The sequence below is a fragment of the Lycium barbarum genome, chromosome 5, assembly GCF_019175385.1.
Source record: "Lycium barbarum isolate Lr01 chromosome 5, ASM1917538v2, whole genome shotgun sequence".
Lineage (NCBI taxonomy): Eukaryota > Viridiplantae > Streptophyta > Magnoliopsida > Solanales > Solanaceae > Lycium > Lycium barbarum.
The window spans coordinates 104,444,348-104,516,436 of record NC_083341.1 but is presented as its reverse complement, the minus strand read 5'-3'; the positions used below and the strand labels follow the sequence as shown (position 1 = coordinate 104,516,436).

Sequence of the window (72,089 nt, the reverse complement as noted above, 5' to 3'; positions counted from 1 at the left end):
AGCAGTTCAGTCCTAGGAAGTGTCTACGAGCCGTGTCTAGTAGAGTCTTGTTTATGGTGTGTAGCGCGCCACATCAATAAACAAGAGGCTACAGGGCATTTAGGAAAAATGACCATCTTTCTTCTATGAGATCGTGCGATAGAGCCGTGTGTAAGATTTCATCCTCCTTAATAGTGTGTTATGATTTCAAAATGCCGCCAGAGGGAAAAGCTACAGCCGCCCAGAAGGGCAAGACTACGACAAAGAGGCGGGTAGAAAGAGAGCCCCCAATGAATATTGAAGAGGGTGAATCACACAACGAGGCCTTGTCTAATACTTCTTCTACCCCGCCTAATGTGGAAGAGCAAGGAGGAGCCCCAACTCTAATTCCTCAGCCGGCTGCTTCGGGTCAATAAATGACCGAGGCCATCCAGTTGTTGACACAATTGGTTGCCGCACAGGCACAACGACAGAATGTGGGTTCAAGTGACCGGGCAGCAAGTACCAATGCCCATGATTTTATGAGCCTAAATCCTCCGGAGTTCTTCGGGTGAAAGCCGGAGGAAGACCCACAAAGTTTCATTGATGAAATGTTGAGGACATTGAAGATTGTCCATGCTTTCGAGACCGAATTCGTGGAGTTGGCATCTTATAGACTCCGGGATGTGGCGGTGTTATGGTACAACAATTGGGTATTATCAAGAGGAGAGAATGCGCCTCCTCCTGTTTGGCAAGAGTTTGTAGATGCTTTTATTCATCACTATTTGCCACCCGAGGTCCGTCGAGCTAGAGCGGATAGATTTCTGAATTTGAGGAAAGGAAACATGAGTGCCCGGGAGTATAACATGCAATTCAACTCTTTGGCTAGATATGCTCCGACTATGGTGGCCGACATGGGAGACTGGGTACATAGGTTAGTGAGTGTCCTAGGGCTACATCTATTCAGAGATTGTCTGACCGCTTCCTTGCAAGACGGGATGGATATTTCCCGAATACAGGCCCATGCTTAGAATTTGGAGGGGCGACAACAACAACAACGGGGTGATCACGACAATGATAGAAGACAGGGAAAAAGGGCTAGATCTATGGGCACAGGCAGTGATTATAGAGGGGGATCGAGGCAGACTTATTCCCGACATTCAGGCCAGTCACCGACTAGCGCACCTCCCAGATTTCCAGATAGAATATTAGACCACTCCTTTTGCTCGGGACAGGGTCAGAGTTCGTAGGCTTCAGGTTTCCAGTTTGAGGGTGATTATAGTCATGGGAGGCCTCCAGTTCCACGATGTAGTCGGTGCCGCAAATTACACTCAGGGCCATGTCGTCAGGACACTGATGCTTGCTATGTTTGTGGGCAGACCAGACATTTGATGTGAGATTATCCCTCGCGATATGGCAGAGGTGGGGTTCAGCCCACAGGCTCAGCAGCGGGTTCCTCATCAGCACGCTCAGTGGGGCAGACTCCCCAGATGACAGCAGGCCGAGGTAGAGGCCGAGGGGCAGCATCTACTTCAGGTGCCACTCAGCCCCGTGTATATGCTTTAGCAGGACGGCAGGATCTCGAGTCCTCCACAAATGTGGTTACAGGTATATTTTCTATACTCTCCCGTGATGTGTATGCGTTGATAGATCCGGGTTCTACATTCTCTCATATTACTCCATATGTTGCTGGTTGTATTGGGGTGAAACCCGAGTCAATTAAACCCTTTGAGGTGCTTACTCCGGTTGGTGATCCCGTGATAGCAAGACGAATGTACAAGAATTGTGCCATTGTGATATGTGATCGACAGACCAAGGCTGATTTGATTGAGCTGGAAGTCGTAGATTTCGATGTAATCATGGGTATGGATTGGTTGGCTTCGTGTTATGCAAATGTTGATTGCCGCACAAAAGTGGTTTGATTTTAATTTCCGAGAGAGCCCGTGCTTGAATGGAAGGGTAATACAGCATCTCCAAAGGGCAGGTTTATTTTCTACCTCAAGGCAAGGAAGATGATAGCCAAGGGTTATATCTATCACCTAGTTCGGGTTCACGACACCGAGGCAGAGCCGCCGACTTTCTAGTCAGTTCCGGTAGTGAATCAATTCCCAGATGTGTTTCCAGACGAACTACTAGGACTTCCTCCAGAAAGAGAGATTGACTTTGCCATTGATGTGTTGCCGGATACCAAGCCTATTTCTATTCTTTCTTATCGAATGGCCCCGGCGGAATTAAAAGAGCTAAAGGCGCAGTTGAGAGACTTGCTCGATAAGGGATTCATTAGACCCAATTCATCACCGTGGGGAGCACCGGTCTTGTTTGTCAGAAAGAAAGACGGTTCACTGTGAATGTGCATCGACTATAGGCAATTGAACAAGGTGACGATAAAGAACAAATATCCTCTCCCAAGAATTGATGACTTCTTCGACCAGTTGCAAAGTGCCAAGTGGTTTTCCAAAATAGATTTGAGGTCGGGTTACCATCAAGTGAGAGTTAGAGAAGCAGATATTCCTAAAACATCCTTCAGAACGAGATATGGCCACTATGAATTTCAAGTGATGTCGTTCGGGTTGACTAATGCTCCGGCTGTGTTTATGAATTTGATGAACAACGTATTTCGACCTCTCTTGGATCTATTTGTGATAGTATTTATTGATGATATTCTAGTGTATTCTCACACGGAATCGGAACATGCAGATCATCTGAGAATTGTTCTTGGTATTCTTCGAGCTCGAGAATTGTATGCAAAATTTTCAAAGTGTGAGTTCTGGCTGAATTCTGTGACGTTCCTGGGCCATGTCATTTCAAATGATGGTATTCGAGTTGACACCCAGAAAATTGAAGCTGTGAAGACTTGGCCAAGGCCTACGACGCCCACAGAAGTTCGTAGTTTTCTGGGTTTGGCAGGTTATTATCGAAGGTTCGTAGTGGGATTTTTGTCTATTTCAGCCCCATTGACGAAGCTAACCCAAAAGTCAGCAAAGTTTCAATGGGATGATTCCTGTGAGCGCAGTTTCCAAGAGTTGAAAAACAAGTTGACCTCAGCCCCGGTTCTAACTCTTCCAGAAGGGCCAGATGGCTATGTTGTGTATTGTGATGCTTCCGGTGTCGGATTGGGATGCGTATTGATGCATCATGGTAAGGTTATTACATATGCTTCGAGACAATTGTGGAAACATGAGAAGAATTATCCAACTCATGATCTCGAACTAGCTGCGGTCATTCATGCCTTAAAATTTTGGAGACATTATTTGTACGGTGTGCACGTTGATATCTATACAGATCACAAAAGTCTTTAGTACATCTTCAAGCAAAAAGAGTTGAACCTGCGACAGAGGTGGTGGTTAGAATTATTAAAAGATTATGATGTTAACATTTTATACCACCCCGGGAAGGCGAATGTAGTAGCCGACGCACTTAGCCACCTATCAATGGGCAGTTTATGTGAAGTCCCTCCAGAAAGGAAAGAGATCGTTCAAGAACTTCATCGATTGGCTAATCTTGGAGTGCGTGTAATTGATTCGAGCGATGCCAGGATTAGTATAAATGATTCCACAATTTCGTCCTTGGATATGGAAGTGAAAGAACGGCAGTGCGAAGATCCGCAGTTATGTTGTTATAGAGACACATCTCATGGGAAAGAAAATTCTCCGTTTGAAGTTTCCATGGATGGAATTCTTAGGTACCGAGGCAGGTTAGGTGTGTCGAATATGGCGGAAATGCGCCGACAAATTTTAGAAGAAGTACATTGCTCTCGATATTCTATTCACCCAGGTGCAACCAAAATGAATCATGATCTCAAGATGATGTACTGGAGGGATGGCATGAAGAAAGACATAGCAGAATTCGTAGCACAATGTCCAAATTACCAACAGGTAAAAGCTGAACACCAGAAGCCGGGAAGCTTATTGCAAGAAATGGAAATCCCTACTTGGAAATGGGAAGTGATCAACATGGATTTCATCGTGGGATTACCCCGTTCCCGTGAAGGTATGACTCTATATGGGTGATCGTGGATAGGCTGACGAAAGCAGCTAATTTTCTTCCAGTCAGGACCACTTACTCAGCAGAAGACTATGGAAGGTTGTATCTCAAAGAAATTGTGCGACTCCATCGAATCCCATTATCCATTATTACAGATAGAGGAGCACAGTTTACAGCTAAGTTCTGGAAGTCTTTTCAAGAAGGTTTGGGCACGCAAGTGAAGTTTAGCACGGCATTTCATCCGCAAACCGATGGGCAAGCCGCGCGTACTATTCAGACCTTAGAAGAAATGCTACGAACGTGTGTGCTGGATTTCAGTGGTAGTTGGGATGATCATTTGCCACTAATTGAGTTTGCATATAACAACATCTATCATTCTAGTAAACAAATGGCCCCATATGAAGCTTTATATGGAAGGAAATGCAGATCTCCAATTGGATGGTTCGAAATAGGAGAAGCACAATTAGTGGGCCCCGAATTGATCCCAAGTGATCCAAGATCGGTTGTTGACAGCCCAAAGTCGCCAAAAATCCTACGCGGACAACCGCTGACGAGACTTGGAATTTCAAATTAATGATTGGGTATTTTTGAAAGTATCACCCATGAAAGGGGTGATGAGATTTGGTAAGAAAGGGAAGCTAATTCCCAGATACATTGGACCCTACAAAATCATCCGCAAGGTGGGCCAGGTAGCCTATGAATTGGATTTGCCTTCGGAGCTAGAATCAGTCCATCCAGTCTTTCATGTTTCGATGCTCCGCAAGTGTGTTGGAGATTCCACAAAGATTGTCCCGATAGATGATGTGCAAGTAACGGAAAGGCTAACCTATGAAGAGGTGCATATTACCATCCTAGATAGGCAAGTGCGAAAGCTTCGAAATAAAGAAGTAGTGTCAGTCAAAGTATTGTGGCGAAATAACAATCGGGAAGAAATGACTTGGGAAGCGGAAGAGAATATGGAGTCCAAGTACCCACACTTATTCCAACCCCCAGGAGAGATCCAAGATGAAACACCAACAATATAAGGTATGTATCCTTTATCTTTATGCTTTTGCTCGTGTGTGGCCATAGATATGTCGATGTTGTGTTGTAGCCCTGTGAGGCAGTGACGCAATATTATGGGTTGTTATGGCAGAATGGTAGTACCATATTATAAAGGAAACTTTGGCGAAATTTTTCTAGAATCCCCGATGATCTAACATTCGAGGACGAATGTTTTCAAAAGGGGGGAAGAATGTGACACCTCGGAAAATTTTCCGTGAGCATACAATGAATAGACCAATGAAGAGTATGAATGTACGATGTTTTACTAAGAAACGAATGACTACCAATGAGTTTTGAAAACGCGAAGGTTGCAGATTTGCATTGCGACCCAGTGGTCATAAAACACAATACGGCCCGTAAAGTGATTTACGGACCGTAAAGTGCCATCGTCCTCCAACTATCAAAACTTCAACTTCATGTCAAATGTTGAAATGGTTAAATACAACTCAGAATACGGACCGTAAATCGAAATACGACCCGTAAACTGTGACCGTAAACCACCATGGCCTACAACAAACCTTTCTGTTTCTGATATGCTTAAATACGGTCGTGGAGGACGGACCGTAAACCAGAATACGGCCCCGTAAACTGGGTTTACGACCACTGTGCATCTCGACTACTGTTCACAAAAATCAGATTTTTAAGTTAAGTATAAGGGACCCCAAGCTTATTTCATCTCATTTCTCATCTTCACAATTCAAGAATTCTCTAGAATACTCCAAAACACTTCATCCACTAGAATTCAAGGGAATCAAGGGAAAATCAAGATCAGCAACGCCAAATTCATGAAAACAAGAGTGTGATACCTAGCTCAAGTTCATCTTCCTCAAAGAAAACCAAAAGAGGTGAAGTAAGGTTTTGGTGCTAGAGTAGAGACTCCACTCAAGGCTTGTTCCACCATCATCCAAGGTAAGTTTCAGGACCATTTCATGTTGTTTAAGGTATTGGAAGGTTAAGATACCCGAATTGTAGAAAAGCATAGCAAATGGGTCATAAATGAGTGAATAGTGCCATGAGTGAATGGTAGTTGAATTGAATCATGAATGTTAGTGTGTTGTGAGTATGAATGCGTTATAAACGACATGTAGACCATGAGATAAGTGTGATACATGAGAAAATACGATAGCGAACCCAAAACCATAAAGGTGGTAAAAAAATGAAGAGAAATGGTGGATCATGGTCATTGTATATGAATGATGATTGTTGATTGCTATATTGTAGTTGTTGTTGTGGGTGTTGGGCGTTGATATGGAATATGGGGAAAGTAGTATAAACAATGGAAGTGGTGCCCAATTGTCTCTAGAAATAGTAGTGCATTCTTATAGTTGATTAACTAACGTTAGTACGAATCCTCTTTTGAAGGTAGAGACGTGACATTGAAGGAGAATAAGCGAACGCTAGATTGCTTAAATGAGAAAGGTATGTGAGGCTTAACTCTTCTTTCAAAAGGCATGAATCCTTCATGTTTTCCATAAACCTTCTATAAGATGAAGCTTATGAGTCCTTCCATATATCGAATCACCTATAAGCATGATAACAATGACAATGAGCTAGAGTATAGAGATTCAAGAAATTGTGGCACAATGTTCCTACAATGCTAATGATGTTATTATTATTACCACTCGCCTCATGCCTTATTTTCTTCAAGGCGAGGCATGATACCCATGAAATGTCCATAACACAATTGGGGGTTCACGACCTTATGTCACCCCGACATAGTGTGGTTGCCTTAAACACTAATGTATGCTCCTAACGCTAATGTATGCTATGATAATAAGATGATAAATAATGCTAACTTGTAATACGACTATGGGATGCATGGAATACCAAGAAATGATAACATGATGCTATGGTATGAGATGTGTAAGAGTGATGTGTTATGATTGATTTTGTGATGATATAATTCCACCGCGCCACGATAGCCGGGCATGTCACTGCTAAGGCGGGCTGCATATGATTCCACCAGGCCTAGATGGCCGGGCATGTCATCGCTAAGGTGGTATGTGATGTTACACTGAGCTTAGAGGGCCGGGCATGATCACCACTAGTGGGCGACATATGATGGTTACCCGAACGCGGGTTAACGACGAGGACTATGATGAGATGATTCATATGATGTGATGACATGTATACTATGATTATATAATATGTGATATATGTAAGTAATACGATTGCTTATGACACTTGTGCAGGTTATACCTTTGCCTCTCGACTCATGATCTTCCTATTATGTTTGTTTATTTCATTCCTGCCTTACATACTCAGTACAATATTAGTACTGACGTCCATTTTCTTTGGGTGCTGTGTTCATGCCCACAGGTAGACAGGGAGGAGATCTTGCTCCAGATTCTTAGAGGCTATTAGCTGACTAAAAGCACCCCATTGTCCTGGAGGTGCCTATGATTCTTTTGTGTACAATTGTAAATGTCATCTCATAGAGGCTCGTAGATACTCAATGTGGGTCATGTGGTCTCATGGCGTGGCCATTGTGTAAATATATACATATGTATTATTTTGCTAGCCTAAGGGCTCATGTGTATAAAAACATTATGTTCCTAAAGGAAAACTGGTTTTCTTATAAATCGAGCATGAATCCGATAAATGATTGTTAAATAAGCCTAAGGAGTACTAGTATGAGCGGTGCTCGGCGGTTAGCCCCGGGTACCCGTCGCTACCCCAAGCCGGGTCGTGACACTCGAAATCATTCAAAACTGCCCGGAATACCCTTCGTTAGTCCTTGTTGTACCTATTCATATAAACATACCAACATAAGCTCATATACAACAATTCACATTCAAAACTGCGATGAAAGTGCTAAGAAGTAAAGTGTAAATGACACTAAATCTAGATATTTGTGCCAAATATCAAGAATGGATAAGAAGAAAAACACATGATCTTGAAGATTGATAATATGCAGTTGAGGATTTTAGAATGATATCATTACTCACCTTGACAAGACTATGGGAGCTCATACAAATCATTTGAGCAAACACTGAGAACCTAGTCCCCGTCCCTTCCTAGCTAAAACCAAAGCTTAATCCTTCTACATACCAGTATGATTTCCATATATTATCCTTGCTAGTAGTAGATTGTTATGTAACTATCTATGTGGTTTGGGTCTTATGACTTAATGTGATGCATACAAAAGTATCCTAAGTTATTGATCAATTTGTTTGAGCACTTGTGTTATGGTCATGACAGTGTAGCCACGATGGTCATGAATTTGATATTGACAAAGCACACTTAATCTGGTTAATACACTTGCTTTTTTATGATACCAAAAAGGGGAAAATAGAACAGTTCATGTGCCACTACAAGAAGATGAAAAATGAAAAGAAGAAGATTATTTGAAGACACTATCATGCACAAACAGTGAAAGAAAAAAGATGATCAGTATAAAGAAAGAGAGTTGAAGAATAATCCTGAAGAAATAGAAAGCTGTAAAACTTCGAAAAAGAAAGCTGCACAAATTTGATGAAAGAAAAAGTGTCCTTTAGAAGATAGAACCTGGTCCTTACACAAATAATGCAGAGATGTTTTTGATGAAGACATATGGACATGATCAAGTTCTTACACCTAGCCATCTAAAGGGTTGCACTGAATGGAAGGTAAGGCTCTGCACAGACTTAAGTGAGATTATCAATACCATACTAAGTCAGCTAGATAAACATGGTGCTGGTTCTTAGGGGAAATATTGTCACTATAGAAGTTTTTCCTAAGGCGAAAAATGCACATAAAGAGCATATCAAGAGCTATGATATTGGAAGAGTGCACATAAAGAAGTATGAAGCTACTATGGGTTTGTCATTATCAAAAGGGGGAAATATGTTGAGTTACTTTGATCTGAATCTTAATTAAGATCTTGTGAAGTTTTGATGATTGACAAACAATGTACAAATGACAATCAGAGTACAAGGAAGAATGAAAAAAGATGTACAAGGACTAGGTCCTTAATAGATCTCCAAAAGGAACTAGTGAAGCAGGTGTTCGCGATAAATTTTTTTAGTAGAAAATAAATAGCTGCAATCACAAAATAAATATAAGAGAAAAATATTTTATTGATATTTTGTTAGTACAACTCTGGATGTATCTCTTAATTCTAATCTATGTGTATTCGCCTTGATTCGAGGTCTAATGTAGCGTCTTTCTCGAATGAGGGATGAACTTATGTTGATGTGTTAAATCTATGAGGAACTTTGAGCAGCACTTTTGATGGTTCTTGAGAAAATATGTCTCTCAAACTCCCCTTCTTGTAGAAGATCTTTGGAGAAGACTTATGTAGATGTCGTTGCTCTCCTCTGCCTCTAGTCAAGATGTTATGCAACTTTCAAGATGTCATGCAACTTTCAATATGTCTTGTGCCACCCCTTTATATAGGTGTAAACTAAAGCTTGGGGGTATTTTGGTCTCCAAGTAATTCTACCAGACCTTAGGCTTGAAGAATATGGGTCAGGCTAGTCTTGTATAGGACCAATTTAATGGACTAACCCAAAATGTAATTTTTGGTTTATTTAAGCCGTGTATTTTTGAAATAACTAATTAATCTGACTTTATTAACAAAATTTTGACTTGGGTATCATTTCAGTACCTTAGAATTTAATCCAAATTTTGGTATGTTAATCCAACTAAAATTTGGATGTCTACAGATGCCGCCTACTTCAAGACTTGTCGAAGTGCAGGCTTGCCAGTATTTAAAGACATGGCTTGAAGTACCCGTGAAAATATTTATATCTTTGTGACTTCAAAAGTACTTGTTCTTGAGGGTGCACTCTAGCTAGACCACTACCTGAGAGTTGTGTGATGTTAAAATTTCATTACATTTTCACAAAGTGAAAGTACTTTGTTATACTGACAAATGACTTCTTGTAGCATTCTTGATTTCTTTTTTACAATTAAGATACAACTTGGTAGCTTTTATTGGCTAAGCATGAACATAAAAATGACCAACTTCATATTACTTTAAGTCCATTTCACGTAGGACAACATTGAAACACCTCTAAAAATCAGGATTTGATTTGATGTTTTGAACCAAGAAATTTAAATTTTCTTTGCTATCCGAGAATAAAAATGTTCACCAAAGAAATCTCCCTCAATATTGTAGTTTTCCAATTCAAGAGCCAATTGTTTGGTAATTTTTATATTGCTAGAGATTTTCCTCAATAACCATGGAAGCAAATTCACTCAAGGATTCACCTCAATTCATAACCAAATTTAGAGATCTTCTTTCCTTAAGTTGCTAGTTCACTCTTTCCAATTGGTGCAAAAATTTATTTTCATTTTATATACTTTACCACAAGTTTCCTTGTATTTGGATTGGGAATCCATGAAGAAACCACCTCAACTTGTTCATACAAGCATTTACAACATAAAAAGAGCTCACCACAAAATTGTTCTGAAGCTGTATAAAGTTTATGCATTTAGCTTTTCCAGAGAAGCAATCCCTTCAAGTGCAGTAGCTGGACACCCTGGTGCTTTGGATGTCGTGCTCGTTACAAGAAACTAGTTTTTCGAGGCCTTGACGATGCAGTTGATGTTGTTTGATTGTTGTTGCCTTGTAAAAGTTTTTTCAAGTGATTGTCTTGTTGTTCTTTTTCTTCTCTTCTTTTACAGGATTGTATATAGGAGACGTGTTGCTTCCCCGAGCTAATTACATTGTAAAAATTGCAAACTTTCAGCAACAGAGAGTCCTATTTGGCAGCAGATTTAGACAGAAATAAAAGCTTCGTGCAATTGGTACTGGTATTCATCTTTCCTGGTTCAACCATCATGCAAATAGCACTGACACCTGTCCTAGTCGGTTGAATCATGTGTCGTCGATAATGATACCCATCTATGCCAAGTTAAAGAGTCATGGTACTGACAACGATAGCCCATCCCTGCCAAGTTGCAACGAACCAACATCAATATTGCGATCCTGGAGGGATCGACTGGAATTAATTTTCGAAGTAGATCTACACATCTGGTCCGTTATGTCACAGCTTTACACGCCTGTAAAAATGAGTCCCTACCTTGCTGTAGGAGACTCCAAGTGACAAACGACTTGATTCTAAACCACAAGGACTATAACATATCAAAAAATAACATGGAACTCCTTTTGGATTGACGAGAATTATTTTTTAAAATTGGTTTCTAGATCTGATGCGTTCTTTTCACAGGTTTGTGCAGTCTCATGGAGAACTCCATATCTTCAGAGAGGAGAGTCCAAATCATGAGCTTCTTGAATCTGTATAAACTTGACTTCGAAGACTACAACATATCCAATAATCAAGGCCAAAATTCTTCTAGGGTGATGGGAATCGACTTTTGAAGTTAGCTACAACTCCGGCATGTTCTTCTGACACTTTCGTGCAGTCTCATCAAAAGGTCTGTTTCTTGGTGTAGGACTATACTAATGATGAGCATCTTGATTTGAAAAAACTAAACTCGTAGTACTACGGCATATCCAAAAATCAACATGGAACTCTTTCTGGATTAACAGGAATTAGTTTTTGAAATTGATCTCTAGATCTGGTGTTCCTCTCATAGATTTGTGCAATCTCACCAAAACGTTTGTATATAAGTATAGGAGCATGCAAATGATGAGAGACTTGATTATAAAGAAACTACCACTCGTAGGACTACTTCATATCTAAAATCAATGTTAAACTCCTTTTAGATTGATGGGAATTAATTTTGAAGTTGGTCTCCAGATCTGGCGGTTCTTCTCACAAAGTAGTGTAGGAGCACCCAACTGATGACCGACTTGATTCTAAAGAAACTGCACTTGTAGGACTACATCATATCAAAAAAATAAACATTGAACTCCTTTTGGATTAACGGGAATTAACTTCTAAAGTTGGTCTGCAGATCTGTCGCTTTTCTTACAGATTTGTGCAGTCTCACCAATACGTCTGTATCTTAGTGCAGGGAAGCCCAAAAGATGAGAGACATCACTCTGTAGATACTAGACTTCAAGGCTTCGATATATCTATAAATGAAAGTTAAAGACCTTCTGGAATGATGGGAATTAATTTTTGAAGTCGGCGACACAGTCTATCTTGCTCTGACTTTAGACAGCATTCATGAGCGTCTTTTTTTTATCTTATGTTTTTGGTAGGCATGCACGAAGGGGAAAATGGTCTCTATTTTAGACTGAGAATATGCACACAATGTCATAACTGTTTCTTGAAAAGAGAAGGAATAATTCCCGAGCGAAGAAAGGGCCTCCAAAGTCTATCATTGTTGATTGGTGAGGGACTATTTGCTGTGTCGTTCATCTGAATGTGATGAAACATGTTATGTCACTCTTCCAAGCTTCGGCAAGAAGCTACTTAGTGTATCCTTCCTTGGTGGTTATTCTACTTTTGGTGAAGAACAACTTGGAGCCTCCACTTTCCTTGCGGTGTTAACAAAGCAATTACATGGTGTATTTCATCCTTGCGGTTTAGAGAGATTGACACTTGGATAGCCCTTTTCAACTTCTTAACAAGAGAGAATGGATGCATTATATCTTTCCTATCTGTGACTTGGCGAGAGAGACACTTGGAGCAGCCATTCTTTCATTTTCAGCCAATGTGTGGAAGGAATGAGTTGTTTTTTACTCATGAGATTGCACATAGAATGAAGCTCTAAGTTTCCTACGTACTTAAATAAAGAGGATAACGTCATCACGTAGTTCAAAAGGAGTGTTTTTTTTGGGTTTTTTTTGGGTATGGAGTTTATACTCGTGCGTCATGGAGCGTTGAAACGTGCAGTTTAAACTCATGTGTAAAGGAGCATAGAAACTTGCAGTTTAGGCTCGTGCTTCAAGGAGCATAACTACTTGCAGTGTAATCTTGTGCGCTGAGAAGCAGTTTGGGAAAGAACTCCAATAGTGTGACTGGATTTCGAACCCTTTGTGATAAAGAATTGTTGCACCAACTTTTGTGGACTTTGTGCTTCTCCATGTTTGCAGATTATTTGTGCTTTCTTTTGCTTTTGAGATTTGACGCTTCAAAGCTCTTTAATGCCTATGTCTTTTGTGAGCAACCAATGTCCAAGTTTCACTGTCCTTATTGTTGGAGTCTCATCAAACTTCGATGTGTTTGGAGTTTTCTTCAAGGCTGGAACTTCAACTGATTCCGAGCTCCTATATTGTAGCATGAATTTTCCTTGTCCAATGTTTGGATCAAAATACCTACATCTTAGAGTTTCTGGCATTGATATCTTCTTGTTGTGAAAACAAGCACAAGAATAGCTTTTCTCGATTGTGTCTTCATCATCAATGATTATATTTCCATTTCTAATCAACGTCATGGTCTTCTCTTTCAAGATGAAATATTTTCAGTTGGATGATTTAAGATCCGATGGCATTTGCCGTACTTAGGATTATTGACTTTATTTGCTTCATCGGGTCGCGTCGTTGCAAAAATTTCAATGACCTTCATAGTCAACAAGTCGTTAAGAATCGTAGGGACGTCAAAGTCAAGAAATGGGTTCACTTTTTCTTCTAACTCCTTTAAGGTTGGATGGCGCTTTTCTTCTGATGGATGTTGACCTATAACTTTTTCATTCATTTTTTGTTTAGCAAAGACTTCTACAGATGTTGCTCCTACCGCCATGGTTTCTTCAGTTTGGTGCTTCGATGGTTAGTTCAATTATTTTTTTTCATACTTGGATTGAAAACTAGTGAAGCCTTTCCATGGGTCGCAATGCTCAACTCGATGTCATGTGCTTGGGTAGGAAATTTTCCAAAGTTTCGCAGCTTAAGTCCTTGGAGAATGTATGCAAGGCCCCAGTGTATTCCTTGGAGGCATATCTTAACAACATACATTTCTGAGAGACGATATTTGCAGTCCAAACCTAATGCTCGCCAGCTGTTCATGTAGTCAATCCCTGGTTCATCCTGTCATTTATGTAGTGGTCGTAAACTCTATCATGCTTACCGTTCGACCTGTGCAGTAAACATAATTAAGGAACTTCTTTTCCAGTTTCTCCCAACTATCAATTGATTCTCACTGGAGATTTATAGACCAATTAAAGGCATTTATCTTCAGTGACCGAACAAACAACTTGACAAGAAGATCTTCATGTTTAACAGTGTGGTTACAAGTCTCCACAAAATGCATGATGTGTTGTCTTGGATTTCCTTAGGTATCAAATTATTGTAGCTTTGGGGGTTGATATCCAATCGGCATGGGCAGACAATGGATTCTCTTGGTATAAGGTTTAGCATAGTACAATGAGCATTGTGATGGTCCACCATATTGTGCCGTAATGGCTTTTGTTATCATGTCTACAATTGTTGGATAGATAACATCACAACTAAAGCAACTTGAATTTCACTTTGAGCATGGGGATATTTTTTGGTAGATTCAACATCTTTTTCTCGTGGTGATGGGTTATGACTTGAATCTACCAAGTTGCTAAGTTCCAACTTGTTTGAATACCTTTTCCCTCCATGAATTTCTTCAACAACTCAATTGTTTTCATTATAGTGTGGAGTTGTTCCTCTGTGTTGGCCGCATTGGTCATTATGGCACTCACCATGTTAGAAGTTGAAGAATCCACCAAATCCTCAGACTTGTAGAAGTTAGAGCATGCTTAAGAAATTTCTCGAGGCAAAGAAAATTAGGTGTTGCTCTGAGATATTGCAGTCATCATTGGAGGTTTGTCCTTGTCTAGCATCTCTAAGGAGATGAAACACTTTGATCCCTCCAAAAAACCAACCTTTAACATGAAGCGAGTTATTGGGCCAGTAACAACAATAACATATAAGGATGAAACACCAAAGCTATCATTTGAGGCCATCACAACAGTAGATATCAGGATTAACAAATCTAATTTGGGAGAGAAGAAGGGAAGAGTTTGTCTCACTACATGCCAAAAACTTGTTCACGACAAATTTTGATAGCAGAAAATAAATAACTGTAATCACAAAACAAATAGGAGAGAAAAATATTTTATTGATATTTGCTGAGTACAACTCTGGTTGTATCCCTTGATTCTTATCTCCATATGGTTTGCCTTGATTCGAGGGCCAATATAGCGTCTTTCTCGAATGAGGGATAGACGTCTGTTGATGTCTTGAATCTGCGAAAAACTTTGACCAGTACTATGGATTGTTCTTGTGGAAAGATGTCTCTCGAAATATCCTTCTTGCTGAAGACCTTTTGAGAAGACTTATGAAGAGGTTGTTGCTCTCCTCTGCCTCTAGTCAAGATCTTATGCAGCTTTAAATATGTCTTCGAAAGGGAAGTGTGACCCTTTTATATAGGTGTGAACTAGAGTTTGGGGGAATTTTGGGCTCCAAGTAGTTCTAGCAGACGTTGGGCTTGAAGAATATGGGTCTGGCTCGACTTGTAATTTGCACTTTCTTTAAGCCGTGTAACTTTGACTTAAATAATTAATCCAACTTTATTAACCAAAGTTTGACTTTGTCATTATGTTTATGTGAATACCTTAGACTTTAATCCAAATTTCATATGGATTTATCCAATTAAACTTTGGATGTCTAAAGCTGGAAACACTTATGCAAAATTGTTGAGAGAAGCAGGTCCTTCAGACAAAAACTGGAGACTGTTTGGTCTACGCAGAATAAGTTGTTCCACATGTATAAAAGGAAACTTTGGAGAATTGGGTTTGAGGCTTAATCCAGTTCCCTAAGGAACAAGAGTTCAAGATGTAGAAACCTCACAATAATTGAACACATGGAATCATCTTGGGATTAGGAGATAAGTTGGTCGTACACGTGAGTTCAAAACCAAGTCAAATAAGGATTGGCTTCCTACGTTATTCAACCAAGTCTTGGTTGGATTTGGAGAACTATAAGTGGATATTCTACTTCTATATGAAGCACAACATTGATGCTTTGGAGATTGACTACTGTCAAAGACATATACTATAGAATTAGAGTAAAGTTTACTCGGGAGTCTTGAAGAGGAATCAACTAAAACAACGAGAAGAACCCGTTCCTATCAATTGTTATTCATATTATTCTTGAGTTGTTCGTTAGATTCTTGTAGTCCATAATTGTACACTTATTAACATTCTAAGTGAGTTGTATTAGTGTTTGTTTTATATTGTAAAGGGCTTCCTAGACTAGGTAGATTCTTTGAAGGAGTTGGAGAAGGTAATAACAATTAGATAGAACTGTTAAGGATTGAGGTAGGGCTATTAGAGTCAATTCCTTAGGTATAAAAAATGTTGTAACCTTAAAAGTTTCTCCGTTATGATGGAGAGTTTGTGGAAATCCTATTAAAGATAGGTCATGGTTTTTACCTTACTTGAGTAAGAAGTTTTCCAGCTAGAATTCTTTTGCTGATTTATTATTCCGCAATTTGCTTCATGTATACTAGTGCTGGGGTGCAATTACTAGTGCTACTTTTGCTATGGTGATTGCTTTGGTATGGAGGGAAATAAATTTGATCAGATTCTAGAGTAGCAGGTAGAGTGAAGATAGATTGTGCAAGGAGATTGCTATCATACATCAGGGGAAACACAAGGAGGAAATGGCAATCAATGTTGTCCCAGTTAAATACAATGCCTCAACCGGCCAACTGCAGATGGGATACTGATGGTTGGTTCATGAATATCATGGTTAGCTAGTTACTGGTTTTTCGTGTCTTTTGCTTTACCTGGTTACCAGAAGTTGAATTACATTGTTTTTCATAGTCTTTTTTAGATAGGCTCCTTTGTAAGTTGAGTCTGGTTTTTGGTTTTCTGTTTTGAGAAACAGGTGGTCTGCCCAGTTTGGTTTTGTAACTATCACTTTTGGTATTAATAAAGTCATTTATTTATCAAAATAAATAAATTCCTTTTTGTATAGTTGCTGAAAGAACCTAGTTCTTTTAGAATATAGGTGACAACAAAATAACAAAATGGCATGTTTTGCGGACCATCCTAGTAATTATATATATCTTGTTGTGCCAAATCTGTAGAAAATAACTGATCATTCCAAAAGCTTCCCATATCCATTCATGCATCCTCAACACAACACCGAGTATCTGTGTAACTCATTAGTACTGTCTGTATAGTTGCATGAATAAAATATTATCAATTCCACTTGTAAACCTCAAAAATCTAGAAAAAATATCATATCTCTACCATGAACTGTTAATCTAATGAATCAGGTGGAAAATGGGCTACACTTGGAAAAAATGTAATTAGACTCATTTTTTACGAAGACCTCAAATAAGTACGAATTTTAGAAGAGAAGAAAGTACACTTGTTTGTTTACAAAGAGTTAACATCTTTTGTTGTCGTACTGTATTGTCTGTATAGTCACCTATTTGGGATGAACAGGAGGGGTCGGTACAAGAAGTGGGATCTTTGAAATCTGAAATTAATTAATTTATACAATCGATAGTAAAGCAAGGTAAGGAAAATCTTCAATCACCTACCAACAACATGCCTGGTCTTTAATTCCCACCATAATGTGATATTGAGACATTATCAATCACACAGATTTATTATTTGAATCATAACATATATATTGGAAATTACTATTCCAATGTGCTTTAAAATTGATATAAGTGCTACTTTTGTTACACCCCGTACTTTTGTATGTTAAGCATCTTCGTGAGTTGGTGGTTACGGATTTGGAGAGTGGAATTGTCTTCGAGGTTTTATAAGAACATATTGCAATATTCTATGACAACAAGTGAAAAAAATGCTCTCTTCTCTCTCATCTCCCATGCAAACCCTAACCCTAACGTAGTCACATAGCGGCACCACCTATTGGCCAGCCGTCAACGGCGGTTGGCCAGCCCCTGGATATCTCTTTATCATCCCAATTCCCATCTCTACCATCCGTGAAACAACCCATTAACCTTCCTACTCCTCCGATTCCTCTTGTTATTCCTACCACTTCATATGTGAATATGTTGAATGATCCAGATGTTGTGTTCTTGCATGAGTATGATTCCATCCCGTTGAAGAAAATGACATACATTAATGGGTTTCCTTATGTAAAATGGACATCCGGTGAAGTTGCTAGAATGGAAGTGATTGAGAATTTACAATATGCTATTGTTGGTAAATTCTCCTATGGTTGGCTTGAATTGGAAGAGTTTAAGACTATCATTCCTATTCAATGTGCTGCTAAAAGAAAGTGTCATGTAGGGTTTTTTCAGGAACAACAGGTTTTAATATGATGTACTAGGTTGGAAGATTTCATTACAATTTCTTCCAAGAGTGCTTTTTGGCTTAAGTCGAGGGATGAATTTTCTTACCAAATGAGACCATTAATTTATGATTCAAATTTTAAGATTGATGAGGAAACCACGACTGCTATGGCATGGATCTCGTTCCCAAATCTTCTTCCAACTTTCTTTGTGAAGCAGTCATTGTTCTCTCTAGAATCTGCTATTGGAAAGTCGTTACAATTGGATCTTGCAACTGTTAACCAAACTAGACCAAACTGTGCTAGGGTTAAAGTGCAAGTAGATTTATTGGCAAATTTTCCTAAGTTTGTGATGATGGATATAGAAGATCAAGATACTAAGGAAATTCGCAGTTTTAAAGTGAAGATTCAATATGATCATCTTCCTAAGTATTGTAATGAATGTTTGTTACAAGGTCACTCTAATGATGAATGCCGAGTTCTATATCCTGATATTGACAAAACTGCTAATCAAGGTGTTGATGATAAAGCTGCTGATCAAGTTGATGATAAGGAGAAGATGGAGGAACCTAGGCAAGAGCAAAATAATCAAGAAAATAGACGTAGATATAGAGGATGGCATAAACCTGTTCATAAGTTTGTTCCTAAGGTTTTATCAAGTGGAAATGTTGTGACTTATCCTGGGTCAAAGAGTTATGTAGAATCAAATGGACGGGATGACAAAGCTGAGAATAGTAGTCAAATTGGTGATGAAGGTAACTAGGAAAAGATTCAAGATTTAGTGATCAGCACAAACACGTTTGATGTTCTAACAACTATTAATGAGGAAAAGGAATCCAACAAAGTGAATAATGAAGCAGAAGTGGTTAATTGCAATGCAAAAAATGGTGCTCAAGAAAGTGTTGATTATCAGGTAGTGCAAAATCCTAACTTGAGTACAAAGGATTGGGTGGAAAAGAAATTCAATTATGCTGTAGACATCTCTGAAGGTTCTCCAGCTGGCAGTGAAGGATAGGAGAAAGGGGGGAAGGGGGGGGGGGGGGTTGTGTGCTATTGAAAGCTCTCCATCTTTTCCAATTGAAGTGGTAGAGGATGTGGCAGTACAAACTATTTCAGGGCCAAGTGAGGTGGAGAATGGGAAGGATTTTCAAGAAGTCGAAGATATTACTCAACTGGGATGTAAGGATAATACTAATGAGTGTGAGGTTGATACCATAAAAAAAACAGATGAGAAAGAGGAGAAGATCATTATTAATCAGCTTCCAATAGGACAAGAAGAATTTGATGTGATTCACCCAGAATGCCATGAGGATCAGGAGCCATCACATGATGTTATGGATTCTTTAAGGCTAGATATAGTTGTTACACCCCGTAGTTTTGTACGTTAAAATTTGTAGGTGTTGGCTGTTTTAAGTATGGACATCAGAGTTACCTCTAAAGATACATGAGATTAGATGCGCTTCTCCTATGTTTATGAGAGTTTAAGTTCATATAATAACCGACGGAAGGATTGGAGGACAAGTGAATTAAGGAAATTAAGTTTGTTAGATTTTGGAGAAAATATGAGGGGTAATTTTCGCCCTACTTGAGGAAGGAATATCTTATAGTATATGAGGAGTTTTGGGGCGAAACAAATTGAAGTTTCGGGAAGTCTAGTTTCAAACGCAACAAAGCGCGTGTCGATCCGACATCGGAATAGAGAATTATGAGCATTTTAAGATAGACTGCCAGTGCAAGGCTTAACCCTGCGTGAACGCTCCAAAGGGTGGCGCGAGCTGTTACACCTCGGACAATTCCTATGTTGAGCTGTGAGTAGACTAACACAAGCTTAAGGGGATCATGGAGTCCATATGGCCTTAAGGAGAGTACTTGATAGCTTTAAAGTGTATACGACAAGATTTTAAAGCTAGACGAATCGGTGAAACTAAGTTTGCCGAAGGAAGTAAAGTATAAGTCGTGGTTGGTGAGGTTTTTACAAGTATCGAGTCGGTGCCAACCAACTCTAATCCACTATATAAGGGATAAAAATTGCATTTTCTCCATATTAAATCCCCCAAATATTCCAAAAAGCTCAGCAAACATATGAGAGCTTATATACACTATAAAAGTGAGGATTTTGAGTAATGTCAAGAGATGGAGTATTAATCAAGGTCTGGATAGCGTGTAGCCGCGATTATAGTTATATTTTGCGTTGGAGTTGGCCGGGATTCAAAGTAAATATTGAAGATCTTCCTATTGTAGTAAAGGTAAGGTGTGAATCTCTATTTATTAATATTGATTTAGGAATATTTACGAGAATAAGAGTTATAGATTGTGGTATTGGTATTATTGTCTTGAGGATTGAAGTTGAAGAAAGTTTTGGATGAACTTATACGTAATTATCTTGTAGAATCTTGATGATATTGTTGTTGATGTTGTTGGTATTGTTTGGGAGTTACTTTGGTATTTGGAGGAAGTAGATAATACAGGGGAGATGCTGCCCAAATTTTCGTAACACAAATTAGCCTTCGATAACTAGTACTTGTATGTTGATGGGAAATATGATGAAAGTATGATTAAAGATGTATTTCTTGATATATAGGTTCGGGTGAAGGGCAAGTATCAGAGTAAGGGATTCTTTAAGTGGTGGCTTGATGGATAAGGTATGTCAGGTGTTTGTTTCTCTCTTTCTTTGGCACGAATCCAACTAGAATAGAACATGAGCGTTCCATAACAAATTTACTCCACTCCTATGCTTTGTATTTCCAATCTTAATGCTTTAATTATTTGATTGGTTCTGAAATATTATCATGTTTATCATCATTAAGTTATTTCCTTGGATTAGATACTAATTCCATAAATTGTTTCGGAGGTTACCAACCTTATGTCATTCCGAAAGGCCGTTGTTACTTCATTGGCTCATTATGCATTGTGTGTGTATATATATATATGTATGCACTATTTTACTAGACCGAGCCACGCTATAGTCTGCTGAGTACGACACCTATTGTGCAACCACTGATCTGTTGGTATTACACACCGAGTCCCGAAAGGGCCAGGTACGTTACACACATAGTCCCGAAAGGGCAGGGTACATTACACACCGAGTCCTGAAAAGCCCGGGTACGTTATAATGATGATACTACTTATTTATATAAGTATATACTTGCATATGATTTTTTAAACTCATGCATTATATGTTGTACGTTCTCAGATGGCAGGTTACTTCTATTCTTTTTATGTCTCCATCCTACTTATGTTATTGACTCCAGCCTTACATACTCAGTACTTTTACCCGTACTGACGTCCCATTACATGGGATGCTGCATTTCGTGCTGCAGGCTCTGACAGAGTTATTGGAGTGCAACCGCAGTAGGACTTCCAGCTTCAGCGGTGTCAGCAAGTGCCACTACTTCGGACTTGCTATCTTTGGTACTTTTCTGCTACTGTAATTTATGTTCATATGTACACTCTTAGAGGCTCATATACATAGTGGGGTATGTAAGTAGTGTATATAGTCATGTTGACATTCTGTTGGTCTGTGATACTTCCCTGCTAGCCTTGCCGGCTTTATGATACTCGTGATGTTGTAGCGACCTTGTCGGTTCGCATATGTACATATATGTTGGATTATCGAATATTTCTATATTGGGCCTTTTTTGCATTCATGTGTATGCTAAGTTATAGTATAAGGTATTCAAGGTAATGTTAAGTCAAGTGGTTCGCGGGCTACGGGCCGGAGCCCGTCATACTCCTTGTCGGGGTGTGACAAATTGGTATCACAGCAGTTCAGTCCTAGGGATGTCTATGAGCCGTGTCCAGTAGAGTCCTGGTTATCGGTATGTCGTGCACCATATCGATAGCCAGGAGGAAACAGGGCATTTAGGAAGACACTTTTCTTCATGATTTAGATTATGCGATAGAGCCAAGTAAGGATGACATTATCTAATCTTTTCCTCGTTAAATTTCAGTGATGCCTCAGAGAAAGAAGAAGGCCAGCAAAATACGGGACGTTGCGGGGGAAGGCCCGAGTCGAGTACCTCCAGCCGAGTTGGGGCATGGCGAGGCTCAGACCCCTACCCCCTCACATGCTACCTCTACTCTATTAGCTGCAGAAGAGCATGATAGAGCCCCAGTTCCTCCGGCTTTGCAGCCTCCAGTTCCTTCCCCTACCGTTCCAGACCAGGACTTGCGAGATGCAGTCCAGTTATTGATTAGATTGGTGGCTACTCAGACTCAGTGGCAGGCTAGTCTTCCGGACAGGGCTGTTAGTTCCCATGTGCGTGACTTTCTTACTTTGTACCCTCCAATTTTCACGGGGACAAACCCGAAGGATGATCCTCAGAACTTTGTAGATCGAATGGGTTGCGCTTTGAGGGTAATGCATGCTTCTGATACATAATTAGTGGAGCTAGCTTCTTATAGACTGTGGGATGTGGTCGCGGTATGGTATAAGTCCTGGCAACATTCGAGAGGGAAGAATGCACCTCTAGCAGTATGGTCCGAATTCACTAGGGCCTTTCTGGATCATTATCTACCCGCTCAGGTTCGACAGGCTAGGGCTGATGAGTTTCTATTGCTTCGCCAGAACAATATGAGCGTTCGAGAATATAGTTTGAAGTTTAACTCCTTGGCTAGATGTGCTCCGATGATGTTGGCGGAAATGGAAGATAGGGTACACCGTTTCGTGACTGGACTTGGGCCTCATTTGATTAAGGATTGTATGACGGCTTCATTATAGGGTGGCATAGATATTGCTTGCATCCATGCGTATGCTCAAAATTTGTAGGACCTTGAACGTCAATAGCGGACCAAGCAAGACCCAAATTGGGGACGTTATAAGCGGGCCAGATCCGCAGGTTATTCAGGTGCTTATCAGGAAGGTTATGGGCCCTATTCTTATAGATCAGCCCCTTCAGTAGTTAGTGCGCCTTCCCGGTTCCAGAGGCAGCTTTATGATAGACCCACTTATTCTGGACTGGGCTAGAGCTCGAGAGCATTTGTTCCTTCTTATTGGGGAGAATCGAGTCAGGCAAAGGCCCCACTGCCCAGTTGTGATCAGGGTGGTAAGGGCCACTTTGGCTAGTGCCGCCAGGGTATGGGGGTGTGTTATTCTTGTGGGCAGCCTGGTCATGTTATGGGAAACTGTCCATCTCACGGTAGAGGATGTCCAGCTCAGCCGACAAGTTGGATCGCAGGTTCTTCATCTTCTGTTCGCCCTCCTGGGCAAGGTTCTTCTTCAGTGCCAATAGGTAGAGGTCGGGTAAGAGGTCAGGTGTCTTGTTCCGGTAGCAGCCACAATCGTATTTATGCCCTTACTGGGCGGCAGGATCTTGAATCGTCCACAGATGTTTTGCCAGGTATATTATCCATCTGTTCCTATGATGTTTATGCGTTGATTGACCCGGGTTCCACACTATCTTATATCACTCCTTATATTGCTGATAAGTTTTGTATTAAGCCCGAATATTTACTCAAGCCTTTCTTAGTGTCTACCTCGGTCGGGGAACCTATTGTTGCAAGACGAATTTATCGTAAGTGTGTGGTTACGATATGTGGCCGTGAAACTTTTGCTGATTTGGTGGAGTTAGAAATGGTAGACTTTGACACTATTATGGGTATGGATTGGCTAGCCTTTTGCTATGCCAGTGTTTTTTTTTTGTCCAAAACTGTGAAATTTCAGTTTCCGAGAGAGCCGATTCTCAAATGGAAGGGAAATACTCCGACTCCAAAGGGTAGGTTTATTTCCTACCTTAAGGAAGAGAAAATGATTTCCAAAGGCTATATTTATCATTTGGTTCGAGTTAGGAGCACTGAAGTCGAACCGCCAACTTTGCAATCTGTTCCTGTAGTTAATGAATTTCAGGATGTGTTCCTCGAGGAATTACCATGTCTCCCTCTCGGAAGGGAAATTGAATTTGCTATTGACGTGTATTCGGACACTCAACCCATCTCTATTCCACCCTATCGCATGTCCCCTGCTGAATTGCAGGAATTAAAAGTGTAATTGCATGACTTACTGGATAAGGGATTTATTAGGCCCAACACGTCTCTGTGGGGAGCACTGATATTATTTGTACGCAAGAAGGATGGCTCACTAAGAATGTGTATTGATTACCGGCAATTGAATAAGGTAACTCTCAAGAACAAATATCCATTGCCTAGAATTGATGATTTGTTTGACTAGGTACAGGGCACCAAATGCTTCTCGAAGATTGACTTAAGGTCAGGGTATCATCAATTACGTGTAAAAGGGGAAGACATTTCAAAGACAGCTTTCCGAACGAGATATGGGAATTTTGAGTTCTTAGTTATGTCTTTCGGTGTTACACCCCGTAGTTTCGTACGTGGAAATTTCTAAGTGTTTGACATTCTAAGTATGGATACTGAGGTTCCCTTCAAGGATATATGATATCATACGAAGTAATCCTATGGTCATGACGGTTTACGTTCATATAATAAGCTATGAGAAACTCCGGGACCAAGCAAATCAAAGAAAATAAATTTGGCAAAAATTTGGAAAAAGTTGACAAAATTTTGGACAGAATTTTAGGTCAACATTGGAGGGGTATATCTCCAAGTATATTAAGAGTTTTAAGGTGTTCCAAAAACCTAAAATGAAGTTCGTCGAGTCTAGTTTCCAACGCAACAAACCGTCGATACGATATCGGAGCACAGAATTATGGACGTTACAAGTTCAACTGACAGAACAGAAATGCGTGCTACAGTAACTGCTACAGTGACCCTCGACCCGAATTTGAACCAATATAAAAGGGGCTTGCCCCCTCTTTTTTTCAGCCAAAATTTCTTCCAAACAATTCCAAAATGCTCTAGAATGTTCCCCAACTCTCAAACCCAATTTCAAGCCTAAATCAATGATAATTCTTGAATTCCGGTTCAGGCAACGTATAGTTGCGAGTATAGAATCGTATAGCGACGCGTTCGATTCAAGTTTAAGGTGAAAAAAAGTGAAGATATGGCGATATTATCAGGAGCAAGGTATGAATCTCCTATTATTAATGTTAATTTTGATTTATTTACGGAGATAAAACTGCCAAATAGTCGTCTAATAGTTTTGTTGATAGAAATATGGGATGTTTATGGAGTATTTTTGGTGTTGAGAATTTATGATTAATATTGGTATTGATTTTGTTGTTGTTGGTTGCTGAATTACTATTTTGGGCTAGGCATATAAACAGGGGAGATGCTGTCGAAATTTCGGCAGATTCTAGAAAGATTTATTTGAAGGACTAAGACAAGCGTATAAAGGTTAGTCTAACAATAGTATAAATTTTCTTGAATATAGATTTACGAGCCTGGGAGGACAAACTTTGAGTAGTTAAAGTTAAGGCGACCAAAAAGGTATGTTAAGGCTAAACCCTTTCTTTCTAAAGGCACGATTTTTTTGTTATAAACCTTTGTGCCATATCCATAATATCCTTGCTTCCACAAATGCTAGAAGCCTATGAATCTCATGATCCTTATGATATTATTGAGCTTATTCATGATCTTGAGACTATTCTTTGTGATTGATCTCACCTCATAATACTTGTTCTTTCGAGGTGAGATATAGCGATGACGGTTCTATTTTCAATGCTATCTAAGTTCATGATTCTCGAGACTCCTATGACATCGTCGACTTCACCTTAAGATAGTTGATCTTCTAATGAAGGATATAATGATAATGGTAATGCTAACGATGATGTTGATTTCATTTATACATTTTTATGTGTATGTATGTATGTTTACATGTATGTATGTATGTATGCATTGCATCCCACTGATCAGCTGGGGATAACACCGCGCCTATATGGCCGGGCAAGATAACACCGCGCCTATATGTCCGGGCAAGATAACACCGCGCCTATATGGCCGGGCAAGATAACACCGCGCCTATAAGGCCGGGCAAGATAACACCACGCCTATATGGCCGGGCAAGATGCTATATATACTACCGTGCCTTAGTGGCCGGGCAAGATACTATATATATTACCGCGCCTTAACGGCCAAACAATATATTATATATGGATATATATGGAAAAGGTTTTCTTTAAAAGCTAAGCATGCATGACATTCGCCTTAAAAGGGCATTCAGAGGCACAGGTTGATCTTTTTTATATTACTTTATCTTCATACGTTCATCATATTATTTTCCATGTTCGGTATCTCTTACCATGTTACCATTCATGCCTTACATACTCAGTACACTATTCGTACTGACGTCCCTTCTTATGGACGCTGTGTTCATGCCCGCAGGTGTAGATAGATGAGACGAGGATCTTTCATCGTTGGCTGCTTTCAGGTATTGGTCTCGGGTGGTGGCTCCACTTCTTCCTGGAGCATTGCCGAATGTGAGTCTATATATATATATGAATTGTGTTAAGGGTACGTCGGGGGCCTTTTCCCGACTTGTATACTTCAGTCATGTTCATAAAGGCTTTGCAGACAGTTCCTATGTACAGCCTAGTCATAGTGTGACAGTAGTAATGTCGGCATCATGGGTCTATTGTACATTTACTTATGCATGATATTATGTTCATATTTATCCTCTTAATCTTATTATTTCCAATTGAGACACGAAGGATGTAAGTTATAAGTTGGTTCGCTCGGTTCCTGTAAGGTGCCGGGTGCCAACCACGCCTTACCAAGGGTGGGGTGTGACATTCGGATTGACAAATGCTCCTACGGCATTTATGGCATTAATGATCACAGTATTATGGCCCTTCTTAGATGTCTTTGTTATAGTATTCATCGATGATATCTTGGTATATTCTCGTTCGGAAACGAAACATGCTGATCACCTCCGACAGGTGTTGCAAACATTGCGGGATCAAAGGTTGTATGCCAAATTTTCCAAATGTGAATTTTGGCTAATTTCAGTGGCTTTTCTAGGCCACATTATGTCCGATGAAGGTATTAAAGTTGATGATCGAAAGATCGAAGCCGGTAAGAACTGGCCCCGAACAACAACCGCTTTGGAAGTTCAAAGTTTCTAGGGTCTTGCTGGGTATTATCGGATTTTTAGAAAATTTTCTTCCATAGCAGCTCCCCTTACAAAATTAACTTAGAAGGCGGCCAAGTTTCAATGGTCAGAAGCGTGTGAGCGGAGTTTCCAGAAATTAAAAGATAAGTTGACATCCGCTCTAGTTCTTGCCCTTATAGAAAGCACTGATGGTTACATTGTATACTGTGATACGTCACGCATAGGCCTGGGGTGTGTACTGATGCAAAATTGTAAGGTGATTTCTTATGCCTCACGACAGTTACGGAAACAAGAGCAAAATTATCCAATTCACGATCTGGAATTGGCCACGGTAATTCATGCTCTGAAGATATGGCGGCATTACTTATATGGAGTCTATGTTGATATCTATATAGACCATAAAAGCCTTCAATATATATTCAAGCAAAAAGAACTGAACTTGAGACAACGATGGTGGCTCGAATTGCTAAAGGGTTACGATGCTGAGATTTTGTATCACCCTGGCAAAGCTAATGTTGTTGCTGATGCTCTAAGCAAGTCAATGGGTAGCCTATTGTATGTGCCAGCGGAAAAGTTGGAAATGACTAGAGAGCTTTATCGCTTGGCAAATTTGGGAGTTCACCTGCTGGTTTCTGAAGAAACTGGGATTACCTTACAGAATATATCCCAATCGACTCTTGCCTCGGATGTAAAGACTCAGCAGAATGAAGATCCAGTTTTAGCTAGCATTAAGGAAGGGGTGCAACAAAATCGGATCTCAACCTTTGAACTGGATTCAAATGGGATTCTCAAATATCAAGGCCGTTTGTGCGTTCCAAATGTAACTGAGCTTCGAGACAGGATCATGTCAGAATTTCATTACTCCTGCTATTCAATTCATCCCAGATGCACCAAGATGTATCATGACCTCAAGGGCTTTTATTGGTAGAATGGTATGAAGAAGGATATTGCTAACTTTGTAGCTCAATGACCTACCTGCCAGTAGGTAAAGATCAAACATCAAAAACCCAGTGCCTTCTTACTAGAAATGGAGATCCCAGCATGGAAGTGGGAAGTGATTAATATGGATTTTATCACGGGATTGCCCCATTCTCGTCGCAAATTCGATTCTATTTGGGTGATCGTTGATAGGTTAACTAAATCAGCCCATTTCTTGCCAGTAAGAACCACCTATGGTGCTGAAGACTATGATAAATTGTATCTTAAGGAGATTGTGCGTCTTCACGGCATTCCTGTGTCCATTATTTCTGACAGGGGTGCTCAGTTTATGGCAAAGATCTGGAAATCTTTTCAGGAAAGGCTTTCCATCCGCTGTCGGGCGGGCAAGATGAACGGACCATTCAGACTCTGGAAGATATGTTACGAACCTGTGTATTGGATTTCCAAGGAAGTTGGGAAGACCAGTTGCCTCTGATAGAGTTTGCTTATAATAATAGCTATCATGCTAGTATTAAAATGGCTCCGTATGAGGCTTTATATGGCAGGAAGTGTAGGTCTCCTGCCTGATGGTTTGAAGTTAGAGAAGCAAATGTATTCGGGCTAGACCTTGTTCATCAGGCCATTGAAAAGGTAAAGTTTATCCGGGGACGGTTACACACAGCTCAGAGCCGGCCGAAATCTTATGCGGATGTACGGCGAGAATTGGAGTTCTAGGTAGGTGATTGGGTATTTCTGAAAATATCACCTATGAAGGGCGTGATGTGATTTGGTAAGAAAGGGAAGCTCAGTCTCCGATATATTGGACCTTACAAGATCGTCCGAAAGGTAGGCCGGATAGCTTATGAATTGGAATTACCATCAGAACTACAAGCAGTTCATCCAGTTTTTCATGTGTCCGTGCTGAGAAAATGTATCGGAGATCTTTCCAGAGTCGTACCTATTGACGATATATAAGTTACAAAAAATCTGACATACGAGGAAGAACCAATTGCTATTCTCGACCGACATGTCTGCAGACTCATAAACAAAGATGTGGCTTCAATAAAGGTTCTGTGGAGAAGTAAAGATATGGAAGAGATGACATAGGAAGCTGAAGCAGAAATGAAGTCCAAGTATCCCCATTTATTCCCTGCCACAGATGATACTATTCCGGAGGAATCCTTGCAAGATGCTGCTTTATTCGCAAATCACTTACAAGGTAAAAGTCATATTTAATCCCTTGAGAATCAATGTGATGGGAAATATTATTCTAATTACTGCATGTTATGTGTCGTTGAGTACGGTATCCTACAGGACATATAAACTGGAATTGTGGTAGGCAAGAAATTAGCAGTGCTCAAATTGCAAAAGATACTTTACTAATGTTCCGTAAAAATTTGAAATGTATGATTATACTATAAGTATTCTAACATTCGAGGATGAATGTTTTTAAAAGGGGGGGGGGGGGGGGGGGGGAAATGTTACACCCCGTAGTTTTGTACGTTGAAATTCGTAGGTGTTGGCTGTTTTAAGTATGAACATCGGAGTTACCTTCAAGGATACATGAGATTAGATGCGCTTATCCTATGTTTATGAGGGTTTAATTTCATATAATAAGCAGCGGAAGGATTGGCGGGCAAGTGAATTAAGGAAATTAAGTTTGTTGGATTTTGGAGAAAATATGAGGGGCAGTTTTGGCCCTACTTGAGGAAGGAATATCTTATAGTATATGAGGAGATTTGGGGCGAAACAAATTGAAGTTTGGGAAGTCTAGTTTCCAAAGAAACAAACCGTGTGTCGATCCGACATCAGAAGAGAGAATTATGAGCATTTTAAGACGGACTTCTAGTGCAGGGCTTAACCCTGCGTGAACGCGCCAAAGGGTGGCGCGAACTGTTACACCTCGGACATTTCCTATGTTGAGCTATGAATAGACTAACGCAAGCTTAAGGGTAACATGGAGTCCATATGGCCTTAAGAAGAGTACTTGATAACTTTAAAGTGTATACGACAAGTTTTTAAAGCTAGACGAATCGGTGAAACTAAGTTTGTCGAAGGAAGTAAAGTATAAGTCGTGGTTGGTGAGGTTTTTGCAAGTATCAAGTTAACGATTATTTATTAATGTCTTGGGGAGGAGCTATAAGGATCCCTAGATGGTTAATGAAGTACTATACAAGTGCCAAGAAGGTTCCATAAGGATTGGAAGTCAAACGAAGCAACGAGAGCAATTTCGAAAACATGTGAGTTATACGACCACTTATACGGCCCGTATAGCTTATATGGCCTGTATAACTTGTACTGTCACGACCCAACCCCGTGGGCCATGACTAGTGCCTGAGCTGGACACACATATACGTACTGTTAAATATAGACAAGTTGATTCTTAAGAATAATATGGAAACTTTGCAAAAGAACCTCAAAGTTTCCTAATGTCATCATATATAGGTATCCAGATAACCTGTCTCCTGAGGAGTCACAATTAATCAAAATATAATATGATACGCAAGCTGGCAAGGCTGCCACTACATGTCAATATGATACGCAAGCCGACAAGGCTGCCACAACATATCAATACCACACGCAAGCCGACAAGGCTGCCACAACATATCAATACCACACGCAAGCCGACAAGGCTGCCACAACATATCAATACCATACGTAAGCCGACAAGGTTGTCACAATATGTGAATACCATTCGTAAGCCATATAGACACACCTGAACAATACTTATACACAACCCACACATATGTCTACAGACCTCTAAGAGTATCGATAGTGAAAATATGATGAGACAGGGCCCCGCCGTACCCCTGGGTAAACATATATATACATCAAAAAGGATCTGTACCAAAGGTCTAGGCTCCAAAACAATAGAGCTCTCCAAGACAGCTAAGTAGAAGTCCTAAGCTGGAGGATTGCCAAATCGAGTATTTGTACCTGCGGGCATGAAACGCAGCCCCCCGAAGAAAGGGGGTCAATATGAGATATGTACTGAGTATATAAAACATGAAATACAACAAAGAGAATCACGACTGAAATAGAGATCATAGGAGACAAGTATGACATTTAAAGTACCAATACACTGGCCTATGAAACGTAAAACATGCATGTCATTATCATATATCGTACCCGGCCCATTACGGGACTCGGTGAATAAAGTCATCACATACCATCCTTGGCGCCATAATCACATCATCATATCATCATATCATCACATCATCATATCATCATATCATCATATATATACATATACTGTACCCGACCCTCTAGTGAGGGACTCGGTGAACAATGCAGTGAACTGTGACGAGAACATACCCGGCCCGGGACTCGGTGAAAGATATAATAACAGCATGCACGAGCAGAGTAGTGAGTAACCATATGCAAATCAAATCATCATCTGAGACTCGATAGAATAGATAAAATGAACTAACACTTGAATATCAACGGAGACAGTCATGTCAAGTATCTCTCGAACATCATTATGAATTTTGTCAAATGGAACTTCAGGAGTCATAGTCACGTACCGAGACAATATGAAATAACTTATGGAGATCAAGAATATTAACCACACTAGTGTCTCTAAGAATAGGAACTTATACATTCGTCGTTTGTTCATTTCATGTAAATCATGCCAAAAAGAAAGAAGGGTTAGCTTTACATACCTTTTATAGGTTAACCGTAACCAAGTTCGCTGTGTCGCCCCTTTAGCCTATTTAATATGAAAGTAACGCTATCGTTAGTAAACTATACTTTCTAGCTTATAGCTCTACAACCAATCACTTATAGGAATCATTCTTTAGTTCATACTTTCTTGATTAGGATTTTGGTTAGCTAAGAACATAACAGAAATCGGGCAGCATTTCCTCTATATAACTCGCCTAACCCGAACTTCCAATTAATGTCCTGTTATCACAGCAATACCAACAACAACAATAATAGAAATATTCATATCAAATCCTTAAAATCCAACCCACAAACAACTCAAACAACCCAATAACCTTTCTTAATCCTTTTCCAATCCAAATCATTAGCATTTAAGATTATACACCAACAAGACCAACATACGCTTTGTATATGATACGTTATACACTTCTTTCCTCCAAATTTAGGAGCCACATCACCAACAACACGACAACAACAAGAACAACAACACATGAACATAAAGCCACACTTTTAATCCTTCAACTCAACAATTCCATATAACAACTACATCTTTAATTATCATAATTCCTTCATTTTTGACACACAATCAACGACACCATTAATCCAATTATACCATAAAATGAGAAGATCTTACCTTAATTTAATTGGAGCAAATTCTACACTCACTTGCACCAATTGCACTATTTCCTCTTCCTCAATTCAATCCCTTATGTTGCTATCACTTCCTTGGACGTGCAAACTATCTTGGAATTTAATCTAATCAAGAAAAATATATATTTTTTTTTAAAAACCACAGCGGGTCGAGAGCTTGGCAGCCATGGCTATGCTCCTCCCTCCTTTTCACTTAATCTACAATTTGCAAATCAAAAAGAATAGCTAAAATTAGTCATTAACTTGACTATGTATATGATGTCCATCCATAGGACAAGTGCCCCCCCCCCCCCTAATGACTCATCAATTTCTATTGTTTTATTTTATTATTTCTTTTTTAAAATTCGGTGGGGCCCACTTAATTATCTAATTAGCTAACTTAATTAATCTTAATTAATCAATAATCTCCACTAAATAATCTAATCATAGTTAATTAATCCCTAATCTCCATTAATAGTTCTATACTAATTGAAATTTATAAACAAATCGTGCACTAATTAAAATCGAGGATTAAAAGTCCTTATTTCATATCCCAAAAATAATCTCGTCCTTAACTTATGTCAATTAGCTTACGAATAATTCGACATACAAAAATACGGGATATAACATGTACGCTCCATATAAGGGTCCGTATAACCTGTCCAGAGAAGGGTCACTCCCTGGTAGTATTATACGGTTACTTATATGGACTGTATAAGTGTTCGTATAACCATGTCAGACAACTTTTAAATTTTTATAAAAAGAGGACCCAAGTTCTTATTTTTCATTTCCCTCATTATCTACACCTCAAGAGAGCTCTAGAACATTCTCCATACCATACCAACATGAACTCAAGAGAAATCACAGATTAATTAGCAAGAATCGAGAGGATTAAGTGTAAAAGGCTCACTAGGGTTCTTGGAGTCAAGAATTCCTTTTGTGTTGAAGTTGGATTTTTCTCAAGTGAAGTATCTTCACCCAAAGATCATTACTACATAATCAAGGGTGAGTTTTACATCTAGTTCATGTTATTAGAGTATTGAGTGGTTGAAAGACTTGGATTAGAGAAGGAAGTAGAATATGAGCTCAAATATGGAAATAATGGTATTTTGAGTAGTAAGTTAATTTGAGTCATGATTCTTAATATGAGATGAGAATAATCTTGTTATGAATGATAATAATAACGTTGAGGAAGTATTATATGAGAATGAACATGGTGTTGCGTTGTAGCTATGGTTGTGGATGATTTGAAAGAGAATTGTGAGGATTGAATAATGTTTAACTTGAAGAAGTTTATTAATGATGATATCATGGATTTTGTTATTGATGTTTGGTAGTTGTTTATTAGATGGAGGAAGTTGTGGAAACAAAGGAATTGCTACCCAATTTTTGTTAGCTCTTAGTTGCTTTAGATTAGACTTAAACATGTTTCTAATGATCTATTGTAATACGAATTCTCTTGAATGTAGAGTGGTGAGCTTGGAAGGAGAGCGCTTAGTCATTGAGAAGACGTAAAGGTATGTAAGGCTAGTCCCTTTCTTTCGTAAAGGAATGACTCCTATGTTGCCATATTCTCCACATTCCATGACCTTCTTACGTCCCAGAAGCTGAAAGTTTATGATTCTTAAGAGCTTCTTATGAGATAGAGATTAGATACGTTCCATGACAAGGATGATGATAATGATGCTATTTTAGAGATTCCAAAGCCTATGAGATGATGCTATTATGAGCTTCATAATCCCATTTTTATGATTTCATTGATGTTATTTCTTGTTGTTGCCTCACCTCATGATACTAGTTCCTTCAAGGTGAGACCTAGCGATGATGTTTGATCCATAATATAATCGGAGGTTCCTGACCTTACGTCACTTCGATAGAGCTATGGCTTTCATTTGGGCTCTCATGCATGCTTTATGTTATTTTCACGTATAATCACACCGTGCCTAGTTGGCCGGGCAGACACCACTACGCTGGGCGTAAGTGGGCAGCTATGATGATGATTACACCGTGCTTAATCGTCGGGCAGACACCACTAGTGCGTGGCATGAGATGTTTACGCTGGACGCGGGAGGCCAGGACGCGGGCTAATGATAATCACACCGTACCTATATGGTCGGGCAGTTTATGTATTTATATATGATATGATGTTTTTTATTATAAAAATTGGCATGCATGATTCTGCCTTGAGAGGCAATCAGTTACAGGTTATTCCTTTACTTTATGTTCTCTCATTTCTTTATTACGGTTGATATACATGCCTTACATACCCAGTACATTGTTCGTACTAACATCCTTTTCCTCTATGGATGTTGTGTTCGTGCCCATACGTAGACAGGGAGACAGTCCGAATTTTTATGAGCTTATCCAGCAGACATACAAGAGCACTCCACTACTCCAGAGGTGCAGCTTAAAGGTATATTCTTTTGTGTACATATTGGGGCATGGCGGGGTCCTGTCCCATCCTTACGATTTCAGCACTCCAGTTAGAGGCTCGTAGATACATATGTGTGGGTAGTAGATGTCTCGTGATCTTCTTAGTGTATATCATGTGTATCAGTTTGTAGCCTCGTGGGCTTAAGTATTCATATGTTTTGAGAGATATTTGAGGATCATTTCATGATAAGCTTGTGTTGGAAATGGGGTATGTTCAGCTTGAGCGTGATGATAAGTCTGATGGGTGGTGCTCGATAGTTAGCTCCGGATACCCGTCATGGCCCTCTAGTTGGGTCGTGACACGAACACACAGAGTAGCACTGGCCAACTCTGCGCGAACGCGCAGAAGGAATTTTGAGGGTCGGTTCCAACAGACTCTAATCCACTATATAAGGGATAACAACCACATTTTCTTCATAATAAATCCGCCAAATATTCCATAAAGCTCAAAAAACATATGAGAGCTTATATACACCATAAAAGTGAGGATTTTGAGTAATTTCAAGAGATGGAGTATTAATCAAGGTCCGAATAGCGTGTAGCCGCAATTGTAGTTTCGTTTTGCGTTGGAGTTAGCCTGGATTCAAAGTAAATATTGAAGATCTTCCTATTCTAGTAAAGTTAAGGTGTGAATTTCTCTTTATTAATATTGATTTAGGAATATTTACGAGAATAAGAGTTATAGATAGTGGTATTGGTATTGTTGGCTTGAGCATTGAAGTTGAAGAAAGTTTTGGATGAACTTATACATAATTATCTTGTAGAATCTTGATGATATTGTTGTTGATGTTATTGGTATTGTTTGGGAGTTTCTTTGGTATTTGGAGGAAGTAGATAATATAGGGGAGATGCTGCCCAAACTTTCGTAACCCAAATTAGCCTTTGATAACTAGTACTTATAACTTGATGGGAAATATGATGAAAGTATGATTAAAGATGTATTTCTCGATATCTAGGTTTGGGTGAAAGGCAAGCATCGGAGTAAGGGATTCTTTAAGTGGTGGCTTGACGGATAAGGTATGTAAGGTGTTTGCTTCTCTCTTTCTTTGGCACGAATCCAACTAGAATATGAACATGAGCGTTCCATAACAAATTTACTCCACTCCTATGCTTTGTATTTCCAATCTTAATGCTTTAATTATTTGATTGGTTCTAAAATAATATCATGTGTATCATCATTTAGTTATTTCCTTGGATTCGATATGTATTCCATAAATTGTTCGGAGGTTACCGACCTTATGTCACTCTGAAAGGCCGTTGTTACTTCATTGGCTCATTATGCATTGTATATATATATATATATATATATATATATATATATATATATATATATATATATATATATATATATATGTATGCATTATTTTACTATACCGAGCCGCGTTATATTCGGCCGGGTACGGCACATTTTGTGAAACCACTGATCAATTGGTATTACACACCGAGTCCCGAAAGGGCCGGGTTCCAAAAGGGCTAGGTACGTTACACACCGAGTCCTGAAAAGGCCGAGTACATTATAATGTTGATACTATTTATATATATAAGTATATACTTGCATATGATTTTGTAAACTCATGCATTGTATGTTGTACTTTCTCATATGGCAGGTCACTTCTATTCTTTTTATGTCTCCGTCCTACTTATGTAATTGACTCTAGCCTTACAGACTCAGTACTTTTACCCGTACTAACATCCCGTTACATGGTACACTGCATTTCCTGCTGCAGGCTCTGACAGAGTTATTGGAGAGCAACCGCAGTAGGACTTCCAGCTTCAGCGGTGTCAGCAAGTGCCACTACTCCGGACTTGCTATCTTTGGTACTTTTCTGCTAATATAATATATGTTCATATGTACACTCTTAGAGGCACATTGAAATAGTGGGGTATGTAAGTAGTGTATATGGTCATGTTGGCATTGTGTTGGTCTGTGAGACTTCCCTGTTAGCCTTGTCGTCTTTATGATACTCCTGATGTTGTAGCCACCATGTCCGTTCGCATATGTACATATATGTTGGATTATTGGATATTTCTATATTGGGTCTTTTCTGCGTGCAGGTGTATGATAAGTTATAGTATAAGGTATTCAAGGTAACTGTTAAGTCAAATGGTTCCCGGCCTATGGGTCGGAGCCTGTCATACTCCTTGTCGGGGTGTGACACTAGTCCTCCATCAAGAGGAAGAGATTGAAGAGATGAGAAAGGATCCAGTAGTGATGATTGGATGTATTACAATAGTTCATATTGACAATGAAGGCAGGGAGGTCACAGGAATGGAAAATATCACTAATAATGATGATCATATTGTTAACAATGCCAGATTAAATGATGAAGTTTTGGATGAGATATCAGTAGATGCAGGGGTGGAGTGCAAACTTGAATCATGTATCATATGCAGATGATACAATCATATTTGCATCTGCAAATAAAGCTTCTTTGGAGATGATTATGTCAATTTTGCTTGAATATGAGAGAGTACCTGGACAAAAGATCAATGAAGAGAGGAGCTTTTTTTATATGCATAAGAAGGTGGCTATTGTACTGAATCAGGAGGTACAACAAATAACAAGCTTCAGCAAAGGTGAATTCCCACTTACTTATTTGGGATGTCCTATCTTTCATGCTAGAAGGAAGAAGTTGTTCTATAAAGACATGATGAAGAAAGTAAGGGACAGGTTGCAGGCTTGGAGAAGCAAATTATTATCCTTTGGAGGGAAAGTTGTGTTGATATCAAGTGTTGTACAAAGCATCCCAATTTATTTAATGTCTGCTAAGGTGCCTCCAAAGTGTGTCATTAAGGATCTACACAAGCTATTCAATAGATGTTTTTGGCAAACTAAGGAAGAAGGAAGAAACAAGCACTGGTCTTCATGGGAAAATGTATGCTATCCAAAGAATGAAGGATGGTTAGGCTTCAAATCACTATATGATATATCCAAAGCATTGTTTGCTAAACATTAGTGGAGATTCATGACAAGCAGTACACTGTGGTACAATTTCATGTGGAACAAATATTGTAAGAGGTTTAGGCCAACTGTGGTTCAGTGGAAAGGGGAATCTCAGACTTGGAAAATGATGCTGCAAGCTAGAGATGAAACGGAACATGGTATTTGGTGGGAACCTAAGAATGGATCTTATTCAATCTGGTTTGCTAATTGGTCTAAACTAGGTGCCTTGTATGATCTGATACCTATTCAATCTCAGAATGATGTTATAGGAGAATAGCTTGAAGAGTTGATGAGTGAAAGTTAGAACTATGCAAAGTTATAAGATGTGTTACCAGCTGTTATTGTTGATCATGTTAGAAAAGAGCTGGGACATTTTGTGAGAACAACTGAGATAGATAGGCCATGGTGGATGCTTACAAGTTCTGGTAATTTCATAGTTAAGAGTGCATGGGAGAAGCTGAGGCAAAGGAATCTGGTATCACTTGTTTGTGACAAATTCTGGATCAAAGGTTTGCCATACAAAATCTTGTTTTTCTTATGGAGAGTTTGGTTTTGTAAGCTACCTATAGATGAAGTGCTGATGAAAACGAGAATCAACACAGTCTCACGATGTTGGTGTTGCCAGACTCAGCAGGAAACCATGGATCATATTTTCATTACAGGTCCTTTTGCAACTACAGTATGGCATTATTTTTCAACTGCAGTAGGTGTATTAGGCCCTTTTCTATAGATTCAGCAGACATTCTTGTGCTGGTGGAATTTTTAAACTGTTGCAAGGTTGAAACCTTTATATCAAGCAATTCCTACTTTGGTTTTGTGGAAAATTTGGACGGGCAGGAATACCATGAGGCATGGAAGAGCAGTTTCTCATAATAAGATCATTCATGAGATCAACAGGAACACATATATGCTATCACAGAAAAGATATCCTTGACTGCAGAATATGCTAAAAAGCTAGCCTGTGATAGTTGAATTGTTAGAGAACTATAGGATGCCATTAACTTATAAACAGGTGAAGTGGAATTTTCTAGATAGAGTATGCTTTAAATGCAACACTAATGGTGCTTCTAAAGGAAATCCAAGGCCAAGTTCAGCAGCCTTTTGTATTAGAGACAGTTCAGGAGAGTTTATATATGCAATGGCAAGATTGTCAACTAATACTACTAATCTTGTTGCTGAAGCTGTGGCTATTGAGGAGTGGAATAAGTATTGTGTTCTGCATGATTTACTGTTTGTAGTAGTGGTAATAGATTCCCTTACAATGCAAAAGATGTTGGATGGCATTTGGGAGGTGCCATAGAGCATTGCTTTGACAGTGAGGAGTATACAAAAATGGATGAAGGATAAGGCTGTTTTAGTGGTGCATGTGTTCAGAGAAGGAAACTGTGTGGCAAATTATTTCACTAACCTAGTTTTTGATTTTGCAGGTACAATTCAATACAATCAGTTTCAAGATATTCCAGCTCATGGAAGGAGATTGATCAACATGGATAAAAGTCAAATACCAAACTTGAGGGTTAGATCAACAACAAACTCAACAACTATCATGGCAACAGTAGTACAAGACAATAATGATGGAAGGGGAGGAAATACAACTGGAAATAACTTTGTTTTGTGGTGTGTGGTATTAACCTTGGTTCATTCTACCACAAACCATCGATATTTCTGGTTGGGAACTTCATCAATTTGGAGCTAGATGCAGCAAGTTACAAGCAAGAGAATCAACAACAACTTTTGTTACTCAGTTCATATGCTATACTAGCTAAGATCATGGATTAATAATACTGCAACTGAACTCTACTTCATCCAGGATTACCTGAAGTTAAATTCAAGAGATTTGATCCATTCCACCTGTAAGACTTGATGGTGTGAAAGATGGATACAAATCAAGGTCCATGATTTATTTAGTATGATGAAGGTTTATGTAGTATTAATGTGTTGATCATAACTAACTTTCCTTTTTAGATAGTTTCTTTTTTATGCATTGTTTCTATAAATATTTTTATGGAATAAATTCCCAACACGTTAGGTGGTTTTGAAAAAAAAAATTAAAAAAATGAGGTTTTATAAGACTAGACGTGTTCATCTTAAGTATACGGAGGTTTAAGTTCATGTTTGGCATGTATTGGAAGGATTAGAGGATGAACGAATCAAAGAGAATACATTTCATTAGAGTTTGAGTTTAGGAAGAGAAATATGGACCATATATCAAAATATAGACCGTACCTTGAAATACAGTCCGTACTTCTCTTGGCAGAGAGGGCAGAAATTTCATTGGAAAATACGGTCCATATATATATATATATATATATATATATATATATATATATACATCTAGTATTTCTGGGAGTGTTTCTATGTCGGTTTCAACTCTTTTTTTTAAATACTTCATATACTCCTCATTTTATCTTATTTCTTCCACTTCCCCTGACCTCTAACCTTCTAGGAAACTCTCCCCAATATACCTAACCGACCCCTAAGTAAAAGCAAGAATCAAGTGCCTAAAGGTCCTAAAGTGATGGTGGAAGCTTCTTTCTCCCCTTGGTAGTGGTTTTGGAGGATGCTTCAAGGTGAAGTAGTCTTGGAATTGGAGTGGTCTTGATTTCTTGAGGTAAGACTCCATCTTAATTCCATGTTTATAAGTTTATGTGATGATTATACTAGGTTTGGAAGGAAATAAGTTGGAGGGAAGGTTCAAATATGAACATGAGCTTACGTTGAGATTTAATATAGCTTGAGTCATCTTGTTAATGTGTTTTTGAACTAAAATCTATTGTAAGGATAGTAGTTGGTGTTGAGATTGTATTGAGGATGTTAGACTTGTTATAATTATAAGAATAAAGTGTAGAAGTATCATATACAAAGCGTATATTGGAATGTTTTGATGTAAATCTTGGAGTGAGTAGTGCTGTGAAATTAACGAGACTTATATGAGGTTGTTGTTATGTTGTTGGCTGTTAAGTGTACTGTAGTGACTAAGGAGATTAGAGTATTGGTCCGACAGATTCGTGGTGGGGTTGTGTTGAATACGTGAAGTATGTTAAGGCTAACTTTCTTTCTTTTGGCATGGTCCTCATGAACGAACCGTAAACGCAACTCTACCCATAATGATTCCACTCTTAGCAGCTAGAGATGTCCTATGTTGATTCATGTTCCAACGATATTGTTCATAGTAAGTCTTTCAGATTCAATATGCTTTATAAAGTCATATGGCGATGAAAATGCTATTCCATAATGATGATCGGAGGTGTAACGACCTTACGTCACTCCGAAAGATTCAGGATGCACTCTTATCATATTCATGCATTGCATTATATATATATATATATATATATATATATATATATATATATATATATATATATATATATGTATGTATATGGAGTATGGGGAAGGTGATGGGGTTATATACGCACTACCACATCATCAGCTGGTCATATGATGATAAGTATGCCCATAGAGGCCGATATGATGATGATTATGCCCAAGAGGCTGATATGATATGATGGGATGCCCACAGAGGCATGACAGGAATTATATATGCATGATCAGGCGTTCAGATGTATAGGTTGCATTCCCTTTATCCTACATACTTTCATGTCATCTTTATGTTACTTCCATGCCTTACATACTCAGTACTTTTTTCGTACTGACGCCCCTTTCGCCTATGGGGACGCTGCGTTTCATGCTCGCAGGTTCAGGTAGATAGGTTGACGATCTGCCTCCGTAGGTTATTGTTTAGCTGATATTGGAGAACTCCTCTTGTCTCGGAGTTGTTGTTCAGCTTTGGTACGTTATATTTGTATTGTACAAATGGGTATGGCGGGGCTCTGTCCCTACCTTGTTATGTCATATACTCTATTAGAGGCTTGTACATAGTTTTGATACAGTTAGACGTTGTATAGCCCCCCTCGACCTATATTTTGTGTATAGTTGTCTATGGTGGCCTTACTGGCTTGTACAGTTTTGTCTAGCATAGTTATATACGCATGTCCTTTTGGCTCGTTCCCTTTCAATATATTTCTCTTATGATCTAGTGGGTTTCCATCTGATGACCTTAGTATTCCACCGTTGTTTATGATTACAATATGACAACATGATTAGTGGTGCTCGGTAGGTAGGGCCCGGGTGCCCGTCATGGCCCTCCGATTTGGCTAGTGACAAACTTGGTATCAGAGCAGTTCTATCTTAGGGTTGTCTACAAGCCGTGTCTAGCAGAGTCTTTTTTATAGTGTGTTGTGCACCACAATTATAAACAGGAGGTGTCACGACCCGACTAGGGGCCATGACGGGTATCCTGGGCTAACCACCAAGCACCACTCATTCTATTACTCATCATACTCATTATAGACTTCTTTAATATTCATGTGCTCATAATCATAGGAAAACCATTTATTTTTCATTTGGAAACATAATTACTTTTATATACATAAGCCCTTCGGCTATCAAAATAATATATATACAATAAGGACATCGTGAGACCATACTACACACATACGTATCTACGAGCCTCTACTAGAGTATCAGACATATGGACGAGACAGGACCCCGTCGTGCCCAAAACATATATGTACACAAAATAGTAAATCAATGGCACCTCTAGAATAATGGAGTGCTCTCAAAAGTCTGCTAACCGGCTCCTATGAATCTGGGTCGCCTCCCTGTCTACCTGCGGGCATGAACACAGCGTCCAAAGAAAAAGGACGGCAGTATGAACTTTGTACTGAGTATGTAAGACATGAATGAAATGAACATAATAGAGAAATCATGAGACATAAGATGAACATATAACCTGCGTAACTTTTAAGGGTGGACACCTTTCATGCCTATATCATATATAATCATAGTACATGGATCATCATAGCGCATACATCATCGTATCATATATATATATATATATATATATGTATCATGGTACCGTATCTGCTCATACACATTTAACATTATCCGTATTCGGCCACGTAGTGGCTCGACAATAGCCGTATTCGGCCACATAGTGGCTCGACAATATCCGTATTCGGCCACATAGTGGCTCGACAAAATCACATACATGTCTTCCGTACCCGGTCATAACAAGGCTCGGTATATCTCATCATCATCATTGCCATCACATACATCTCATAAGCTTATCATAATTTCTCATAGAGCATACATTTGAATTTAAAGACAATCTATGAAAATCATATCATATTCGTAGCATGAACTTCGTATAAATATCGTACGATAGACTTTATAATCTCTAGACTTAGGCTCATCATTACCATCATCGCATCTATGGAATATCTCTTACCTTTATCTCATATGAAATCCTCTATGAACATAGACTCGTAATTGTTTTCGGAACATTGGTCATAGGACATGCATTAGAGCTTATATACAATCTATAACATTATCGGGGTGACATAACGTATATCTCATCATCATTATTTCCATCACATATATCTCATAAGCTTATCATAATATCTCATAGAGCATACACTTGAATTTAAAGACAATCTATGAAAATCATATCATATTCGTAGCATGAACTTCGTATAAATATCGTATGATAGACTTTATAATAGCTAGACTTAGGCTCATCATTACCATCATCGCATCTATGGCATATCTCTTACCATTATCTCATATGAAATCCTCTATGAACATAGACTCGTAATTATTTTTGGAACATTGGTCATAGGACATGCATTAAAGCTTATAGACAATCTATTTCAATATCGGGGTGACATAAGGTCGAGAACCCCCGATTACATTATGAAATGACAATATTCATCATGTCTCACCTTGAAGGAACTAACATTTTAAGTTGAGTGTACACCATGAACAACATCAAGGGATCGTAAATAAGATCATTAACTCCATAGACATCATTTCTTGTTTTAGAATTTCTAGGCTTAAACTTATCATCGCTATTATCATATTCATGACGTATTCCTCATCTTTATCTCATAAGAAGATCTTTATCAATGTTGACTCATAGTTCCCGGAATGTAAGAAAGTCATGGAGAGGTAGGAAAATAATATCATAGGAATCATATAAGGATTATCATCTTCGTAGGAATGTCATTCATGAGCTTTAGGACTTCTAGACTTAGATTCATCATCAATATTGTCATGCTCGTAAGGTGTCTCTTTTCTTTATCTTGTATGAAGCTCATTATAATCGTAGACTCATAATTTCCGATATGTAGGAAAATCATGGAAAGATAGAAGGATTCATGCTATAGGAGTCATGCCTTAGAAAGAAGGGACTAGCCTTACATACCATTTCCTTTAGCTATTCTACCACTTGATCGTTCTCCTTCAATACTCATGTCTTTGCCTTCAAGGGAGTTCGTATTAACATTAGTTAGACGATTATAAGAACGTGCATACTAAAGCTAGAGAAAATTGGGCGGCATTTACTTTGTTTCTACTACTTTCTCCATATCTTATATCAATTCCCAAACATCCATAACTACATTCACAATATTATAGGAAACAATCATCATTCATCTACATTATCCACATTTCACAATTTCACTTCAATTCCTCCATAATTATGGTCGTGGTTCACTATTGCGTTTTCTCACATATAATACTTACGCCATGTTCTAAATGTCATTTATAGGTTACTTATAATCACCACATCTCAATATTCGTGATTCACTCCAAACTACTACCTAAAATGTTACTATTCACACATTCATGGCCCATTTTCTATGTCCTTCTACAATCCAAGTGTTTCAACTTTTCAATACCTTAAATAACATGTAAATACCATAAAACATACCTTAGATAGTGTAGAAATAAGCCTTGAGTTGAAATACTTCTCTTGCACCAAAACCCTAGTTCACTTCCATTGATATTCCATGACTTGGATGAGCTTTAATGTGTTTCTTACACTTGATTTTGTGGGTTTGATGAAGTGGATCTTTAGTTTCACTTGGATTCTTGTATATGAAGAGTTTGGAATGTTCTAGAGAACTCTTGAGTCGTGAAGGAGAAATGGGAATGAAAATAATGAACATGGGCCTCTTATTTAAAAACTTAAAATTTGTCCCGACGTAATTATACAGACACTTATACGGTCCGTATAAGTGACCGTGAAATCACCCCGTCAATTCTTGCTTCTGTGTTCATTATATGGTACTTTATACGGGCCATATAATTTTATACGGTCCGTATAAGTGACCGTGAAATTACCTCTTCCACATCTCGCCTCTGTGACCTTTATACGACACATTATACGGGCCGTATACCTTTATACGGTCCGTATAAGTGCCTGTATAATCTCACCAGTGAGGGACTTCACTGTGACAATTCTGCGGACCATTATACGGACCATATAACATTATACGGACCATAGAATCGACCGTATAACTCATCTTTTCACTGATCTTGCTCTGGTCACTTGGTGTGATCTCCAATCCTTATGGAACCTTCTTGACACTTGTGTATCACCTCATTAACAATCTAAGAGACATTATAATTCTTCTCCAAGATGCTATTTAATCATCATTAACTTGCTGCTCGTAAATCCTTTCCGATACACATTGCATGCCTTGCCCTCTCTTGGCAAACTATCTCCTCTTATTACGAATGTCTTTGAAATCTTAATTAGGGTTATCAAATGTCATTCCTCACTCATTGAAATACCGTATATTCCGTGCTCTTCGTTAGTCTACTCGTTGTACGTGAACGAAAAAATTTCGGGGTGTAACATTATTCCCCCCTTTTGGAACATTCGTCCGCAAATGTTAAGCACTCGGGAAGTCTACTAAAATTTTGCCAGAGTTTCCCCTGTACTATGGCACTACCATCTTGTCACAACTTCCCACAATAACATTGCCTCACAGGGCCATAACACAATAGCAATATAAGTCGGCAACACACGACCCATATGCATAAAAAGAAAACGTACATACCTTTATCAAGCTTACATTTCTAGTTCTTAACTCACAACCTGTGGCTATTTGGCAGGGCATTTTTATATCTGCCTATACCTCTCCCATTCCCTTTCTATCATACAGTTAATTATTCTAGGACACCTCTCATGTCCTTCATTGATTATGCAACCTCGTACTACTAGCTCAATAATCCTGTAACGATAAATTTCTAAAGTGCTATAACTCATGTCTCGTATATTTTCTTTACACTCACATCTTCATAAAACATATTGACAATATAGTGTGCACGATAAGGAAGCTTTCATTAATAACTAACTTACTCGGTAGCGTACGTCACTCTCTTACTTTTTCTAACTAACCCTATCCTTTCTCTATCATTCAGCAACTACTATCTTGGAAGTTCTACTCTTCATACCTTTCTTCCTTAAAACTTGAGTACCATTGTCCTTACAACCCCTTTAGTCTCATCGGTAATACTTTTAAAAGGTATTTCATGAAGATTACAAGTGGTGGATCAATACTGTTCTCAAGGATGTATAAACATTGTTAATACCTCATATCATACTTTACCGATTACCGTCGCTACATAGCATACAACCTCATAATTCATACTTGCTTAATATTACAAATATTTATTCCTCTTTTAACACATTATCAAAGGTGCAGATATACCTGTGATGGCATCGGGGAGTGACTCTAGATCCTGTCGCTCATCTAAAGCATACATACAGGGCTGAGTGGAACCTGAAGTAGATGCTCCCTCTCTGCCTCTACCTCGACCTGCTGGAATCTGGGGAGTCTGCCCTCCCCGGCGAACCGAAGAAGAACCAGCCGCTGATCCTATGGGCTGAGCCGCACGCCTACCACCTCGAAATGGGCACTCTCTCATAATATGACCTGACTGGCCGCAAACATAGCAAACATCCAAACCCAATCGGCACGTTCCCAAATGTATCTTCCCGCACTGGGTACATTGTGGTATAGATGACCTCATCTGGCCTGAATCACTCCTATACCGAGAGCCCGACTCTCTGAAACTCTGATCCTGTCCAAAATGAATAGAGCAATCGGACCCCTAGCCTACAACTCGTGGAGGTACACTAGTCGCCGACTGGCCTAAGTGTCTAGAATATGACTGCCTCGATCCCCCTCTATAGTCGTTATTAGCCCCTATGGATCTAGCCCTCTTACTTTACCCCTCATCAATATCACGCTAGCCCTTTTTCGGATGTTGTTGCTCCTCTAAGTTCTGGGCATGCGCTTGAATGCGGGAAATATCTATCCCATCTTGCAATGAAGCCGTTAAACAATCCGTAAATAAATGTGGCCCTAAGCCACTCACAAACCTGTGCACCCTACCTTCCATGTCGGCCACCATGGTCGGAGCATATCTAGCCAATGAATTAAACTGAAGGCTTCCCGGGCACTCATATTTCCTTGTTTTAAATTTAAGAACCTATCCGCTCTAGCTCGACGGACCTCGGGTGGCAAATAGTGGCGGATGAAGGCATCTACAAATTCTTGCCAAACCGGAGGAGGCGCATTCTCTTTTCTTGATGATGTCCAATTATTATACCATAAAACTGCCACATCCCGGAGTCTATAAGATGCTAACTCCACATATTCGGTTTCGGAGGCATGAATAATCTTTAATGTTCTCAACATTTCATCAATAAAACCTTGAGGGTCTTCATTCGGCTTTTACCCGAAAAACTCCGGAGGATTCAAACTCATAAAATCACGGGCTCTAGTACTAATGGCCCTGTCACTTGAACCTGAACACTGCCGCTGTGCCTAGGCGGCAACTAACTGTGTCAATAAGTGGATAGCCTCGGTCACTTGTTGACCCGAAGCAACCGGTGGAGGAACTGGAGGCACAGGAACTAGAGATGAAACCCTTTCTTGTTCTTCTATAATAGGTGGGGTAGGAGAAGTATTAGATGTAGCCTCATTATGTGATTCACCCTCTTCTACATTCATTAGTGACTCTTTTTCTACCCGCCGTTTCATCGTACTCTTGCCCTTCTGGGCGGCTATAGCTTTTCCCTTTGGTGGCATTTCTGAAATTATAGCACATTATTAGGGAGGAGATAATCTTATAACACAGCTCTATCGCACGATCTCTTAAGATGAAGAATGGTAATTTTTCCTAAATGCCTTGTAGCCTCATGTTTATTAGTGTGGCGCGCAACACACCATAAATAAGACTCTACTAGACACGGCTTGTAGACACTTCCTAAGACTGAACTGCTCTGATACCACTTTTGTCACGACCCGACTAGGGGCCATGACGGGTACCCGGGGCTAACCACCGAGCACCACTTATTCTATTACTCATCATACTCATTATACACTTCTTTAATATTCATGTGCTCATAATCATAGGAAAATCATTTCTTTTTCATTTGGAAACATAATTACTTTTATATACATAAGCCCTTTGGCTATCAAAATAATATATATACAATAAAGACATCGTGAGACCATACTACCCACACATAGGTATCTACGAGCCTCTACTAGAGTATCAGACATATGGACCGGATAGGACCCCGTCGTGCCCAAAACATATATGTACACAAAATAGTAAATCAATGGCACCTCCGGAATAATGGAGTGCTCTCAAAAGTCTGCTAACCGGCTCCTATGAATTTGGGTCGCCTCCCTGTCTACCTGTGGGCATGAACACAGCGTCCAAAGAAAAGGGACGTTAGTACGAACATTGTACTGAGTTGTAAGGCATGAATGAAATGAACATAATTGAGAAATCATGAGACATAAGATGAAGATATAACCTGCGTAACTTTTAAGGGTGGACACCTTTCATGCCTATATCATAAATAATCATAGTACATGGATCATCATAGCGTATACATAATCGTATCATATATATATATATATATATATATATATATATATATATATATATATATATATGTATGTATCATGGTACCGTATCTGCTCATAAACATTTAACATTATCCGTATTCGGCCACGTAGTGGCTCGACAATATCCGTATTCGTCCACATAGTGGCTCGATAATATCTGTATTCGGCCACATAGTGGCTCGACAAAATCACATACATGTCTTCCGTACCCGGCCATAACAAGGCTCGGTATATCTCATCATCATCATTGCCATCACATACATCTCATAAGCTTATCATAATTTCTCATAGAGCATACATTTGAATTTAAAGACAATCTATGAAAATCATATCATATTCGTAGCATGAACTTCGTATAAATATCGTATGATAGACTTTATAATATCTAGACTTAGGCTCATCATTACCATCATTGCATCTATGGCATATATCTTACCTTTATCTCATATGAAATCCTCTATGAACATAGACTCGTAATTGTTTTAGAACATTGGTCATAGGACATGCATTAGAGCTTATAGACAATCTATAATAATATCGGGGTGACATAAGGTCGAGAACCCCCGATTACATTATTAAGTGACCATAGTCATCATATCTCACCTTGAAGTAACTAACATTTTAAGGTGAGTGTACACCATGAACAACATCAAGGGATCGTATATAGGATCATTAACTCCATAGACATCATTTCTTGTTTTAGAATCTCTAGGCTTAAACTTATCATCGTTATTATCATATTCATGACGTATTCCTCATCTTTATCTCATAAGATGATTTTTATCAATGTTGACTCATAGTTCCCGGAATGTAAGAAAGTCATGGAGTGGTAGGAAAATAACATCATAGGAATCATATAAGGATCATCATCTTCGTAGGAATGTCATTCATGAGCTTTAGGACTTCTAGACTTAGATTCATCATCAATATTGTCATACTCGTAACGTGTCTCTTTTCTTTATCTTGTATGAAGCTCTTTATAATCGTAGACTCATAATTTCCGATATGTAGGAAAATCATGGAAAGATAGAAGGATTCACGCTATAGGAGTCATGCCTTAGAAAGAAGGGACTAGCCTTACATACCTTTTCCTTTAGCTATTCTACCGCTTGATCGATCTCCTTCAATGCTCACGTCTTTACCTTCAAGGGAGTTCGTATTAACATTAGTTAGACGATTATAAAAACGTGCTTACTAAAGCTAGAAAAAATTGGGCGGCATTTCCTTTGTTTCTACTACTTTATCCATATCTTATATCAATTCCCAAACATCCAAAACAACATTCACAATATTATAGGCAACAATCATCATTCATCTACATTATCCACATTTCACAATTTCACTTCAATTCCTCCATAAACATGGTCATGGTTCACTATTGCGTTTTCTCACATATAATACTTACCCCATGTTCTAAATGTCATTTATAGGTTACTTATAATCACCACATCTCAATATTCGTGATTCACTCCAAACTACTACCCAAAATGTCACTATTCACACATTCATGGCCCATTTTCTATCTCCTTCTACAATCCAAGTGTTTTGACTTTTCAATACCTTAAATAACATGTAAATACCAAAAGACTTACCTTAGATAGTGTAGAAATAAGCCTTGAGTTGAAATACTTCTCTTGAACCAAAACCCTAGTTCACTTCCATTGATATTCCTTGACTTGGATGAGCTTTAATGTGTTTCTTACACTTGATTTTATGGGTTTGATGAAGTGGATCTTTAGTTTCATTTGGATTCTTTTATATGAAGTGTTTGGAAGGTTCTAGAGAACTCTTGAGTCGTGGAGGAGAAATGGGAATGAAAATAATGAACTTGGGTATCTTATTTAAAAACTTAAAAATCTGTTCCGATGTAATTATACGGATACTTATGCGGTCCGTATAAATTTATACAGTCCGTATAAGTGTCCATGAAATCACCCCGTCAAATTCTCGCTTCTGTGTTCATTATACGGTACTTTATACGAGCCGTATAATTTTATACGGTCCGTATAAGTGACCGTGAAATTACCTCTTCCACATCTCGCCTCTGTGACCATTATACGGCACATTATACGGGTCATATAACTTTATACGGTCCGTATAAGTGACCGTATACCACTGTAACAATTTTGCGGACCATTATACGGACCGTATAATCGACCGTATAACTCATCTTTTCACTGATCTTGCTCTCGTCACTTGGTGTGATCTCCAATCCTTATGGAACCTTCTTGAGACCTTTTTGTCACCTCATTAACAATCTAAGGGACGTCATAATTCTTCTCCAAGACGCTATGTAATCATCATTAACTTGCTGCTCGTAAATCCTTTCCGATACACATCGCATGCCTTGCCCTCTCTTGGTAAACTTTCTCCTCTTATTGCGAATGTCTTTGAAATCTTAATTAGGATTATCAAATGTCATTCCTCACTCATTGAAATACCATATATTTCGTGCTCTTCGTTAGTCTACTCGCAGTACGTTAACGAAAAGTTTCCGGGGTGTAACAAGAAGCTGGAGGGCATTTAGGAATGTTGTCCTTCTTTCTCATCTTAGATCGTGAGTTAGAGTCGTATCATCAGGATGCCTTTTCTAATAACGTGTTCTTATTTCAGCGATGCCTGTGATGAAGAGAGCTTCAGCTGGCCAGAGAGGCAAGGCTCTGACAGATGACGGTACCAGTCGGGTGCCACCGTTAGATGTCGGCCAGGGTGAGTCCCAAATTGAGGCCCCATCTCGATCTTTTCAAGACCCTTCCATTCCAGAGGGGTCCATAGGGGCTGCAGCTACAGCACACCCAACTCCTCCATATGATACACTTGGCTAGGAGATGCGAGATGCTATTCCGTTATTGACTTAGTTAGTGGCTGCTCAGGCCCAAGTGTCATGGTACGGGTACTAGTTATGCTGATTGGGTTGATAGTACCAGGGTTCGAGACTTCATCAATTTGGACCCTCCAGTATTTACAGGATCAAAATCGGATGAGGACCCGCAGAATTTTATTGACGGATGTAGAGGACATTGAGGGTAATGCATGCTTCTGATACTGAATCAGTAGAGTTGGCTTCTTACCGTTTACGGATGTTGCTGTTTAGTGTTATAAGACTTAGGAGTTGTCCAGGGGGACTAATGCACCTCCAATAGTATGGCAGGGATTCACAGAGGCTTTCCTTCGATACTCTTTGCTAGCGGAGACCCGACGGGCTCGAGTTGATAGATTTTTGAATCTACGCTAGGGGAATATGAGTGTTCAAGATTATAGTCTTCGCTTTAACTCACTAGTCAGGTATGCTCCCACGATAGTAGCTGAGATGGAGGATCGGGTACATCGGTTTGTGATTGGACTTGGACCGCAATTTATTAATGATTGCATGACGGCCTCACTTCAGAAAGGTATGAATATTTCTCATATTCAGGTATATCCCCAGGGCCTAGAGAAGAGGAAGTAGCAGCATCGAGCTGATCGAGAGTGTGATAGGGGCTAAAGTAATAGAGCTAGATCTTCTGGGTTTTTGGTGAGTATCGGGGTGGTCACAGACAACAGTTTCCTATGCGTCCCTCCTATTCAGCGGCTAGTGTGCCTTCACAGTTTCCAGGGTTGAGGTTTGATCGACCCACCTATTTTGAGTAAGTCCAGAGTTCCATGGCTTCCGATTCCCACTTTAGGGGTGATTTTGGCCAGATGAGGCCATCTCTACCACGATGCGCTCAGTGTGGTAAGTTGCACGATGGACAATGCCTTTTGGGTTTAGATGTATGTTATCCTTACAATCATCCAGGGCATATTAAGTGAGATTGTCTGTCGAGAGGTGGTGGAAGTGTAGTTCAGTTGACAGGATCTGCACCTGTTTCTTCATCATCGGTACGCCCTATAGGGCAGGGTTCTTAGACATAAGCCAATGGTGGTAGAGATAGATGTAGAGCGTCCAGCTCGAGCGGTCCTCAGAACTGCATCTATGCATTAGTTGGTCGGCAGGATCTTGAGTCATCACCTGATGTTGTTACATGTATATTATCATTCTCCTTCCATGATGTGTATACATTGATAGATCCAGGCTAGAATTTTTCATTCGTCACTCCTTTTATTGCTGGTAAGTTTGAGGTAGAACCTGAGAAGATTAAGCCTTTTGAGGTGTTTACACCTGTTGGAGACCCGATAATAGCTAGATGAGTGTATAGGAATTGTGTAGTTATAGTTTGTAATAGTCATACCATAGCAGATTTGATAGAGTTTGATATGGTAGACTTTGATTTTAATATGGGTATGAATTGGTTGGCTTCCTGTTATGCTAATGTTTACTGTAGAACAAAGATAGTTTTGTTTCAGTTCCCAGGAGAGTCAGCTCTGGAATGGAAAGGTAACACAGCTTCGCCGAGAGGTAGGTTTATTTCCTATCTCAAGGAAAGGAAGATGATTGCAAGTGATTGTATTTATCACATTTTTAGAGTCTAGGATGCAGAAGCAAAACCACTGACCCTTCTGTCTGTTTTAGTGGTTAATGAATTCCCAAACGCATTTCCAAAAGAACTTCCAGGCATTCCGCCAGAGTGGGAGATTGACTTCTCTATTGATGTGTACCAGATACTCAGCCTATATCTATTCCTCCTTATAGGATAGCCCCCGCCGAGTTGAGGGAATTGAAAGAGCAGTTGAGGGATTTGCTCGAGAAGGGATTTGTTAGGCCTAGTACGTTACTGTGGGGAGTACCGCGATTATTTTAAAAAAAGAAAGATGGCTTGTTATGGATGTGTATAGATTACAGATAGCTGAATAAGGTGACAATAAAGAACAAGTATTCGCTCCCCAGAATTGATGATTTATTTGATCAGTTGCAGGGTACAGCTGTTTTTCAAAGATAGACTTGAGATCAGGTTATCATCGGGTCCGGGTCAGGGTCAGGGAGAAAGATATTCCGAAGACAGCATTTAGGACCAGATATGGTCTGTAACGACCCGTTAGGTCATCGTTATGTGCTTTTTTGACCATTTTACCCCCATTTGACCAATTATCGAGATTACAAAGCGATTCTAGTGAAAACAGACTTGACTTTTGGGTAAACGGACTTTATCAAAATTTCGTCAATTCCGTGAGGTCCGGAGGGTCAATTTTGACTTGGTGGGGTGGATAGTTCGGTTTCCGAGGCATTTGTTGCATTTTAGGCATTGGTTAGAAACTTGATTTATTCCGTTTTTGGGTTGACTTGGTGAATTAGACTTTCGTTGGGAATTTTAAGGCCACGGGTGAGTTCGTAGCATATTTTTATATGTGTACATATCTGGTTTGTGTCCGGGAGGCCTCAGATTGATGTCAGGATTTAGGGAATGACTTGTGAAAAACCAGATTTTCTTGTTGCTGGTGTTCTCGCCATGGCGAGCCCAGTACCACCATATCAGGACAGCCATGGCAGATCCTGGCCCGCTATGGCGAGGACCTGCAGTTAATGAAATTTTGCCATGGCAGATGGATTGACCGCCAGGGCGGGACCGCCATGGCGATCCTTAGGACCACCGGGCGAATAACGGGACAATCCACTATTTTTAATGTCTAAGTTCGAATTCCAAAGCTTCTAAAACCTAATTCTAAGAGCTTGTGGTGGAGAATATTGAAAAAACTTGGTGGTATCATCTTTGGGGGTAAGTTCCAACCCATTATCTTTCTTATTTACCTTTCTTCCTTGAGTTTCCATGGTGGTTTAAGGTCTTAGAGTGGTGGGTGATGAGACCTAGGCTCCTAATCATGAAACCCTTAGTATAAATTGAATATTGTTGATTAACTTACTGTTCATCTAGAAGTGTAGATTAACATTCTAGGGTTGAATTGGTTGAAAGTCAAAGAATCTAATTATGAGACTTAGTGGTCATTTAGTACGCCGACTAAATTATCACGGGATTATAATCCCGGGACTAATTTATCCCATCTGTCCTGCGATAAATTTTTACCTTCTACCAAACATGGTACAAAATATTATTGCTAGGATATTCAGCTTATACCATGCACCGAACGACCACTTAAGGTTTCACCCAAATTTGGGGGTTTTGGCTAATTGATGAAATTGAAGGGTTTAATGTGATTATAAACCCATGAATTTAAGGATTATGATTGTTGGGACTATGGGTAAGGTAATTTTACCCTTAATTTCCCGTTTTGCCCTCATGACTCGTTAGGGGCATTTTCGGTATTTTGAGTAACCTTTCCCGAATTGATTTCTCGCTCGACTAGTTGGTTGTCATGGTTATTTACTTGTGATTTTATTTACCAGACTACCATCGTTCTGAGGCACTTCTGAAATAAAAGGCTCGTGTGGAGTAGTTAGCGGCTCATGTTCTGCATTCGAGGTAGGTTACAGCTTATCTTAGTTAGACATTGATTAGAAAAATGTATATATTGTGTATAATTGATGGAAGAAAGCATGATTAGGTCTTTGGACATGATTTCTGGTTGGCTATTACCTAGGTTGGTATGACTTCAGACTATGTGGGTTTGTCGCTGTAATTTACGCATTGTGATGGTGTATTTGTATTCGTACTGTGGTGATTTGGGATGGTATTATATTAGGTTGGTTGATTGTGGATTTTTTCCCTATTATTGTGATTAGGCTTGTTGACTTAATTATTGTGTTGTGATACGTGTTGCACTCATTTCTCTCTTGTTGTGTCATTTATCATCAGAGAAAGGAAGGATAATGAGATTAGGCCTGAATCGTGTTGTATAATTTTGATGATATCATGCATGGCATACATTCGCATTTCACATGTATATTGATATCAAATTATGACTTGATACTGATGATGATACATGATAAAATAAAGCACTTTGGTGACACAAGACTTAGTTGTGAGGTGTACTTGTTATATTTGGAAGTAAATGGTGTCATAGACTTTTTATGTTGATTGAGATGGTTTGTATGATTCATTCCATGGTTGAGCTAATTTATCTAAGTCCTGATATGACTTATGGCATTGTGACTCGAACTTTTATTGGCATTTGATTTCATTGATTTATCATGCTTACTTTTGAGTTGGTGTTTCATATTGGGGTTCTAGACTTGAACCATATTTTGAATACTCATCTTGCATATAATATATGTATATAAGGCACATTTGATAGGGGGGAGGATGTGGCCTATTTGTGAACTCGTGATTCGAGGTATGTTCCGAAGCGAGTGGACTCGTGATCGGAGGTATATTCCAGAGCGAGGGGTACATGGACTTCGCGGGTCCCCCATGGTGTTACACCTCGGAAAAATTTCCTGTTAACGTACAGTGAATAGACTAATGAAGGGCACGACGTATACGATGTTTTGATAATTAATAAATAACAATTTATGGTCCTAAATGAGGTTTCAAAGACATTTGAGGTAGGAGACGGAAGTTGTTAAGGAAAGCAAGGCATATGTTGTGTGTTGGGCAGAATTTACGAGTATTGAACTAATGATGACTTAATGATGTTTTGGAGAAGAGTTATAATGTCCCTTAGATTGTTAGCGAGGTGTTAAACAAGTATCAAGAAGGTTCCATAAGGATTTGGGATCAAGCGAAGTGACGAGGATAAAAGTTGAAGAAGAGACAGATTATACGACCAATTATATGGTCCGTTTAATGGTCCGCAGAATCGTCACAGCGAAAGTCCCTCAGTGATGAGATTATACGGACCGTATAAAATTATACGGACCATATAATGTTCCGTATAATTGACACAGAAAGGGATGGTTGCTGAAGCGATTTCACGGTCACTTATACGGACCGTATAAGTGTCCGTATAATGATGTCGGGACAGATTTTTAATTTATAAAAGAACACCCCAAGTTCATTTAATTCATTTCATTTTTCTTCTCCACAACCCAAGACCTCTCTAAAACCTTCCACACTTTTCATATACAAGAACCTAAGAGAAGTTAATGATCAACTTCATCAAATCAAGAGAAACAAGTGCAAGAAACTCACTAGGGTTCATCTAAGGCAAGAAATCTCATGGGAAGTGGAACTAGGGTTTTTCTCAAGTGAAGTATTTCCACTTAAAGCTCATTTCCACACTATTAAAGGTAAGTTTTAAGGTATTTCCATGTTATTTAAGGTGTTGAAAAGTTGAAACACTTGGATTCTAGGAGGATATAGGAAATGGGTCATGAATGTGGGAATAGTGCCATTTTTGAGTAGCAGTTTGGGATGAATCATGAATATTGATATGTTGTGATTGTAATTACGTTATGAATGATGTTAAGAATATGAGTGAAACATTAGACGAGAATGAATGTAATATTGTATTATGATCATGATTATGGATGACCTTGAGAGGAAATTATGGGGATTGGATAATGACGAATTTGACAAAAGTTATTGATGATGATATTATGAATGTTATTATTGACGTTTGGGAGTTGATATATGATATAGAGAAAGTAGTAGAAACAAAGGAGATACTGCTCAATTTTCTCTAGCTTTAGTTCAAACACGCTTATGTTATCGATTATCTAATATGAGTATGAACTCCCTTGAAGGTAAAGACGTGAGCAACGAAGAAGAACTATCAAACGATAGAGTAGCTAAACGAAAGAGGTATGTAAGGATAATCCTTTCCTTCTAAGGCATGACTCATATGGCATGAATCTTCCTATTTTTCCATGATCTTCCTAAATAACGAAAATTATGAACCTATGACTATAGGGAGCTACATACGCATATGATGAAGAAAAGACATACGATACGAGCATGATAATGATGATGACGTGTTTAAGTAGAAAGAATCCTAGAGTAAAATAAGATGTCCATGAAGCTAATAATCTTAAGTATGGTTCCATTGATGCTTTTCCTTGTGTGCACTCACCTTAAAATGTTAGTCCCTTCAAGGTGAGATACGATGATTATGATTACTCCATAATGTGATCGGGGGTTCACGACCTTCTGTCACCTCGACATAGCCATAGTTGCCTTCAAGCTCTAATGTATGTTTTAATGATAAATGTATAATGATGCTAAGTTATGATAAGGTCATGATGTGCCTATGAGATGTAATAATAATAATAAGTTTATGTTGACTATATGATGATACGATTCCACCGCGCCTAGTTGGCCGGGCATGTCACCGCTAAGGCGGGCTGCATACTATTTCACCGTGCCTAAATGGCCGGGCATGTCACCGCTAAGGCGGGCTGCATACGATTCCACCGTGCCTAAATGGTCGGGCATGTCACCGCTAAGGCGTGCTGCTATGTTTACACCGAGCCTAGAGGGCCGGGCATGTCATTGCTAAGGCAGGCTGCTATGTTTACACCGAGCCTAGAGGGCCGGGCATGACACCACTAGTGGGCGGCATATGATGGTTACTCGGATGCGGGTTAACGATAATGAAATATACGATACGATGATATATACGCTATGGTGATACATGTACTATGATTATATATGATATATGTATGAAATGTATCCGTCCTTAAAAAGTTACGCAGGTTATATCTTTATCTTATGTTTTATGATTTCTCTATTATATTCATTTCATTCATGTCTTACATACTCAGTACAATGTTCGTACTGACGTTCGTTTATTTGGATGCTGTGTTCATGCCCACATGTAGACAGAGAGGTGATCCAGACTCGTAGGAGCTATTAGCTAACTTGAGAGCACTCCATTGTTCCGGAGGTGCTATTGACTTATTCTTTTGTGTATATATATATATGTATGTTGGGCACGACAGGGTCCTGTCCCGTCCCTATGTCTATCACTCTAGTAGAGGCTCGTAGATACGTATGTGTGGGTAGTATGGTCTCACAGTCTCGCCTCGTATGTATATACATTATTTTGATTTGATAGCCGGAGGGCCTATGTATATAAGGTAAATATGTCTCAAATGAAAAATAGTTTTCCTATGATTTGAGTATAAGTTTAATGAATAAACGCTTGATATGTATGATGGGTAATGGTATGTGCGGTGCTCTGCGGGTTAGCCCCGGGTATCCGTCATGGCCCCTAGTCGGGTCGTGACACATGGGTTATGACTATTGAGAGATCAATTCCTTTAGCATGTGTATAAAGGTTTGAGGTATTTGGCCAGTGCATTGTATTGCACAACATTGCATTTTATTCTGCATCATCATATGGCTCTTCACGTCTTATTTGGTACGGTCTGTTCGTATCATTGTAGGGACATAGATTGGATTATAGGCTGGGTCAGATTGAGGAGTAGTGACTCTGCCTAGGTTCAGAACTTGGTTTTGTGATTATCGTTTGAGATTATTGAGACTAGACAGACTTGTGGTTTAGAAGTTTCATCTTAGGTTATGATTTGGTCATAGGATATTCTGTGACCTTGGTTTGGGTATTATGTGCCTATCTGCTTATCTTGTTGACTTTATGCTTATATGCGTAAACTAATCTTAGTCGATCTATGATGCTTACTCAGTACCTGTTGTTTGTAATGATGCTACTTTTGTTATACTCTTCTTTTGAGTGCAGAGTCTGTTACGGGTTCTATTTCTGATCCTCGAGAGTGTTTCCCGAGACGGTGTTGTTAGAGACTTAGGGTGAGCTACTGCCAGATCTGCAGCCCGAGTTTCTATTATTTGTATACTTGTCATCTATTTACAGACAGTATTCCTTTTGATGTTATGAGCCTTATATGGCAAAATTCATATAGATCTTGTTATATATTCAGACCTATGTGTTTATTAGTAGCTTTTGTGCTGACTTAGACAAAATGCCTTGGGTAGAAGATGTATTCCGCACTTATTCTCTTTTAATTGATATTGAGATTTATTATTATTATTACATTGTTCTTCCGCTTTGATAGATTGCATGTTAGGTAAGGGATGGGTTCGCCTACCAAGGTGGGAAATGGTAGGTGCCCGCATGACATGGTCATTCGAGTTCATTGTGAAGTCTTTTGGGTTGACTAATGTGCCATCAGTATTTATGGATGTGATGAACCGCGTATTTAAACCCTTGTTAGATAAGTTCGTGATTGTGTTTATCGATGATATTCTAGTCTACTCTCGATCAGAGGCTGAGCATGCGAATCATTTGTGTGTTGTGCTCAAGGTTCTTCAGGATAAGAATTTTTATGCGAAGTTCTCCAAATGTGGGTTCTAGTTGAACTATGTGGCTTTTCTTGTACATATTGTATCAGGTGAAGGCATCAGGGTTGACACCCAGAAGATAGAGGCTGTGAAGACTTGGCCAAGACCCACGACACCAACGGAGGTTCGTAGTTTTACTGGGGTTGGGAGGATATTATAGGAGATTTGTAAAGGGCTTCTCCTCTCTTTCAGCACCATTAACGAAGCTGACATAGAAGGCACTAAGTTCCAATGGACAGACGCATGTGAGCGGATTTTTCAGGAGTGGAGGAACAGACTGACTTCAGTGCCAGTTTTGACACTTCCATAGGAAACAGAGGGTTATGCTATCTATTGTGATGCCTCGGGCGTCGGATTGGGTTGTGTGTTGATGCAGTATGGTCGGGTTATTGCTTATGCTTCTAAGCAGCTGAGGAAGCATGAGAAGAACTATTTGACCCATGATTTAGAGTTAGCTGCAGTGATTCATGCGCTTAGGTTTGGAGACATTATTTACAACTGAGCGAGCCGGCGAGGCTGTTATGACCGTACGAGGCCAACAGTATCCAAACAGACATATACAAGCCGACAAGGCTATCACACAGACATACTATTTATAGGACTCGTCTACAAGCCTCTAGGGAATGTGTGACTGTACCATACAATCTGTAATAAAAAAGGAAAGACTCCAAGGACCTAGCAACTTCGAACAAAAAGGAGCTCACCAATCAGCTGATATCAGATCCTGCATACTGGGGAGGTCTATCAATCTATCAATCTATACCTACAGGCATGGATGCAGCGCCCCCAACAAAAGAGACGTCAGTACGAACAATGTACCGACTATGTAAGGCAAGATAACAACTGAAATGAAATAACAAGCTGTACTCTCAATATCTCAAGAAAGCATCTGGAGGTACTCTACCTGGGTTGCCCCTCATCTAAGGCAAGATAACATAATTCCATAGATATAACTCCATGACTCGAAGGTTAGGCATAGATAAATCCATGACTTATAGGCCAGGTATAACCAACTCCATGACCCACATGTCAGGTATAATCATCTCCATGACCCGTAGGTCAGGTAACAACTCCATGACCCATAGGTCAGGTATAATCAACTGTATGACCCGTAGGTCAGGTATAATCAACTCTATGACCCGTAGGTCAGGTAACAACTCCATGACCCGTAGGTCAGGTATAATCATGAACTTCTTACTTTTGGGAATAAGAATGTTATGGAAAACAAGAATATGTTCATAAGATAGGAATTATGCCTTTAGAAAGAAAGGGACTAGCCTTAACATACCTTTTTGGTCTCCTACTAATTAACGCTTATCCTCCCAAGCTCGTAAATCTACATTCAAGCGAATTCATACTACTGTTAGGTTTATCATCATATGCTTATCTTAAGTCTTCAACTAAACTCCTTTAGAATCTGCCAAATTTCGGGCAGCATCTCCCCTGTTTATATCCCTAGCCCAAAATCACAATACCAACAAAACAACAACAATAGCAATACTAATATCAACAACATCGTCATCAACATCAATATACCCCATAAAACATCCCACACGATGTTTTTTCCCAATTTCTCAACTAACCATAACAATATCCACAATGTCATAATCAAAGAATTATATTCAATTTAATCTCAAATTAATCCAAAATCTCCATTGAAATTCATTCCATAGTCATCATCTTCACTTTAATACTTTGCTACTTCTCTACCATGATTATCTTCTTTTATAGGACTTGCTAAACCTTTAAATCAACTTAATCATAAGAAATAGGATGGAGAACGTTCCTTACACTAGAAGAACTTCACCCTACCCAACTTCTTCCAAGACCAAATTTATCACAACATTAAGTAGAGAAAAGAACAATCCTTCTCCATGAATTAGCTTGGGGTTTTGGAGTTTAATCCTCTTTTGTTATGGTATAGAATATTTTGGAATGGTGGAGAGCCTTCAAGAACACTCTTATAATGGAGAGAGAAGCGTGGGAGATTCTAGAGAGCTGTGGAGATGTTAGAAGATTTCTAGAGGGTTGTGGAGTTAAAGAAAAATGAATAAAATGAAGTGTAGAGGACCTTTTATAGGTGCCAAACTTGGATTGGGCTGGGTCACCACATAAGTGGGCTTTTAAGTGAGTTTTCTAGATTTTCCGCCCAGGTTCAGATTCCTCTGACTGTCCGTTTTAAAACGCCCATAACTCCCTACTCCGATGTCATATTGATGAACGGTTTGTTGCGTTGGAAACTACACTCGGCGAACTTCATTTTAGGATTTTGAAACACCCTAAAACTCCTGACATACCCGGAGATATACCCCTCTAAAGTTGACCCAAAATTCTGTCCAAAATTCTGCCAACTTTTTCCAAATTTTCGACTAACTTATTTTCTTCGATTTGCTTGGTCTCAGAATATTTTCAAACACTCCATACATGATATTTATCATTAATCATACTTTATAATGGTCATTTCCTTTGGTTCCAAGGTTGTCCTTCCCGGTTACGACTTACGAGATCGTAATTCATCCTTTACTTAATTGTTACGCACTTCCCATGGCTTGTACCTTCCAAAACATCATGGGACGTCAACAATACTCCTTTAATACTGTGAAGTACGTGGCATGCTCATGCTCTGAAAGTGTGAGGTGTAATAGTTAGAAACTCATGTGAGTCATCTTCAGGGTCTACATCATACTTGGGAGGATCCATCTTCCTGAAATGCTCAAACATCTTTTGATCTTTCATGGACATCGTGAGATAAGAGCTGGAGGTGAAGCTAAGCCAGGCACTAGCATACCCATGAATCGGGGGGCCATAGCTAGTGCTGCCTAGCCTCTGGAGTCTAAAATCCGGGAGCAGTCATAAGATCAGGCGTCTGTCCTCCAATGCTAGTCTATGAGTCATCAGATGTAGCCGGTAGAACAACCACCTGATCCATACTCTCAAGGAAACCCTACATACAAACCACAGTGTTATGAAGCATCAGTGTAGCAATGAAACCCGATGGTGCCTGTCCCGATCCAACCTTCTCACCATGAACTGGCTCATCCTTCTCAATCACTTCCAGTTTAGGAGATGCTACTCTAGAATGGCCTAGAGGTGCCACTAGTGCTCGGCCTCGGGCTAGTGCTACTACTAAAACTCTACCTTTTCCTCGCCCCTACCACTGCCTCGAACAGCAGCCCTAGCAACGGGCTCAGGTACTGGTGCAAGCGCCTGCTCTCCAGCCGCGGTCGATCTATGTTACAGCCCATCATTTTGTACCTTGAAATTCACTGTGCATTAGTGGTTCTAATCTTGGACATAGGGGTTATCAAGGTTAAATAAGATTAGACAAGTTTATCTCATAGTTATAAAGGGTTAAGTCATGTCAACAGTATTGGACGGATTAAACGTAGAAGCAAATTGGAGAAAAAATGTTTCAGGAAAAATGGATTTTTATGGCCTGTTATACGGACCGTATAATTTTTAACGGGCCATATAACTGACTGACTTCCACCCTAAACTGGTTCCAGAGAGGGTGAACCACTGGTCAGATTTTACGGACCAACTATACAGACCGTATAATGTTTTACGGATCGTATAATTAGTTGGCCCCCAGAATAAAGTGATTCAAGAATTGGGAAGTCACTGGTCAGGTTTTACAATCTAATTATACGGACTGTATAAATTTTTACGGTCTGTATAGTTGACCGTAAAACTGAGTCGGCCATAGTTTTTAATTTTTAATATATACCCGACCCCTTTTCATTTTAATTTATTCCCATCATTTCCCAACTCCATAAGAGATCTAGAAACTTCCTCTAGCCCTATCTAAACAAAACCTAAGTGAAATCAAGGATCAAGAGGCTAGAAATCAAGGAAATCAAGTGTTCGGAAGCTCACTAGGGTTGGTAGAACCCAAGATTTTCTTTGGTGTTGAAGTTGGGGTTTCACTCAAGTGAATAATTTGATTCAAAGCTTGCTCTTGTGTGATTAAGTTAAGTTTTCACATCTACTTTCATGTTAGTAAGAGTGTTTAGTTGTTGAATAACTTGATTGAGGGAAGAAAGCAAAAGAGGAAGTTCAAATGAGGGTTGATGATATTTGAGTAATAAATTGACTTTGAGTTGTGACTGTTGGGTATTTTAAGCTTAATCTTGCTATGAATGCCAGTAATGATGATGAGGAATGGTGATATACAAGTGGATATAGGATTGTGTTGAAATTGTTGTTATGTGTTAATTATGAAAAGCAGTTTCGGGCATTAAATGACGTCTCTTGATTATGGAATGGATGATAATGTTATTGTTGATTGGGAGTTGTTTTTTGATATAGTGGAAGTTGATCAAATAGGGGAAATGCTGCCTAAATTTCGTTAATTCATTAAATTATGCTAGTTTAGACTTGAGATTGTTTTAAGACTTAACCCTAGTATGATTCTTTTAAATGTAGACTTTGCGAATGTGGAAGGCGAACGTTAAGCGATTAAGGAGATGTTAGGGTATGTTAAGGCTAACCTTTCTTTCATTTTGGCGTGATCTTAAGATATGAACTAACCATCGAGTAAACGAGATTCCATGTTACTCTACTCTTAGAAGCACTAGAAGTACTTCGGTTGTGATGATCCTATACCCCGCTATGATTATTTTTTTTGTTCATAGGTCTTGATATTTCTAATATATTAATGTTGTTAGCTCAAAAGATGTCCATCACAGATAGAATGACCTTATGTCACTCCGAGAGTTCTATGTATCAAGTTTGTTTATGCATTGCATTCATTTATATATATGTCATTAACCTATGACCAAAAGGCGTTATATACGCGTATATTATATGTATATAGGGTATGGAAAAAGGGATAGGCGCTATATATGCATTACCACCTGAACAGTTGGTGCTCAGAGATGATGATATATGGATCGGGCTACATGTTCTGCAGCAATATATATATGACGATGGTATATGAATCGGGTTGTACGTTCCTCGGCACTAACATATGATATATTGATCGGGTCGTACGTTCCTCGGCACTAACGTTTATTTTATAACCTATGCATATCATACGCCCTGCGAGGCACTTTCATGTTATACAGATGTCCCAGATGTTCAGTTACAGATGCATACAGATATAGACATATAGCTTTCCTATTTCAGATGTTTCTTATGATTCCTATGTACTTGATGTTCTTATGCCTTAAATACTCAGTACATTGTCCGTACTGACTCCGCTATTGCTCAGGGAGATTTGTTCATGCCTGCAGCTACAGGTAGACAGACAGGCAGTCCTACTCAGTAAGGCCTTCACTCAGTAGTAGTTGGTGCGCTCCATTTGATCCAAAGTTGCAGTCTATTTTTGTATGCTATTATTTTGAGATGTATATGCATATGGGTATGATGGGGCCCTGTCTCGTCCTTTCTACAGTTTTCTATTCCTTTAGAGGTCTGTAGACAGTTGTATGTTTTTGACAAATGATGTAGCCTTGTCGGCTCCTATCTTTTGTGTACAACATATGTAGTGGCCTAGTCGGCTTGCACTGTTATTTCAGTATGTATATGTGTGTATATTTATATATATATATATAGTTTCCTTTCACGAGTCAGCATAGATCAGAGTGAATGATTTGTGGGCCCTTGTTATCCAGGTACGAGTATAGGGGTGTTTGGTCATTAGGGATCAGGCATTCGTCACGACTCACCGACATGGGTCATGACAGAAGTTGTATCAGAGTAGTTCCGTCCTAGGGATTATCTACAGACCGTGTCTAGTAGAGTCTTGTTTATGGGTGTGTTGTGCACCACACTTATAAACAGGAGGCTGCAGGCCATTTATGAAATTATCATTCCTTCTCTCTTAGATTGTACGATAGAGACATGTGCTAAGAGATCGCTTTCTAATGATTCGTTTTGATTTCAACGATGCCTCCCAAGTAAGCTACAGTTGCCCAGAAGAGAAAGGGAGTGTCTGGTGAGGCCACTAGCGTACTTAGCGGGCTACTAGGGCTCGGGATGAGATTCAGAGTGAAAGACTATCTCAGACTTCACATACCTCGCCTTCAGCACCTGCCCCAAATCCTCAGCCAAATGCACTGGGCTAGAATGTGCGGGATGCTATACAGTTATTGACCAGATTGATAGCCGCTCAGGCTCAGCGGTAGGGAGTTAGTATTGATCAAGCAGATCGGGATGGTAGTTCGAGGGTTAAGACTTTCCTCGGGTTAGATCCTCCAAAGTTTTTCGTGTTGAAGCAAAACATGGACCCCCAGGATTTCATTGATGGTACGCAGAGGACCTTGAGGGTTATGCACACGGATGAGGTCGAGTCAGTAGAGTTAGCTTAGTATGGGCTCCAGGATATTGCAATATAGTGGTATTAGACTTGGGAGTTATCTAGGGGAGAGAACACCCATCCAGCCATTTAGCGAGAGTTCTCGAATGCTTTTATTCGTCATTATTTACCACCAAAAGTCCAATGGGCCCTAGCAGATAGGTTCTTGCGTAGGCAGTATGAGTGTTCAGGAGTATTATGTGTATTTTGATTCTTTGGCTAGATATGCCCCGGCCATGGTGGCTGAGATGGAGGATAGAGTTCATCGATTCATGGTAGGTCTAGGGCCACATTTGATTTATGAGTGTATGACCGCTGCGTTACAGTCGAGCATGGATATCTCCCATATACAGGCATATGCACAGAATCTAGAAGATCGTAAACATCAGCGGAGGACAGAGAGTGAGCGTGAGCGTGACCAGGGTCATGGTAAGAGGGCTTGATCTCTAGATATGGTTGGTGAGTTTAGGGGAGTACATAGACATCAGCATTCCCGGTATCCATTTTATTCTGCAGGGAGTGCACCTCCGCGGTTTTCAGGTCCGAGATTTAATCGGTCTTCTTATTCAGGAGCGGGTCAGAGTTTTAAAGCATCAGGTTCTCAGTACAGACTAGAGTCTAGTCATATGAGACCCCCATTACCACGGTGTGCCCAGTGTGGTAAGTTACACGCAGGTCAGTGTCGACGGGGATCAGATGCTTGTTTTGCTTGTGGCCAGCCAGGGCATGTGATGCGGCAGTATCCGATGAGAGGTGGTGTAGGTATTGTTCAGCATACTGGGTCCGTAGCTGGTTCTTCTTCTGCAGTGCGCCCTTCAGGGCAAGGTTTTCAGACACCAGCCGGACGTGGTAGAGGGAGGAGTGGAGCGTCTAGCTTGAGCGGTTGAGTTAGATATGATTGATTTTGATGTGATTATATGTATAGATTGGTTGGCCTCCTGTTATGCTAATGTTGATTGAAAAACGAAGATAGTTCGATTTTAGTTTCTAGGCGAGCCAGTTCTTGAGTGGAAGGGCAAAGCTGTTTCGCCAAGGGGTAGGTTTATTTCCTACCTTAAGGCAAGGAAGATGATCAGAAAATGGTACATTTATCACCTGGTTCGAGTTCAGGAGGTACAAACAGAGTCACCGACCCTTCAGTCTATTCCTGTGGTTAATGAGTTCCCAGAAGTGTTTCCAAATGAGCTTCCAGGCATTCCGCTAGAGCAAGAGATTGATTTCACTATTGATTTATTGCCAGATACTCAGCCAATATCTATTCCCCCTTATCGAATGGCCCCTGCGGAGCTGAAAGAATTAAAGGAGCAATTGAAGGACTTACTTGAGAAGGGTTATATCATACCTAGTACATCGTCGTGGGGAGCATCGGTGTTATTTGTAAGAAAGAAGGATGGCTCCTTACGAATGTGTATTAATTATAGATAGTTGAATAAGGTGACTGTAAAGAATAAATATCCACTTTCAAGAATTAATGACTTGTTTGATCAGCTAAGAGGCGCCAAAAATTTCTCGAAAATAGACTTGAGATCGGGGTATCATCAGGTTAGGGTGAAGGAGGAAGACATTTCGAAAACGACATTCAGGACAAAATATGGGCACTATGAGTTCTGTGTTATGTCGTTCGGCTTAACTAATGCTCCAGCTGTGTTCATGGATTTGATGAATTGCGTGTTCAAGCCCTTCGTAGACCTATTCGTGATTGTGTGTATAGATGATATTCTGGGTTATTCACCGACGGAGGCTAACATTTAGAACATTTACGAGCAGTGCTTAGAGTTCTTCGAGATAGAGAGTTGCATGCCAAGTTCTCCAAGTGTGAGTTCTGGTTAAACTCTGTGGCTTTTCTTAGCCACATTATTTCAAGTGAAGGCATTAGAGTTGAAGTTGTGAAGAATTGGCCAAGCCCCACGACACCAATGGAGATACGTAGTTTCTTGTGTTTGGCTGGTTATTACAGAAGGTACGTAGAAGGGTTTTCTTCCCTTTCAGCCCCATTGACCAAGTTGACTCAGAAATCAGCTAAGTTCCAGTGGACAAATACATGTGAGCGGAGTTTTCAGGTATTGAAGGACAAGTTCACCTCAGCACCCGTCTTGACTCTTCTAGAAGGAACAGATAGCTATGTGATATATTGTGATGCTTCGGGTATTGGTTTGGGGTGTGTATTGATGTAGCACGGTTAGGTTGTTTCTTATGCATCTAGGCAGTTGAAGAAGCACGAGAAGAATTATCCAATCCATGATCTTGAGTTAGCTGCTGTGATCCATGCTTTGAAATTGTGGAGTCATTATTTATACGGTGTCCATGTTGATATCTATACTAATCACAAAAGCCTCCAGTATATCTTTAAGCAGAAGGACTTGAATTTACGTTAGAGGTGATGGCTAGAGTTGTTGAAAGATTATGATGTTGATATTCTATACCATCCTGGAAAGTCTAATGTAGTAGCCGATGCTCTTAGTCCTAAATCCATGGGCAGTCTATCAGATGTGCAGTCAGAGAAAAGAGAGATGGTCCGCGAAGTTTGCTAATTAGCTAGCCTTGGAGTTCGGCTGATAAACTCAGGTGATACATAAGTTACAATTCAGGATACATCAATGTCATCCTTGGTAGCTGAGATAAAAGAACGCCAGTACGAAGATCCTGTTCTAGTCTATCATCGGGAAATAGCTCCTCAGAAAGAAAAGACACCCTTCGTGATCATAGGAGATGAAGTACTCAGGTATCGAGGTAGATTATGTGTTCCTAATGTTGCAGGCCTTCGTCAGCAAGTTATGGGGGAAGCCCATTAATCTCGCTATTCTATCCATCTGGGTACCACAAAGACGTATCATGATCTCAAGGAAGTGTATTGGTGGGATGGCATGAAGAAAGATATAGCGGAGTTTATCGCTCAGTGTCCGAATTGTCAGCAAGTTAAGATAGAGCACCAGAAGCCTGGAGGTTTATTGCAGGCTATGGATATTCCAACATGGAAATGAGAGGTAATTAATATGGATTTCATTACAGGGTTGCCCCATACTCAATGGAAGTATGATTCAATATGGGTCAAGTTGTTAGGCTTACAAAGTCCGCTCATTTCAAACCTGTCAGAACTACCTATTCGGCTGAAGATTATGCGAAGCTCTATCTTAGAGAGATTGTACGACTTCATGTTGTTCCTAAAGCTATTATCTCAGATACAGGGGCGCAGTTCACAGCTAATTTCTGGAGATCTTTTCAGGATAGATTGGAGACTCAGGTGAGTCTTAGTACCGCTTTTTATCCGCAGACCGATGGACAAGCTGAGCATACTATACAGACCCTTGAGGATATGCTGAGAGCTTGTGTACTTGATTTTCAAGGTATCTGGGATGATCATTTGTCGCTTATTGAGTTTGCATACAATAACAGTTACCATTCCAGTATTCAGATGGCTCCCTATGAGGCTTTGTATGGACGGAGATGTAGATCCCCTATAGGATGGTTTGATGTTAGAGAAAATCAGTTAGTTGGTCCAGATTTGATACAGCAAGCAGTTGACAAGGTGAAAGAAATTCAAGAAAGATTACTAGCAACTCAGAGTCGACAAAAATCCTATGTAGATAATCGACAACGCAAGTTGGAATTTGAAGTAGGCGATTGGGTTTTTCCTAAAAATTTCTCCTATGAAGGGAGTGATGAGATTTGGCAAGAAAGGTAAGTTGAGCCCTTTGGTACATCCGACCATATAGAATTATTCGCACCGTGAGTAAGGTGGCATTTGAGTTAGAGCTACCTTCTGAATTGGAGTCTGTGCATCTGGTATTTCATGTGTCTATGCTCCGTAAGTGTATAAGAGATCCTTCAAGGGTTGTACCGGTAGATGATATCCATGTGACTGAGCAGTTATCATATGAGGAAACCCCAATGGCTATATTAGATAGACAGGTTCGTCGATTGCGAACTAAGGACGTGGCTTCTGTTAAAGTACTCTGGAGAAATAATAATGTTGAAGAAATAACTTGGGAAGCTAAAAAGGAGATGAAGGCTAACCACCCGCACTTATTTCCGTTGTTCCAGAAGGCTCAGTCTGAAGAATCATTTTCCTCAAGTATTGGTTTTATTTATGGTTGCTGTGATTGGTCGTGTGAGGCCATGGTATTGTATATCTTAGCATATAGCCCTGCGCGGCATTATTTTGGGTTGCTGTGTACAGGCTGGATTGGTATATTTATAGGGGAAACTCTAGCGAAATTTCTATAGAATCCCTAAGAATCTAACATTCGAGGACGAATGTTTTAAGAGGGGGAGAATGTCACACCCCGTGGTTTTGTACCTTGAAATTCGTCGTGCATTAGTGGTTCTAATCTTGGACATGGGGGTTATCAAGGTTAAATAAGACTAGACAAGTTTATCTCATAGTTATAAAGGGTTAAGTCAAGTTAGCAGTATTGGACGGATTATAAGTTGAAGCAAATTGGCGAGAAAATATTTAAGGGAAAGTAGATTTTTACGGCTTGTTATATGGACCGTATAATGTTTTACGGGCAGTATAACTGGCTGACTTCCACCGTAAACTGGTTCTAGAGAGGGTGAACCACTGGTCAGATTTTGCGGACCAATTATACGGACCGTACAATGTTTAACGGACCGTATAATTGGCTGGCCCCCAGCGTAAAGTGATTCCAGAATTGGGAAGTCACTGGTCAGGTTTTATAGTCCAATTATACGGACCGTATAAATTTTTACGTTCCGTATAGTTGACCGTAAAACCGAGTCGGCCCAGTTTTTAATTTTTCATATATACCCGACCCCTTTTCATTTTAATTCATTCCCATCATTTCCCAACTCCATGAGAGCTCAAGAAACTTTCTTTAGCCCTATCTAAACAAAACCCAAGTGATATCAAGGATTAAGAGGCTAGAAATCAAGGAAACCAAGTGTTAGGAGGCTCACTAGGGTTGGTAGACCCCAAGATTTTCTTTGGTGTTGAAGTTGGGGTTTCACTTAAGTGAATAATTTGATTCAAATCTAGCTCTTGTGTGATTAAGCTAAGTTTCCACATCAACTTTCATATTAGTAAGCATGTTTAGTTGTTGAATAACTTGATTGAGGGAAGAAAGCAAAAGAGGAACTTCAAATGAGGGTTGAAAATATTTGAGTAATAAATTTACTTGAGTTGTGACTGTTGGGTATTTTCAACTTAATCTTGCTATTAATGCTAGTAATGATGATGAGGAAGGGTGATATACGAGTGGATATAGGATTGTGTTGAAATTGTTGTTATGTGTTGATTATGAAAAGGCTTTTCAGGCATTAAACGAAGTCTCTTGATTATGGAATGGATGATAATGTTATTGTTGATTGGGAGCTATTTTATGATATAGTGGAAGTTGATCAAATAGGGGAAATGCTGGCCAAATTTCGCTAATTCGTTAAATTACGCTAGTTTGGACTTGAGAGTGTTTCAAGACTTAACCTTAGTATGATTATTTTAAATGTAGACTTTGCGAACATGGAAGGAGAACGTTAAGCGATTAAGGAGACGCTAAAGTATGTTAAGGCTAACCTTTCTTTCATTTTGGCATGATCTTAAGATATGAACCAACCATCGAGTAAACGAGCTTCCATATTACTCAACTCTTAGAAGCACTAGAAGTACTTCAGTTGTGATGATCCTATACCTCGCTATGATTATTCCTTCTATTCATGGGTCTTGATACTTCTTATATATTAATGTTGTTAGTGCAAAAGATGTTCATCAAAGATAGCATGACCTTATGTCACTCTGAGAGTTCTATGTATCCAGTTTGTCATGCATTGCATTCATTTATATATCTGCATATTAACCTATGACCAGAAGGCGTTATATACGCGTATATTATACGTATGTGGGGTATGGGAAATTGGATAGGTGTTATATATACATTACCACCTAATCAGTTGGTGCTCAGAGATGATGATATATGGATCAGGCTGCACGTTCCGCAGCGATATACATATATATGATAATGATATATGGATCGGGCCGTACGTTCCTCGACACTAACATATGATATATGGATCGGGCCCGTACCTTCCTTGGCACTAATGGTTATATTATGAACTATGCATATCATACGTCCTGCGAGGCACTTTCATGTTATACAGATGTCCCAGATGTTCAGTTACAGATGCATTCAGATATGGAGATTTAGCTTTCCTATTTTAGATGTTTCTCATGACTCCTATGTACTTGATGTTCTTATGCCTTACATACTCAGTACATTGTCCGTACTAACTCGCCTATTGCTCGGGGGGCTACGTTCATGCCCGCAGCTACCGGTAGATAGACAGATGGTCCCAGTCAGTAGGGCCTTCACTCAA

The 72,089-nt window shown here is 39.5% G+C and overlaps 2 protein-coding genes across 2 annotated transcripts; both read left to right on the top strand.

Annotated features, from left to right (window-relative positions):
• The first annotated feature begins 23,144 nt into the window (after positions 1–23,144).
• Positions 23,145–27,957, top strand: LOC132639597 (uncharacterized). The gene is made up of 4 exons (XM_060356037.1): positions 23,145–23,406; positions 26,777–26,992; positions 27,209–27,360; positions 27,502–27,957. The coding sequence occupies exons 1-4, from the start codon at positions 23,145–23,147 to the stop codon at positions 27,955–27,957; spliced, it is 1,086 nt and encodes a 361-aa protein (XP_060212020.1).
• Positions 27,958–66,094: 38,137 nt separating this feature from the next.
• LOC132639596 (uncharacterized) lies at positions 66,095–66,649 on the top strand. The gene is made up of 2 exons (XM_060356036.1): positions 66,095–66,191; positions 66,333–66,649. Exons 1-2 carry the CDS (start codon positions 66,095–66,097, stop codon positions 66,647–66,649), a joined length of 414 nt encoding a protein of 137 aa, XP_060212019.1.
• The last annotated feature ends 5,440 nt before the right edge of the window (positions 66,650–72,089 follow it).

Coding starts and splice junctions, on each gene's coding strand:
- LOC132639597 (XM_060356037.1), top strand. CDS start 23,145: ATGGGGGTGTGTTATTCTTGTGGGCAGCCTGGTCATGTTATGGGAAAC. Junction 23,407..26,776: donor GTCCACAGATGTTTTGCCAG/GTATATTATCCA, acceptor GGCCCTTCTTAG/ATGTCTTTGTTATAGTATTC. Junction 27,361..27,501: donor ACGATCTGGAATTGGCCACG/GTAATTCATGCT, acceptor GAATTGCTAAAG/GGTTACGATGCTGAGATTTT.
- LOC132639596 (XM_060356036.1), top strand. CDS start 66,095: ATGGATATCTCCCATATACAGGCATATGCACAGAATCTAGAAGATCGT. Junction 66,192..66,332: donor TGAGCGTGACCAGGGTCATG/GTAAGAGGGCTT, acceptor CTTCTTATTCAG/GAGCGGGTCAGAGTTTTAAA.